The 72089-nt window shown below is 36.5% G+C and overlaps 3 protein-coding genes across 10 annotated transcripts in view; 1 reads left to right on the top strand and 2 right to left on the bottom strand.

The window, feature by feature from the left end:
- Positions 1-5588, bottom strand: part of LOC135195565 (uncharacterized) — a 332933-nt gene extending 327345 nt beyond the window's left edge. Inside the window, exon 1 of the mRNA XM_064221846.1 lies at positions 5107-5588. The gene's annotated coding sequence lies outside the window, so the exon portion shown is untranslated. The remainder of the gene's footprint in view (positions 1-5106) is intronic.
- Positions 5589-14064: 8476 nt separating this feature from the next.
- On the bottom strand, positions 14065-70378 carry LOC135195564 (hyccin-like). Of its 7 annotated transcripts, none has more exons than XR_010310164.1 (12): positions 70238-70376; positions 66319-66481; positions 65382-65526; positions 64626-64751; positions 63411-63628; positions 63037-63189; positions 57671-57748; positions 55203-55298; positions 53651-53781; positions 52981-53097; positions 30201-32131; positions 27974-28111 (listed from the first exon to the last, which is right to left on the bottom strand). XR_010310164.1 is itself a non-coding variant. In XM_064221843.1 (11 exons), exons 2-11 carry the CDS (start codon positions 66459-66461, stop codon positions 27501-27503), a joined length of 1818 nt encoding a protein of 605 aa, XP_064077913.1. In that variant the 5' UTR covers positions 66462-66481; positions 70238-70368; the 3' UTR covers positions 14065-27500. The 7 variants fall into 7 exon arrangements, 1 of the variants encoding a protein (XP_064077913.1); XR_010310165.1 differs by lacking the exon at positions 70238-70376 and adding an exon at positions 70104-70234; XM_064221843.1 differs by lacking the exon at positions 30201-32131 and having other exon boundaries at positions 14065-28111; positions 70238-70368.
- Positions 70379-71590: 1212 nt separating this feature from the next.
- LOC135195562 (uncharacterized) overlaps positions 71591-72089 on the top strand; it is a 31725-nt gene continuing 31226 nt past the window's right edge. For both annotated transcript variants that reach the window (XM_064221842.1, XM_064221840.1), the window contains exon 1: positions 71591-72089. This exon is cut by the window's right edge and continues 153 nt beyond it. In XM_064221842.1, the coding sequence (XP_064077912.1) occupies positions 71769-72089 (321 nt within the window). In that variant the 5' untranslated portion in view covers positions 71591-71768.

Genomic DNA, 72089 nt, shown 5'->3' with positions numbered 1-72089 from the left:
ACGATACAGACAAAAAAAAAAAAAAAAAAATAGCACACACAAGAAACAGAAAACGTATATAAGTGTAGCTAGCGCACAATTATTCCACACGCGAATTATTTTCTGATGGATGAATTCTAAAACCGCCGATTCGATGCAAAGGAGTTTCCTGTCATTAAATAGACCATGTCCTTATTCTAAGTATAAATTGTATGTCTTTTTTACGACTTACAAGACTTCTAGTTTCATATTTTGTTCAATATGACACTTCAAAATGGAAGACAAAAGGAAGAGGGAACATTATATTATTATTATTATTATGATTATTTATTATTATTATTATTAGTATTATTATTATGATTATTATTATTGTTGTTGTTGTTGTTGTTGTTGTTGTTGTTGTTGTTGTTGTTGTTGTTGTTGTTGTTGTTATTTATTATTATTATTATTATTATTATTATTATTATTCTCTTCTCTTCTTCTTCCTAGCTTAAACCCATTTTTTATATGGGGTCGCCATTACGAATGAGTCGTCTCCATCGATTTCTGTCTTGTGCCTCGTTCTTCTTTAATACCTTTCAATTCCTTATCTTCCCTACACAATCACGCCATCTCTTTCTTGGTCTTCCCTTCTTCCTTCTACCCTGCACTTCCATTTCCATCGTATGTCTTCCAACATGACGTTCCTCCCTTCGTAACAGGTGTTATTATCAGGTGTTATTATTATTATAACGCAAATATTCATAAGTATATACAAAAATTCCAGTAAGTCGTAGGGCCAACTTTCGAAAATTTGTAAACATCCGGAGACCAAAACTAGAAGAAGCAGAAGAAGAAGAAAAACGAACCCATCATCTACACGAACGGAAATTCCCATCTCTCGACTACATCTACCTTTTGCCTACCCCTCGCTCTCACCCTTCCCCCCCCCCCCCCCCCACCACCTTACCCCTTCCCATTCAATCCACACCTCCCCCCTCCCCTCCAACTCAAGTCCCTCCTTTTCAAATGTCATCGGTGGGACTCAATGAGTCTTATCCTGTCTTATGATGCGAACTTTGTTCTGCAACTTGGCAACCTAAGATTCATTCGTAATCAGTAGGCCTATTAAAACAATCAATTCAAATGAATGAAAAACGGGGAATTCATAAATAAAAAAAATACGTAACACGTATGACATGCAAAAAAGCAAAAAAAAACAAAAAATCTACTACGAACTTGGCAACCTAAGCCTAGGCGTCCTTCGTGACGAGTAGGCCTATTTCATTTTAAAAATTCAGGCGAATTCAAATGAATGAGAAGGGAACAGCATTGTGTTGTTAATAATAATAATAAAAAAAAGGTAAATAGAAGTACGAATGACAAGCTAATGAATGAAAAAGAAACCTTTTCCAAAAACTTGGCAACTAGGCCTGTTATGCTTCCCTCGTGATGAGTAGGCCTAGTTTTATTAAAGATTCAGGTGAATTCAACTGAATAGGAACGGGAATGTACTATGTTATTAATAAAAAAAAAAGTAACAGTAATTTAAAAAAAAAATTCTACTTAGAACTTGGCAACCTAGACCTATGCTTCCTTCGTGATGGGTACGCCTAATTCATCAAAAAATCCAGATGAATTCAAATGCATGGAAACGGGGAATGAGCTGTGCTAATAATAAAAAAAGACAATAAAAATTACAGTATAAACTTACGTAATACGCAAAAAATAATAATAATAATAATAAAATAAAATTAAATTAAAATATATAAACTTAGAAATGAGACCAGAATTTTTGCAAAATTTTCACCAAAACATAAGTACAAAATGCGCCGAGGTTTCTTCCGGCACAATCGAATTTTCTGTACAGCGTATAATGCTGTATGAGACTCTTAGCCCCTGCCCAGTGGTGGATTGTGTTGGCCAGTCGCACGATTATGGCTAACTTTAACATTGAATAAAATAAAAACTACTGAGGCTAGGGGGTTGCAATTTGGTATGTTTGATGACTGGAGGGCGGAAGATCAACATACCAATTTGCAGCCCTCTGACCTCAGTATACAAGGTCTGAGGGCGGACAACAAAAGTGCAACCGGACAAATAATTCCATCTCAATAGTTGTGTATTTTTTTTACAGGAAACTAAAAAGTACTGCGCAACTGAAGCTTGTCTATACCGCTCTTATATACATCAAGGTTCTTAAAAGAATAAATGCAAGTCCACTTTTCGCAATAAGGATTTGCACCGACTGACTGATTGGTCTATTGTCGAATTGCATCCTACAGCAATCATCATCCTTGGCCCTTTCAATTATCCATTTCATTCCGGATATCGGAACGTCCTTTGAAAGTGAAATCATTAAGTCCCCCCCGGCCCCCCCCCCCCCCCACCCCCACCCCAAAATCGGACATTGATGGTATAATCGGTCTATTTGACCCCAAAGCTTTGCGACGCCAACGGCCTCTGTGGAGAAATTAGGCCAAATGGCTTTCATGGGTGAAATGATTATGTTGGTTATCGTGTGACGTTGATTTTACTTTTTGAAAAAATAATTATTAATAATTTTAAGAGTCGACAGTCGCATGGAACTGATCATCAATGGTATAAAATCTGTTCATTATTACAAGGTTTACAATCTTAGACCTACTCTAACGTTACGAACTAATAAATAACGAATTTACTGTAAAACTTACGTTACAAACTTACTGTGAAAACAAAACAATGCCCGTGTGAGAGTGCGGAACGATCTTTTCCAGTGAGGTTATCAAAGATGATCAGCAAAATCATGAAAATCGAGAATATAGATAGAGTTCCTGGGTCACTTTCACTCTGCGGTCTGCTGGTAGCGTCCGCCAAAATGTTTGCGGTCGAGCAAATTAGATGATTCTCAGAAACGCGTCGAGTATATTTCCGTGTATGGAACTTACATACATACATACAGTATATACACACACACACACACACACACACAAACCAAACGAGCCCCCACAACGCAAAACATTATGGGAGAATTCTCTGTAAGATCCACAAGCAAGGAAATTTCTGGAGCCCCTATACTATATGAAACTAGACGCAAGATTCGACCATCGTACGGAAACAAGCGCGCTGGCGCATGCGCACGCGCTTTGGCGAGACATCCCGGGTTTCGCCAGTTTCCAGAAATGCGCAGACAAATCACCGAGAACGTCATACTGATGCTGGAAGCAAAATATAAAATATAGAGTAAGACATTTTACAGCCGAGGCAACTTTAGGGAAACATGGGTCTATAGTAATGGCGGCAATTGGCGATTATGAGATTCCAATAGGCCTATAGTGTATGAAAATGCTTAGGTCTACAATCGTAAAGGCCTCACAGAGTCGCACAGGGCCTCAAAATGTGGCCCTTTCTCACCAATGTCTAAATACTGACTCCATCACGTCACTCCAAAAGATCGGCGAGCGGATTTTCATTACCTTCGTCGGAAGGAGACACGTTTTCCGGAATGAAGTAACAGATCAATTATTCGCTATTCAAAAAACTAGAGAATTTTATAGGTGGCATTTTCTCCTGAGAGAGAGAGAGACTCGACCAAATCCGAGACATTAATTAATTAGAGAACCAGGAAGTTATTCTGCGAAATGATTAAAAAAACTTCACTTTCCGTAACAAAAAAAAAAAAAAAAAAAAAAAAAAAAAAAAAAAAAAAAAAGACAACCGCAGTTAAATCTGTAAAAATACGACAAGTCACGCTGGAGGTTTAGACCAATACATGGAGAGCCAAAAGAGACACTTTTTGTTTTTAATTACGAGCCTTCAGACTTACAGGTTCACAAATGGTTGTTTGATTGGTTTATATTTTCACGGTGTCACAACAACGAGGGTCACTGACATCGAAAACAATAATTATTTGCCAAAAATAAGCGAAGTGCACATCTCGGTAGGACGGGAAGCCATACCCCATTACACATAGTACTAAAGAGACGAGCATACGAATCAATCGGGAAAAAAGTGAACATCAATGCGTAAGTCCCCGACCACCTATACATGTGCTTAGTTTATATCCTTCTACACGACCGGAAACAGACAACCAGTATCGAGACTTGTAATGACAAGAATACAGTGCCAGTCTGTGAACTTATATATAAAAACTCTCATCTGTAACAATGTCGACATTTTCGTAAAAATCCAGTACGAAATCGAGAGCCGGTTTACTGACGAGGCGCAACGTACAAGTATTTGCTTCGTCACGATTTGACAGCTGATGTTGCTGGCTTCTGGTTTTATCAAGGAAAAAAAACAGAGAAGCAGATATATAAATATATCTAAGAAAGGGAGAAAGGTGAATAAAACAGCCGAGAGAGAGAGAGAGAAAGGATAGTGCTTCCACTAGAATCTCCTCTTCTCTGGGCATTAATAACACGAGATGAATTAGACCGATTTTTTTTAGAAAACTTAAAATTAACACTATAAATTAGCATCGCTATTGCTACAAAAACCATATATAAACTCGCACTATTCTTATTAACAACGTTGACATATGATTGCATCTCAACAGCATCACAGAGTTCACCGTATATAAATGTCTATAGACTAATGAGTCACAATGAGGCCAGACAGCCAATATTAAGTTTAAAGTTTGTGGAAAGGATTAACGCCAACTTAAATTTTAAAAATACTATATGGAAATAAAAACTGCTTCCTCGTCAAAAGATTGTACAGTCCATATCAGTCTACTAGCAAAATTTCATATAACTTATAGAAATGATTTCCTACCACATATACGTTTCCTAAATGCTCTACCTTAATATTTATCATCCAACCTTCCATATTTTCAACGTCTTCTTGATAAAATCGTTGAGCGAAAAACTAGATAAAATTGGAAATAAATAATCGAGCGTTTTCTAAAACTGCAGCAACCTTGAAAGGAGCAACAAGGTGTCCTCCATTAAAACGACATTGTCATACCTTGGCCACATGCACTCACGCTTTCTATAAACATAGACTAATACTTTTTTTTCTAGCACAGACACAATATTCACTTGATTTTCTAAAACAAGAAAATGACCACGCGGAAGAGGTAAATCACGTTCGCACAAAGCATTAAACAACTACATTCCAATACAAAAAAAAAAAAAGTATTATAATAAAAAAAGGTTGAACACTCACGTGAGATGTAAACCCATTTGGTGCAGAATTTCTTCGCCTAAATCGGTCTAGGAGACATTCCTGCCTTTGCACGTAATCCTCGGCTGAAGACTTCCTCCAGAGTTCCTCCTGTATAGGATGCCGATCGAGGGCTTCTCTTGCACTTAGGATGCCGAACCTCGATTATCCTTTTTCTAAAATTATTTTGATTTCTTTACGTTAAAACTTTTTCCTGAACTCGTGGTGGACGATTCAGTAGCTGCAGAAATGGACACCAGCAGTTAACACTGAACAATTTTGTTTGATTAGACCTATAAGTCACACTTTATTTTGATGTAAACTGCAATTGGCTATGCCCGGGTATTCGATAAAGCATTCACTGTTTCACTGCCACCATTTCACAATTACCATCATAAAAAGCTAACCAAAAACCATGAACATTTTCCATGATAAAAGTATAGCCGAATTGTATTAAATCACATCACTACTTATCAATATAATCTTTCGATTCATGACTGTTTTTTTTTTAATAGTAGTTAAATCCAGGCAAATATATCCTCTATTCACCGAGGTCTTTGTTGTGGGAGGTAAGGGTGCGGGGGCGGTGTTATGTATCCCCAAGAATCAATAGATTTATTTATTGTATAATAATACATTTATGTGGGAATACAGTATTCAAGACAAACCGTCAGTACTGAATACCAAACAACTAAAAAAAAAAATCTTCATAATCCTAGTCCTATTCACTTCAAACTTGTCTCCTACAAAAGAAAGTATTAAAAACTATGACCAACAGCGTTCCATACACACGCGTACATTAAAAAAATACTTTTTATTCATCTCACTCTACTTAATATAATATTAAATAGAGCTTCTCTTCATCTGCATTTGATAAGGATCTTATCGAGGTAAGCTGTTTCCTCTACAACTCTTTTTCTCAAAGTGGCAATCGCTCGATCTTACATATAATTATGGAGACAAATATGCATATTCGGTCGTTTTCTCTTTATTAAAATGTTCCCACATTGTTCAGTACTTGGAAAAAGAGAGAGAGAGAGAGAGAGAGAGAGAGAGAGAGAGAGAGAGAGAGAGAGAGAGAGCAAGTATTTGTTGCAGATTGAAGATTGCATCACTGGAAGGAATAGAAGACTAGGCCTATAGGTACCCTAATAACATTACCTTCCTTATTTTTCTATGAAAATAACTAGCCCATTTTCCCCAATGAAAGTTTACCTTCGCCTCTCACAAAATCATATAAAAAAAAAAATATTATAAACATGTAAACAGCCATTTTCGCCTAGTAAAGCAACAAATTAAAAGTTTTTTTTTTTCGATTATGTCAGAATCACATACCGTACACGTAGGTTATGGACTTTCACTTTCAAGTTAAAACAGATGCATTCTAGCGTCACATATGCAATGATCAGTAAAATTTTATATTAAAAAATAGTATTACGTTCTGAAGCATCATTGTTCGTCGAGATGAGCCAATCAAGTACAAATGTTACATGCATGTTTTTACGGGAGTGTTGGCAATACTGTTACTCTGAAATCTATACTTAGTAGAACACTTCTTCAGATACGTAATTATTCACAAATCTAAATGGCATATATGTAATCTATCACTGATTGTGAACCTTGTAAGATATCAGCTCTAATCACCTTTCACGTGTAACTTCACAGACAAATGTAAACGAAGACCAAATGAAGTGATTACGGTAAACTATAGGCCTAGTGCATTCTGAGTACCACGTATAATCCTATCTGGTGGGCATGTTGGAAATCTCCTTTATAAGATTGTGATTCTTTTGCAAATTACGAACCCAACGGGAAATTGCGCCATTGGGCATTTCACTTGGTAGATGCCAAATTACCATTTTAACCAACTCCTCGTCTATTGCAGGCCTAGGCCTAAATACTGACAGTAGAACACAAATTTATTTTTCACGCCAGTTTTTCAGATAATTTCTCGCAAAACTCCGCTTGTTTTAGGGATAGACAGATAGATATGAAAATGTGATAAAGAAAAAAATATGTATGAGGGTAACCAAGAAGACAGAACAACGAATATTTATACGGAAGAATAGATCTGATTCAGTAGGTAACTGGAAGACAATTTAATGATAATCGTAGGATGATTGAAGAGTTACAGAATAGGTGAAGCGAGAGAGAGAGAGAGAGAGAGAGAGAGAGAGAGAGAGAGAGAGAGAGAGAGAGAGAGAGAGAGAGATGAGGGGAAGAGGTACTGGAAAGGAAGGACTTTGATATGGAGAAGTTTACATATAAACTTCTGAGGAACCTTTGGTGTAGTAGGTATATGAAGTTAAAATATGCGTATGACAGTAAGTCTTATAATATATATATATATATATATAGTATATATATATATATATATATATATATATATATATATATATATATATATACAGAGGGGGCGTTGGAGCAATTAAGTTTGCAATGCACGTTGACGCAATAACACGCATGAATAACGCGGGAAAATGAATGTTTCCACCAATACTGTGAATGCATCCACAATATATATATATATATATATATATAATATATATATATATATATATATATATATATATATATATATATATATATATATATATATATATATATATATATATATATAAGCGGCAAATATTAATTCAAACTTATTGTCAGTCATTTCCTTCTAACTTTCGTATTCACTTTTCACGTTGCAAACTAAAAACTTCACCGCACCGAGACCACGATCAAATCTTTTAATAATATTCCAATTCTTAATTAAATATCACTTTCAAAACAAAAATTCACCATTTCACAACTCCGAACGCTCACTCGTTGCACATTTCCATAACTGTAAAAAATCGGAACTTGTTTTATAAAAGACCTTATGATCTGTCATACTTTAAAGGTTCCAGGCTTCCAGGAGCGAACACGTAAAGCGTGTCTCTCTCACGCTTTATTCCAGCACAACTACTACTACTGCTGTTCTTTACCTTCCCCGCCACACGCGAAACTGAACGACTGAAGGACGCACTGGTAACCCTGACTTCTCTCTCTCTCTCTCTCTCTCTCTCTCTCTCTCTCTCTCTCTCTCTCTGTGCTGTCATAATAATAACGGCTCTCCGTCTAGGGTCCCCCAACCCACCAAAACCCTCCCCCATCCTCTATCACTATAATTCCTCTGTAGAAAAGATGACTTCGCTGTAATGTCGATTGTCTTGGTTGAATTACCTGTATATTAATAATAATGACAGTAATACGATTTTTTTTTATTTTGCATTTTACATATTTTCTGATTCACATGCACTCGTTGTTTATATTATAGATAAATAAATGCCTGTCGCTTGAATGAATAAGTGGTTTTCTAAAGTATTTACAAAAGAGAGTTTTTAAAACATTTTTATGAGTATTATTTTCGATATCCTTTATTCTATTAACAAGAGTTTACCATTAAACTCCTAGTGAAACACATGTATGGTCTACAAACCCCGCCCCCACCTATGCTGGACTCGACAAACGTATGGTCTATACTCTGTTTTTTTCCATCTGTCCATCCGCATGTGGTGTTTTCGCATGGTAACACTGCGTCCCGGGCTTTAAATAGTTACACTATGTGTAAGTTTCAGGTAAATAAAAGGATATTTGGGTGTAAATTTACAAATGAAAAGTGTTTTAATAATTTACTGTATGCGAATTACACCGTTAATATTCGAAATAGGATATTATTTAAAGCCCGGGACGCAGTGTTACCACACGCAAACACCACAGGCGGATTGACAGATGAAAAAAAAAAAAAAATTTATAGTCACTGCAAATGCCGGATTCAACCAGTGTTGATCTGGCCATTGTCTAAGCTAGATCTTACCCTTATTTCTAACAAGGGAATAGTTTGGATTAAGTCGCTTTTTAAACTGTATACCATACCTAAAGGAAATGAAGATAGTTTGGCAGGTTGAAACTAGACCTCCCACGATTATTAGTACAACTTGTAGGGGAAGAGCTAAATTTTTTCGGTATGATGGAGGTTCCCCAGGAAATCTTTTGTTTTTTAAGATTACTGCGTTGATAATGGATATAGCATCACATCCAGCTAAAGATATGAGGTACAGCTCCATCCTTGATTCATCATGAAATTGGCTAATGAACAATAAATGGTTAACATTATTGCTATTCATTTGGAACTCTTAAATCATCCTTGACACTATATCTTATCATTTCTCGTGATTTTTCCATAATGTACGGTAATATACGCCTTCTCTGGCCAATGTATCTTGAAAATTTTGTCATGGTAAATCCAAGTCTCCCACAAAATCCATAATAGGCCTATCTTATACCCATGGTACTGTAATCACAACTACAGTACTTTTTGGGCTATCTATTTACCATGAAAGTTTTAATGGGTTATTTTTGTAACTGACAGACTGAATTATTCTTCGTTATTGTTTGTTTGTATGGTGTATTACTTGCATGGAACCAGTGGTTATTCAGCAACGGAACCAACGGCTTTACGTGTCTTCCGAACCACGTCGAGAGTGAACTTCTGTCACCAGAAATACACATCTCTCACTGTATCCTTCGTTATGATTCATTCAGGAATACTAACAACGAACAATTGAGGATGGCGTTTTCAGGAATCTCTTCGTCATGAGATGGCAGGGATCTGCGGAGACCTTGTCAAAGTTCTTGCAAGCTAGGTCTCACCAGCCATCCATATTGTCAATGTTACATTTCTAGTCCAAACTCTATGGCCCGTTGTATTCTCTTATAAAATATAGCTCTTCACAAATTACACACACACACACACACATATATATATATATATATATATATACTAATATATATATATATATATATATATATATATATATCTATATATATATATTTATATATATATATATATATATATATATATATATATATATACTATATAAAATTACATAATGCCCTCACAAGGTTACCCAAGGCATATCAGAAGACACTTATTACAATTTGTCTTGTTAGCTGTTCTTTCAAAGTAAGCATACTAAAGTAAATTATTTTAAAAGAAATTAAGTGTCCATATTTGTACTGAAGTTATTTAAATATGGCATATTGACTCTTCAAAAATGACCAGCCAATCACTCCCTCCTTCACCGTGAACTCATCTACTTAGTAGCAGAGCTATTTATCCATGCCATCAGAAGTTTTATTTAGTTGAGTTGAATATAGTATCCAGGCCAAAGTCCAAGCGCTGGGACCTATGAGGTCATTCAGCGCTGAAATATAAATTGACAGTAAAAGGTTTGAAAGGTGTAACAGGAGGAAAACCTCAAAGCAGTTGCACTATGACTCAAGTGTTAGGAGAGGGTGGAAAGTAAGATGAAGAAAGAGAATATGAAAGGAGGTACAGTAAAAGGAACGAAAGTGGTTGCAGCTAGGGGCCGAAGGCACGTTGCGAAGAACCTTATGTAATGCCTACAGTACACCACACGAGGTCCACTGACAGCACTATCCCCCTATGGGAGAAGTTTTATTCAAACCAAACATGCTCTCCTCCCACCACTGTGAAAGTCTCTCCCCCAAGGATGTTGTCTGATTTGTTTGTTTGTTTTATATATGGTGTGTTTACGTCGCATGGAACCAGTATGGTTATTCAGCAACGGGACCAACGGCTTTACGCGACTTCCAAAGCAAGTCAAGAGTGAACTTCTATCACCAGAAATACACATCTCTCACTCCTCAACGGAATGGCCGAGAATCAAACCCGTGACCACCAAGGTGGGACTCTAATACCATAGCAACCACGCCGCTGAGGGGCTTGCAATGCATTAGTACCATAACACAATTCACCTTGTATTTTACTCATTTAACACTTTTCTGTAATTCCTGAGCTCTTCCGTTACTTCTTCCAAATGAATGCCAGGAAGCTTGAATTTCAAGTCAATGGCCCCTGTAGGCATTTCCAAATGAATAAGGGTTTATTTTCTGAATAATAATACACATGAGGTAAATCAGGGCTTACCTGTTGCATTAATGCTTGGTAGTACGTACCTGTTATCCGTAAGAGCCAATTCCTTGGGATATATTTCTGCTCTCAATAATACTCATAATAACATGTGATTTCAAGCCCTTTTTTCTGCAAAAATATGAAAAAAATTTATCTATTAAAAATCAAACTGAAAGAGGAAACAAAGGTTACCCCATTAGTCAGTGTAAGGAAGGATGATAAAACAAAATTATTTCACTTCATATATATATTTACATTCAACATTGGCACAGTCCAAATTACATATGTACAGACATAACACAAGCTATATACTGTAACAGTCTCTCTATACACATTCTTACAAGAAACTCTCAAAAATGATTTAAAGCACATTTAGGAAACCTATGGAAAATTATCCGGTATCATATAAGTAATCTTTGTAAAAATACAAACCATATATTTTTTCAAAACCCTACGAGATAGTTGAACTAAGTACTGTACTGTACTTTTTTTAAAAACACCTGTGCATTGATTATAAGAAACCGTGTCAATCAAAATTTTTGTTTTTAACACATATCAAACACCTCAACAATAACCTTAACACATCTTGATTCAAGACAAACTTTTTATATCATTCAACCACCGTAAAACGTCGTGGGGTGATTTACCTGAAGATAGAATTGAATCGGTGCTAAGTAAGTCTGTGAATAGGAAAAATGACGATTTGCGTTGAATTTCTCATAATAATACAATGACGTATTTTAGTTCACGATTGTAAGTTATCATAACAGTGTCCATACAGGGCATAGATTACACTTAAAACAATGTTTTATCCTTCCTGTACACAAAGAAACAAGATCATTTGTATACTGAAATACTGCGGAGGGGAAAAAGCAAAAACAAAAAATTAACATATAATATAATGTAACGTTCAGCGAGGCTAACAGGACATTGGAGTACATATAAGAGTAACGCAGGGTTAAAAATAGGCGTATGCTGTACTGGCATTTGTGCATTTGAGAGAAGCACATACTATTTGTGGTTGTAATGGGTATTTACTGACCATAAAATTTAGTGATGAAGCTTAGAAACTCATCTATGGTTTATCACTTACTGTGATGTGGCACCATAGTCGATTTCAAGACGACACTGGACAATATGACACAAGACTACTAATGGCACAAGTTTGGTTAGACAAGATTTTTCAAGGCCAAACGGGTTTGTAAATTACAGAAGGATAAGTGTCTGAATTTCACACATTTAGTTTATCAAAAACTCAAAACTTCGCATTTACCATACCTAAGCATTAACTTTATACTAGTTTATTTTCGGGTTATTCCTATTGTGATCAATAACTATGTGAAAACATGGATTCTTCATCTTATTCCCAGTTTTACGCTGTGTTTGCTTAATGACGGCTAAATCATTTCATAACAATAAGAAAATTAATAACACATCTAGTGACATATCTCTAAAACTCCCTACATCATAGTTCTACAAGACTGCCACTATACGAAACTACAGCATTAGCAAAGTTAGCTCAAAAGCACTCCTCATTTAACAAGACTGATTTGCATAATAAATCAACAAGGCTGATCTGTAGTAATAAGAAAAATCTTTTCTTGAAATCTTACTTAAAAGTTAAAGGGCAAAAATGTTTGGATTTGATGTTTCTTTTCAGAGTTGAAATCCAAATTTTTTTGCTTTACTAATCACCTTTGTCATTGTACTGATTTTGCGACTGTGTGGCTTTCCCCCGCGACTGTTTAAAACTTCTCACTGCTTCCCTTACAAATCTACTTGAAAGATATGATACGACTAAATAGCAATACAGTATGTGTGTGTGTATATATACATATATACAGTGTATATATACATATACAGTGTGTATATATATATATATATATATATATATATATATATATATATATATATATATATATATATATATGTATATATATATATATATATATATATATATATATATATATATATATATATATTTAGTATATATATATATACACAGTGGGCCCCTGTATTTATGTTCTTGGCATTCGTGGACTCATGTACTTGCGGATTTCTCTGAGGACCACATCTATCCATTATTCACAGGAAATTCGCGTATTTGCAGTATTTTCTTTGAGAAATATCCACAAATTACTGCATTTTCATATCAATTCCATGATTAAATGCCCTTTTTGACAAAACTATTAAAAAAAACAGGTATAAGCATTTTGAGTGGGTTATTCTTCAGTTTCCACAAATCAAATAAGGCAGCTTTAAGCATTTTTATAGGGTTTCCAAGTATTCACGGATTCTAGTTATTTGAGGTTGGGCGGGGGGGGGGGGGGTCTGGATTGCATCCCCCTGCAAATACAGGGGTCCACAGTATATATAAAATATAAATAAATATATACTATCTATATTATATATAATAGATATATATAAAATATAAAGATAAATTATATTATATATTATATATATTAGATATATATAATATAGAATATAAAATGGATACATACATCATACATATACATATATAGATGATATAATATTTAATATATATATATATCATATTACATATATAGATATATATAGATTAGATGATATATATATATAATATATTAATATACAAATACCATAACATATAACATAATAATATATCTATAGAGATATATAATATATATATTATATATATATATACAGTATACATATATATATATATATATATATATATATATAAAAAATACATATATAATATATAGATGACTATAAATCTATAATATATATATATATAAAAAAAAATATATATACATATATATATATATAATATAGATATATATATATATATATATATATTAGAACTATATATATATATATATAGAATATATATATACTAATATATATATAATATAATATATGGTATACACATATACATATACACTACATAATATATATATATATATATATATATATATATTATATAATATATATATATTATATATATATATATATATATATATATATATATATATATTTCAGTTCTGATTCTTTAAAATGTTTTTTCCATTCTAACATTAAAAAACTGCCAGGATACATTAGACATAACAAAAGTTGATACAAATAACATAAGGAACACGAAAAAGTGCATAATGTATTTCACATACTGAGAAACACACTACTGAAATGACGAACAATCTTCCATAGGTAGTGGTAGCAGATCATTCTGATCAAATAATATGACAATCAATGCACTGATGTTTTCAATCCATACAATAGCCAGATTACTATGTCCATTTCTAATCGGTGTTAGAAGGTCTATACATACAGTGGAGATTAAAATCTGTGTAATGAAGATAAGGATACAAAATTAGGTCATTACAATTCATATTTGACTTAGACTACAATAAATGGATTTTTAAATTTCACAGCATAAAATAGCCTTTATTTCAATCAAATTCTTGTGGTGCTTCTACTGATGCAAGCTTCATGAAAGCCATACAACACTCATCCTGTTGTCCTTTTCACTGTATCACAATACAAAAAGGCTGACCGAGATCTTCTATTATCCCTCAATTGGAATATCAACAGACAAGTCTCATCGTATTTCATAAAGAGTACGGTATTTGCTAAGCGACAAACAAAAACACTGACCTGATGACAAGACGTTACAAAACGAAAATGTAATATTCCTGAACATGAATTAAAGATGTGAACTACTGGACCACATACATGCTGAATTCCTGTCATGCTCTTTCTCATCTTAGGCAATAGGCATTTTATTTTCATATCTCTGCAGATCTGACTCAAAAACCTAAGTGGACACATTGCATAACTTCACACACGTAAACATTTTTCCTAATGTACAGCGCGTTGAATGACAAGGGAACTCTCCTCCTATGTATAACAAGAAGTTACCTCATGCAGAAATAGTATATTTATATATATATATCAGCACTTACATTACTTTGGATACCTTAGTTTTAATGGTTTGTTAATGTTGGAATATGATATATTTACTGTATATTTCAAAGCAACTCACTATAAAATTAAAGTTCACACCACACACATTTAATATGTATGATCCAATCTTTATTTAAAGTTAAGGCCATACATAATACCTGCATTAGTTACAGTAAAGTAATCAGCGGCACTTAACAGTCTTTGATACTAGGACAGTGGGTAGGGAATTTTTTTTTTTTTTTGTAAAATCGTGACATTCAGGGGGAATATCTGCCAGAATCTTGTTGATCCCTCTGCTTTAAAACAACAGTTACCCTTAATGAAGAGTTTTATTCTCGAACCCCTGCATACCAACCCAACTTAAAAGGTAGGCTAGTAACTTGCAACAACCAGGCTATTTTCAACCTCCCATGAAAATCATTTATGCTTATATCTACAAAATTTTCTAGAGAAATGTCAAATAAATCTCTTCATAAGTAAATGGTTTCAGGGGATAATAAGGAACCCCATTTCACATTTCATATAAATTCTACAACTTGGAAACACAAGTAGTCCCTGCAAGCTGTCATTTGTTTCATTTGTTAAAAGCCAAAAAATGAAGGTGCATGAAACTATGGCTTGAACTACTCTCTCTCTCTCACTTTTTTTTTTTTTTAGAAAAATGTGTTAAGCTCTTCACATAAATTTTCCTGACCTCATCCCTCATTACCCATGAAAACAACATCTAAAGGTTATAAATATACAAAATTAACAATTAGCAATGTCTTCTGAGAAACTTAGTAGGTTGTGATAACTGCAAATGCTGAAACCTTAAAACATTCTTTTATGCGACACCTCTTCAATCAAACGGTGCACAAATAAAAGGTGAACGGCGACCACTCTGTCACTGCAGAGTAATCTCTTGTTTATAAACCCTACTTTAAACATTAAATTTACAGTCACCAATTATTATTGTAAATTACCAGTAGTCTAGAAAAGCTCTACATGAAATATTCTCATACATATTTTTGCAGGGACTACCCAAGTTGCTTTAATAATTACAAATGAGAAAATACAGGTATACACAAAAAAATTACCAAATGAAGGGAACACAATCATAACATTTTCACAGCTACAGTAGTTACTCAGATTAACCATTTGCCCAGATCACCTTGCCCAAACAAGAATTACTGGGATAATCTTCATGATTATAAGAGTTAACATTTTACATCTAACAAACAAATTTTTTCACCAATTATAAATTATTTAAAGTGGTATATATTTTCATAGCATTATGGGAAAGTAAAATTTAGCTAGAGACAAGAGTTGATGGGAATGTCTAAAACATCCTTGAGAAGTTGCTTTTCCTAATTATGTATTATTACAAAGCCCCAAACTCTATACCAGGGGTTAAGAGCTTGCTTTATCACTGTACAATAAAAAAAAAAAAAAAAAAAAAAAAAAAAAGTTACCCTCAAATTCAAGATACTCTGCCTCATCATATACGATACACTAGAAAGGTGTTGTCAAGAAGTGACCAAACTTGTAAGTGGAAAACTTTCTTATATAAAAGCCTACGTAGATAAAATGCCTTTCGTACAAATCAAAAGCCCTCTAAGTCACTACATAAAAGATTTTTGTCCATGAGAGGTGAAAGTAGAGTAGGAACAGAGGCAGGATAAAAAAAAAAAGTTTGTACTTCAGTCATTCCAAGAATATCCCTGATGGTCTGTTCAGGATTCTTCTGATCTCCGTCTCGAGTAACCTATGACTAAGTAGCAGCGACTTCTTTTATTTTAAAAGTGAGGGTGAGTAGGAAATGAGTTCTTCATGGAACCAATATAGTAATGACATCCCAAACTTCAAAGAGCATTTCAGAATTAATAATCTATAGAAAGATCAAGCCAAGGCTGCTTTAAGCTCTTCCTGTGATACGTACTCCAGCAATGAGCTAACCTGAGATGTATTGTGGCAGACAGAACTGAAAAACGTATAATACCTAACACAACATCTCGATAGATATAATGAAATTAAATGTTTCCTCGAAACTAAAATATTCTTTACACTTCCAATTTTTATAGCACGTATCCTGTAAAATGCAACTCTACAGGTATGAATAAAATATATTTCCTGTATTTCAAGGTGATAAGAAAACTGTTGAAGAAAACACAGGATGATACTACTGGGCCAAAAAGAGGGCTTGAATTGAAACCTGAAAATCTACAGTACCTCCATTCAGTTAATCCACTTAGAATTATGAAACGCAGAACATTCACAAAACTGTTACTGTAAGTCACGTACTACTCAGTAATTATGAAGCTCAGCAGATAATGCACGAGGATAAGAAACATTGCTTTACAGTGGATGGAAGCAATTCCTAATGCAATATTTCTTGCTGTTTGGTGAAAGTATGAAAACCAAAGTATCAGATGCAAGCATCATAATACATCACATTACATGGCATCATAACTGGGCCTTACAAAGCATGAATCAAAGCAAACAAAGGAGTTTCAGCTGCAGTTCACTGTTGCTAGTCTGCTATTTACAGAGAACAAAATTTTACATTTCATAAACTATAAGTAACTTCAAAATTTCTCAATACAGCATTTTATTTGTTATCTGCTATCTCACTAATGAAATGTTGTCTTTTTCTCATTTTGTCTACCTCTTATCTTATCCCAGCTTGATATTCTTTATTAAATAAAAAAAAAAACCATTCTTCTCTAAATACAAAACAACAGGTTCCTGAACTGATTTCTCAGTCAGCCTCATTCTAATCATACATCTGAAGAGAAATAAGATTCTACAAATGTTTAGGTAATAGCTGTGTCAGACTTACACCACCAGATATACACTTTTAATGGAACATCACATTGTTAAAGACTTTAGTATTTTTATTTATCTATATCCTCCACATATCACATGTAAAATCTAACACAACACTAGCAATGATTCATAATGTTCATAAAACTTCTTAAAAAGTATACAATCTTTTGATAGCCTTGCATAGGACACTTTAATCGTGAAATTTTCATTTCCATTAGGCTTCTTGTTTTTCAGTGGTAACATTGAGCCTTAATATTACAGTTTCATAGACATAAAGTATTGCTCTAAGTTCGGAAGGAAAAGTGGCTTCGTCAAGACAGTGGTCAACGCGACCCTGAATCTATTCCTTCTTTCACCCACAACAAAACCCCAAATACTCTGTAACAACATTAAATGAACAAAAGGAAAAGTATGCAATCAACAAGTGTACAATCAGTCATAAAATACACCGTAGGTTGAATTGCTGTCATACAACCAAGCAACCCAGTCCCTTTTGTTGCTTTGGAGAGACACCAGTCTGTTCAGAACAATGTTTCTTTTTTAGATTTGAGGGAAAACTGATAAGACGTTTTGGGAAGCAAAACTCGGGGCTACAGCAAAGTATTCTACTGATCAAAACAACCGATCAGGGACTAGATTATGATAATAACAACAATTTCTTAAGAGTTAAGTTGAAGGTCACAATAGGTGACTAGAGTCCTGTGCAATATTTTTACCAGTATATCAGTGTTGTACAAATCTGCTCCAAAAGATACAAAAGATATTTATACCCCTTATAAATAAAACATCACTTACAATCCCGTTCACAACTACGTACAAGCATTAATGATGACAAGTCTTTGGAAGAACCAAGTGAGTGAAACAGATCTAAGTACAGGCAGTCCCCGGGTTACGACAGGTTCGGCTTACGACGTTTCAAGGTTAAGGCGCTTTTCAATTATATTCATCAAAAATTATTTCTAGGGTTACGACGCCTACAATGCTCATCTGGCACAAGAAATATTACACCAAAAATGCAAAATAATCAATATTTGAAGTTTTTTTGATGAAAAATGCAATAAGAATGCAGTCTACATAGTTTTTAATGCACCCAAAGCATTAAAAGTAAGGTTTTCTTAGGATTTTTGATGATGTTTCGACTTACGACGATTTTCGGGTTACAATGCGTCTCAAGAACGGAAGCCCCGTCGTAACCCGGGGACTGCCTGTATTGGGATTTTTGGTATGACATGGTGATAAATGATTCCTCCAAAGCTGGCCATTTCACAGCAAATCTAAAATGAGTCAAATCTGCACTAAGGGAATTATATCTCCAATACTCTGAAGCCTCCTTTATCTGTAACATCTGAGAAGAAAGCCATGGAAGTGAAGTTAAGGTGCTTATCGTAAAAGGTGAAGATAATGAAAGCAATATGTGAAACATTTTCTATTGTTCAACTGGGATAAATTAAAATTTTATAAACTAGCTAATTCTGCTACTTTCTAATTATCTAGTACAAACTATCAACGAAAAAAGGTACTGCGCTCACAAGCTGGAAAATATGAGATATTAAGGATGATAATCTAAGTGGGGCTTCTTAAATTTGAAAAAGAAAATCAGAATTTGACCTCCCATACTGAATCCCAAATATTGACTGTATTGTAAGCAAACTCAAGTGTACTTAATTGAAATGAAGAGAATTCAAACAAGAAGAATGTTGCACCATAATGTGCAAGGGGGCCCTTATTATGTTTTTGGAAACCAGATCATACAACTGCAGTAAATATTAAACTATAACTTGAAAGAGTTCAAGACTGGACTACTGTGAAAGAAATCGCAGGTTTTCAAAATTCCTTGACAGAACAGAGAAAATGAGGAACCTGATAAAATTTGGGCAAAAAAATCAAGATTCAAAACTTGTAATTATACTTTCAAAATTTAGATATCAATGATAGGCACTCCTTAAAAATGGCAAGGTTATAATAACTGGGTGAAATATTAGCCATGAGAGAACTGTATGAGAGGATAGTCAAAATAATCTAAGAAAACACAAAGGAGAGAATTTCACCATTTGACATCTTAGGATTGGTTGTTGGCTTTATAAAGTTTAGGTGTAACACCAAGAACTGGGGCAGCAAAGCCCATTCAGCGCACAACGACCTTCAGAGATTTGAATGCAAGGGAATGGTAAACATTTTCTGGTTTTGAATCAAAGTTGGCAATTATTATGTTTGAAAGAAATAAAGGACCCAAATCGAATGTAATGCCACAGTCCTCATCTTAATAACTCTGTAAGAAAATGTTTTCAGTATCAATTCAACATCCAGTCAAAAACTAGACACCAGACAGGTCTTCAAATGAAATGTCTTCGCCAAATGTATAAATTCCTACTTTCCTTATAGAAATCATAAATAATTACCCAAAATTTTTACAAATTTCAAAAGTGATAAGCTTAAGTCACCACAATATACTCATTACTGAATAGTTTGGGAATAATTTGTCGCTTAATAAGTAAACAACACTATCGTATAGTTTTAAGGCTGGTCTGACAGGTTATAATTTCGCAGCACAAAAAGTTGTGAAATCATTAGTACCAGTGTTTATTAGCTGCGTATGCCCTAATGAAAATTTAGCAGTTAACAGAAATATGGCAGTATCTTTCTCAGATGAGATGTAAATACTTATGAAGCCAAGCAATTTTAACTACAATGATTTTCCAGTACAACCAACCACAAACCTAATATTTTCCATACAACCTAAAAATGAATACAAATTTTCCCTACAAGTTACTGATACATAAAAGCAGGATAGTAGAAAATCTTCAAGCAAATACAAATATAACTTAAAACCCAGGAAAAAAATGATTAAACAGAACTAAATCCCTATATAATTATATCATAAAATACTTTCAAACGTAAAACTCTACTGGCGAAAGCATCGTTAACTTTTCTATTTCACTTCCTCATCCCATCTTACTTAACAGCACTTACCTAACCAAATGCAACTTGTATTTGAAGGCAATAGAAAGTGATTTAAATTTGTGTTTCTGCATTAGATGTTTCTGTAATTCTTCAAAATCCATCTATAAGAGATAAAAATGTACAAAAAATCTTAAGAGAGGTAAGGTACGTTTCGGTAACGTAAAAGCATATCACGACCCAGAAAATACTTTCTTAACCCAGAGAAAAATTTCCCTGCATACCACAGCCATTGGTAATGTATGTATATGCTTATTTCAATATAGGAATAACTGATGAACTTAATAGAATGTGTAACATTCATATTTCAACAATCCACACAGTGCCATGTAAATTTCAGTCACTTGCAGGGAATATAATGTACCTTGGCTATCAATGAAAACAAACAGTAGACCCCAAACTATTCAATGTTCCAGATTTGTGGTTTCAGCTATTTGCGGATTTTTCTGAGGAACGTTATGTCCACTTATTCGCGGAAAACTTGCCTCATCACGGTCTTTTTCATAGAGAAATATTCACTAATTATAGTTTTTTTATCATCATTTTCATGACTAAATGCATTTTTTGAGATAAAACTATTAAAATACTCAGGTACTATAAGCATTTTTAAGAGGGGTTTTTTGGTGTTTAAACTATCAAAATACTAGGCAGTTATAAGCATTTTTAGAGGGGTGTCAAGTACTCACGGATTTTAGCTATTCACGGGGGTTGTGGTACGCATCACCAGAGAATACCGGGGATCGACTGTATTACTTACAAGGAACTCTCAAAATATTTAGAGGAAATGACAAAATGCTTAGAATACTAAATGTTCATTTCCCTGCAAAATATTTAACTGTCATACTATACTGTATAATCTATTTCTATCTTCTCTTTCATCTGTTTTACATTGTGCCCAAACCATAATTCTGTTCAATAATGTAGGTATTTTTGTTTGTTTGTATGGTGTTTTTACGTTGCATGGAACCAGTGGTTATTCAGCAACGGGACCAATGGTTTTATGTGACTTCCGAACCACGTCGAGAGTGAACTTCTATCACCAGAAATACACATCTCTCACTCCTCAATGGAATGGCCGAGAATCGAACTTGCAACCACCGAGGTGGGACGCCAACGTTGCTGTGAACCCCACTTGAAAGTGGAGATGTACTGGGAACTTGTTCACAAAAAACTTTTGGCCAATTACAGTAGCCAAAATTGGTTAAGTTTGCTTAATAACCTGTCAAAGTGTGAACAGATCACCTAAGGCATTATCAAGCCCCAAGTATGTATACAGTACCTAACGGATACAAAAGCAACATAAATTTTTAGCAGCCTCATTTCAAACTAATGCATTTTACTTTTATTCACAGTGAAATTGTTCCATGTATATTAGTGCTCTAAGATTATGCACACAAAGACTGATATCTGCTCTCTGCTCTGTCATATAAAAAGACTGCAATGCAAATGATTTGGAAACTCAAAAGTATCTACTTTCTCATAAAAAATCTCAGGTATTCAAACAATTTTGAGGCATTTACTCTTTCTCAAATTCAAAATCTCAACATTATTCACGAGCTCAACTTGGATAAAGTCTAGCTGCTGTGGCTAATGAGAAGGGGCGGGCCAGGAGTGACCCAACCTAAATTATTTGGTAATCAAGACACCCCTTTAACCTTGTGAAATATTCAGCGATATCTAGCAAGATGGAAGAGAAATTTAATATCTGCACTAAACATGATGAGATGACATGATTAAACATGGACATACGTAACATCAGAATTCCATAACATTCAACTTATTTCAAAACCCCAACTCTTCCCTTCATACATCATATAAACAAATCTTTACAACTTGAAACTGGAAGACTTCAACACAGATAAGTGAGGCTTTCAGTATATACATAATAAGTTATGTACAGAGGCCATAACATCTCATTAAAATTCATAAACAAATTTCTCTAATATAAATGTGAAGATTATAAATTACACAATAAAAACTTACAGCAGTAATAAGACCCTGACTAAAAAATGTAACCCTTGTGACTATCAGAGAAAAAATAGTGAAAGCAACCATCCATCTCCAAGAAAATGATGATAAAACTCATACCGAAGAGGAACCTAATTATTAAAAGCATTTTTCAAATGTTTATGTACATGATATGAACACACAAATGTAGACACATGCAATAATTAATATGTAGTAAACCCATGATATGATGAATCAGTTTTAAGAAGAACCTGTTCTAGACGAAATTTACAATCTACACGGTTCTTATTTTCATTTTCTTTGTATTGTACAAAAAAAAAAAAAATGAGAAATTATTCAAAGTTTAGCAGAGACCACAGAAATGTCTAAATTACATTAGTACAGTAAAGGTTTGTTATACAGGAGATTTCAAAAGGCAGTACATCTAATCATTTTAAGAGGAAAGACAGAAGTTGCTTGCATGTAAAAGGTAAACTAATACAATTCAATACAAATTTCTTTCCAACTATCATCATAGAATTTTTAAAAAATTAGTTATTATTACAATCCTAAATACCAAAAGGTGGACTAAGAGTATTGCAATAGTATCATTAACAGATAACAATCCTGTAATCTTTTCATAATTTCCCATTCGCAGGGTCATTATGAGGGGGATAACTTTATACTTACATATCAGATACTCTGCACTTAATCAAGCTTTCTACAATCTGTGCAAGCATAAAATTTGGATCTATTGATGTATGGGATGAATGTTAAACAGCAAAACTAAAGAGAAACAAAATATAAATTACAGTACACAGATTGTAGGGAGCGCCACCTCTCCTTATATCAAACAACAAGTTCAAATGAGAGATTTTCCTTCAATTACAGGTACTGTATTCACCAAATTCAGAAAACCAGGTAATCTACTAATCAAGAGCTATGAATTATATTGGTTAAGTCTTAAAAATAGTTCAGCCAATTAGCCAATCAGTCAGGAGAGAAGCCTTCATGATATTGACTAGATATCTACCCTCAGCTCCAAAAATACAAACAATTGATATCTGTATCATATGGGTGAACCTTTCCCACTGAATGAAATATTTCTGACATTTTACTACTCCACTTATAATCGCATAAAAAATTACACATTTATAATATTTATCACTTTCATTAATCAAAAAAGTAAGGAAAGTATTTTTCAGTTCATTACTTTAAATAAGAGCAAAATCTGATCACTGGATCCATTACAGTATAATTTTCAATATCTATGAAATAAAGACATATTGTACCATTCCACCTTTTGGTACAAAAAAGTGTAATTAAATTTATGAAATGAATGAGGTTTGTATAAAAACAGCTTATCAAAAGGCAGTGGTAAAAGCATTTTAAGAATGGAGTTGGAGTTATCTTAATGAAATGATACCCTATACTAATACGTATAACCTAACATGAGAGTACAAAATATTACAACTGTATTCCTCAGAACAAGTGACCTTAAATGAAGAGACACCAATTTACGATACAGATTACACCAAAATATACAGAGCCTGCAACAAGAATATATTAACCACAAATCAATTATATATTTCAGAAAATAAATCTTGTAATATTGTATTCTACAAACCATACAATTCAGTTTCTAAACTGGTGTTTGTATACCTTCTCCCAACTTAAAGAGTACCAACTACATCAAGGTACTTTTGTTAAAGACAGTGGAATATTTCTACCAATGGTAATATGAAAAAAATGTACAACTCAAAATACCTGAATTGCAATGAACGAAAACATTGTGGATTAAATTTCCACCTCAAAAACAAAGCACTAATTTTCACTTGTGTTTATTCATTAGCCGAGTATAAAGCGAAGCTTAAATTAGTAAATGCACAACATTGCTTACAAGCAAAAAACTGAATAAAATTAAAACCTTTACAAATACAGCCTGTGTAAGAACACATCATGAGAGGCTTCAATGCTCTGCCATCAGGAGCATCCAGCTCTGTGAGGCAAGATAGATATTTTTTTTTTAAAGTCACCATGTTGAATCTAACTTCCAGAATACTCGACAGAAGTTATCATTCAAAAGAACTTCGTTTTTAGTATGACTCTCACTGTTGAATCAGACAAGTCACTTTTCTATACTCTCACATAACTGGTAAAGATGATGATTCGTTTATGAGTGAAAAGTGAAAATTACTGTAGAAAGATAACTGAAAGAAGTTAGACAGTTAGGCTGGAAGAAATAAACTGAACAAATTTTGTATTAACGTGGGACTTGAGCTTTGAAAGGTACAAACACTAGTATACTGCTTGCCACTATTTTGCCCATTTCACTGGTAAGAGACTCTTTGAAATCCTGATAACAATGAGATACAAAATCTTCAAGACACCATTTTTTCCTAATTTTACAATTACGTATTCTTTTGAAGAGACATGAAGATAGCAATACACAGTCAAGAGTGAACATGAAATAACATTACATACTGAAGACAGTGACAAACTCCAGAGGAATTCTGCACGAATAAAAAATATTAGTATAACAAAATTGCATATTTGCAAAGCAAAAGCTTTCTAACTTTTTTTATCTCTTAATATGGTTGGAAAAAACTAATGATATACAAATATCTGGCAAATATATACTTAAATAGGGTGCAAAACGCTTACTTAAATCTACTTAATAAAAAAGGCAGATAAAAGATTCAATCACACCAACAGTCAAATATACACAATAAACTTCAAAGTATACATTCCTGAGCATCCATGTGTAAAAGTGAATTGATGTAAAATTGACTGGTAGCTATACGTACTAGATATCTGGTTTTATATGTTAAAAAAAAAAAACTTCTACCATTTGGACCCACAGCAAAGTTTGGTTTAATTTGGACCATTTGCTTAGCAAATAATAATCTAGAAAGTTTAGTTTTCATTCTGATTAAGCTTCACGGGAAATACTAGACACAAAACAATCAAGAGAAATCTGGAGCATTGAATAATGTGTGAAAAACCTCAACTAAAACAAATGTAGTACGTAGATACTTACTGGGATAGACTGAGAAGATTGTTATAAATGGAATCAATGCCTGTCTATAAATAAAAAAATCTTCGGTAAAATTTATTGGATACTTACCCACTGTTAAAGATAGCTTATATCTCCTTGCCTACTGGTACAGATTGCCGAGATACTATAAGCTATCGTTGACGGTAGGCAAGGTTCATCGCATATAATTTGATTTCCACACCAGGGTAAGGGAAGAGTCTAGAGGAACATTTACTTGATTCAATATCAAAATTTACTTTTATAATGGCAGTCAGCTTTACATATCATCAGGAACATAAACTTGTGTGAGGGCTTTATTGTGCATTGAAAAGATATTTCACGTTTTTTATTAACTCCAATGAAAATATTGATCAAAGAGAGCGTAAAAGGTCACTGATATGTATCTTAGGATCTTCCAAGAAGGAGGCTTGTAACTATTACCTTCATAGCCTAAATTAACAAGAAAAATTATGAGTTACTTATTTACGGTATTGTACAGATATGCCAGCAAACATATTTTTAAATACTGCAATTATAAAAGCTATATCATAACAGCTAAGAAGCCATTTATGCTTACTAATATACAAGAAGTTATTGTACAAATTATCTCTTTTCTTTTCAAAATGAATCACAGGGGAGAGGTATTGGGAATGGAAATAAAAATTAAGATAAAAGTTGCTATACTGAATATCCTTGAAGCTCCAACAAAATCTTTTTGCCAAAGTAAGATACTGCTCATGTCATTAAACTCAGAAATAACTCTTCAAACACACCATCTACAATGAAATGGCTCAGCCTCTATTCTCATTAAAATGGTAGCCATAGGTGAATGCTACAGATGCTACCAGTACCCAAATTGTTCATTTTCTGTAAAATAAGCAAGAAAGAGATGAAAGCAGGGAACAAAAGACAACTAAAGCAAAAACGAACTTTTCACAAACGAAACAGCAGAGTTAAGAGTCCCCTTGCGTACCTGAAGTACGGCTTCCCCAAGACACAGAGGGAACATTTGAGTAACAAAAGTAATTTTAACAGCAATGAATAAAAACAGATGTTTCTTAGGTTTACGGGGCACTAGACGTACTAAACTCAATTTTTTGAGTTGTAATTATCGCTTTTGAGTATGGTACGTACATAGAACAATCATCACCAACAGTTCATTATTATACACTCAGCACCTAAACAAACAAAAGGAATATTTGTATATGAAAGAATCCCACACGCTGAACACATACCCATACTGTAAACGAGTGCAAATCAGGCGAGCAAAGCTTCAATGAAATGATTACATCATACTGCTTGGCAGCTTGTAAGCTTAAGTCACTTCAGCAATCAGCATACATAGGAAACAATAATCAACAACAAATCATTTTCCTCCAGCACATCATCCCATATAAGAAGCATATGAACTGGTATTTAGAAAATGATCGAATAGGAAACGATAAAATCAAATGTTCACATTAAGCAGATTGAAATTCCGCATTATGTACCATCAGCACACAAAAATTTTTAATGTGTAAAACTCTCATAAACAAAACCCCCAAAAAAACAAGGTCTTGAAGTAAAATAAGCTAAAACATTAACTCAAAACTACTAGGACTCTTAGAAACCTATGGACTTTATGGAATAAAATCTCAACATTCACCTAAATCTATCCGTCAACAATAAATGCATATGCCAATATACATTTCCCTTGAAACCCCTTTGTTCTATACTGGAAACCCTATTCGCCCTCTAAGCAGTGACCTACATTTTTGTGATTAGATTTTGCCCACCGTTTACTTCTAATGGACTTCTGATTGGATGCACCACATGATCGAGGACTTCCTCTTCTCTCTTAAAGTCTTCTCCTTCACTGACTGGCGGCGTGATGTCTTCCGCAGACGTGTTCGTCTCGAAGTGTCTCGGAGACTTGAGTATGGCTTTCATTTCAAACTGCTGCTGCTGAGACTGCTGCTGCTGCTGCTGGCTCGTGATGATGGTGACGTCATTGCCGTCAGAATCACTGTTCATTACAGCACTGTTACGATTACTACTGGTTCCGTTACGGTTCTCTTTGTCTTTTTCCTTGTCGTGCTTGTGTTTTTCTTTCTTTTCACTACCCTTTTTCTCACCATCCTTTTTGTCACCGTTTTTGCTCTTCTCTTTTCTCTTCCCTAAATTAGGTATTGGAATGTTTGGAGTCACAAATTTTTTCTCTTTGCCCTCTTTGTCTTTGTCTTTCTCTTTGTCCTTCTCTCTACCTGAGCCTTGAGGAGTTCGAATGGGTTTGTTTGAAATTTTTTCATCACCATCCCCTTCTTCTGAAATAGAATTGAGCGGTTTCCCATCCTCCGTCTGCTGAATGGGAATATCATCTGTGAAAAGATTATGATTTTTAAATCCATTATGATTATGCCAAAGAAAAAAAAAAAGGTGGAAGAAGGTAATACTCCATAGATTGGAAGAGAACAATCCAACAGTTCCTGAGTCCAAGGTATGTACCAGCCTAAATAATGGATACAGTAGAAGTGTCAAAAACATTTTTTTTTCTTTTTTTTTTAGGAAAATTTTTACCTAATACTAATTGAAGGAATGTACTTACATAATTTTGCTCCACTTTGAAATCTTAGGAAACTGCTTGTTTATAGTAACTACAGACTAATTTTACTTCAACTGAGGTTTAACAAATAAAATTTTGAATATTCTTTGCTACTTTTGATAAGTCTTCATGTCTATGTAAATTTAAGTTTTCCCTTTCCTTATTTCATGGAGGAAAAGGGTTGACAAATAAATTCATATCCATACAACGGTCATCAACACTTTATTTACTTGTCCTGAATGGAATTATACTATACTAAATACAGGTGATTTTCATCCCAACTAAAAACACTACCAAATGAAACTTTTGAATCCAGCCTCTCACAGCTGCAAAACGGTTTTTATTTCCTAAACCCTTTCATGGCGAAGAGCTCAAGATAGGTACGGTTACCGAAATGAAGTTGAGTCCCTACAAATGAGTGCTATGATAAAAAAAAACTTTTCCTAGACATGAGAAACTCACCTATGAAAGGGACAGAATACGTGATTCACAAGGCACTATTACAATAACACCTACACAGTAATCTCTACAGTTCATGAGTGTAATAATACAAAACAAGCAACTTTCCAATTTCTAAATTACAGTTGAGACCTATCTGGACCTCTTGACAAAGTATATGTGAACTTTACTGACAAAAGATTCGGCTTCAGCCTGCATCTATAGACAAACAGCAAGACCAAAATACTGAATATTGCTAATCATCTGAAAACATCTGCAATGTTTTCAACTTAGCTTAATGATATGCAAGAGACTTGTATTAACCCTAGACTCAGGAAGTTACAGTATATATAAATATAAAAGTATATTGTGCAGCAATTTTCAACTAAAAAAAAAGTAACACTACAATTACTATTTGATTAAAATAAATACATTATGGGATGATATGGATAAAACTGATGTACCAATGAAGGAGATAAGGCAGGCCATGGCCAAATAAAAAAAGGAATGTAGAAGTATATCCAAGAGGAAGTAGATGTATATAAAGTATAAGTGGCTATATATACACTTACTCTTGTTCCAACTACGAACAACAAAGCCTGAAAAAGGTACTAATGTTGCTTTGACTATTCAATCTAAATCCAGGTAAATGATTCAGCTTCTATCTCAATAAGCACTCTCTTAATTAATATCCCTTGGGCTTTATTGTCCAAAAAAAAAAAAGAAATATATACTGCATGTAACTAATGTTACTGGTACGTGCTCAATGGGTCAAATTCAAACTGTCCGTACGAATAAATGGTATGCTGTATTGTACAATACAGTCTGACAGTGGTGATCAACATAATACAGTGCTTCAACATTCAACAAAGAAAGTGTTTCTTTATAAACATTCAAATGCTGTACTTCCCTGTGAAGCATAATGACAGCTTCTATCATACACATTATAGGTTATCTTGAACACTGATAAGTACTGTAATGTAAAACTAAGTCAACCAACAGTAGAGTCGTAATGTGTACTTCATGTTCAACTCAACATCCTACGGGATCAAAAAAATGACTAGTAAAATGTAGTCTAAACAAACAGTGAACCAACTCAACTGACCAGTGACTGAATATTCTGTCACCAACAGATGTCTGGCCTGTCAAAATATAGTACAATCTACCAAATCATCTTTGATACCCAGTAGGAGAATTGACATGGCTTACTACTAAAACTATGTAAGATGTCTGTGTTTATATCATAAACAACAAACTTAAAAACATGCACCCTTTCTTGGTACAATTAAACTAGCTGTAGGGCAGCAAATTATCATAAGATATAACTAAGTATAAAGAGAACATACCAAAAGCCATGCGAACTACTAGACAAAATTACATTAACTGCAAAATTACTAACCTATCAGCAAGTGAACGAAACCACTTACTATGGGTTTTAACGTTTAGTCACACCTTCAGCTTGGTCCCTCCAAAAGAACAAAACCTTTAATACTCTTCCACCATCATTTCCTTATATATTCCACTCGTTGGGAGAGTTACCTTTGCTCAACTTGACTCCAAGATGAAGATACTAGAGATAGGTTCCTCTTTACTTATCGTCTGCAACTTTTTGCTTAATTGTAATTCAATAAATGCAAGAGAGTAACTGTAGCAAGTGCACTGGCAAAGTTGAATTTATGCTGAGAATCTCCAGTCGATGATCTGTTATTCTTTCACTTTGACTTGATGTCCATCTCACTACAATTTTTACAGCACCAAGAGTATAATGGCACTGTAAATTAATGTTATACACACACGGGCTGTGATATAATGTACTTGTGTGTGTGCCCGTGACCTTCCTTAAATATCACAAACAGTTATAGAACATTTACTTACACTAGAAGGAATTCTAAAATGTCAACAGTCACTTCTAGATACTGTATGGTTGAGAAAAAGCATGAGGCTGTTAACATCCTTAAAGCTTACATCAGAAAAGGCAAAGTTTTCCTCTCCCAAACAGAGGAGTCAAAGAGCACACTTGAGTCAAGATTTGGTGCATGTAAGTCTTTTAAGAAAAAGTGGTAATAAATGCTTCACAGCCCCATCACCCCACTGGCATTATCGTAGGTTTATAATACTACTATTATGCAAATCTTAACACCCAAGTTTAATCATGAACTTTTTGGGTACACTTAGCAAAAACTATGGAGGAGGACATGATACTACATCCTTAAATTAGATGGTATTGCATGGCACCTTTAAATATCCCAGTAGCCTTCCTCTGTCATCTGCCCATCAACAATTATGCTCCTTGGCCTAACAGGACGTCCAGACAAGTCTGTAGAATAACGATGGAGAGTTTTGCTCGGGGTCGATGGTGCCGACTGATGCTGGAGAGCACTGAACCTCCTACCTGTTTCTGAAGTATGCCTCACATGACCTGGATATTTAACATCAATGCTATGAGAAGGAGATGACGGCCTTGATCTGTCCAAAGAGCAATCATCATCCATGGTCATATTTTGCTGGTTTCGAGGTTTATGCCCCTGATTAGGTGACAAGTTTTGCAGTGCAGCAAATGGATTATATGACTTTAAGAATACTATCAACTTCTTGTCTGATGTGGGTGAATGGTCTCTTGGTGATGTTTCTGTCGACATGTTGGAAACTTCAACTTTACCTGGGTTAACGTCTGGTGAGGGCTGCCCACTCGAGGCTGTCCTCTTGTGTTTGCGACTCAAATGCATATCAATGAAATGCCCTTTAGGAACAGATGACTGAGATGTAACCTCGACTTTAGCATTTGATGGTCTAAAAGAAAGATTAGGAGAATCAGTGGGCTTGCCATGGTATGCATCAAAGCCACCCTGCCCACTTGAAGGGGTTCTTTTGTGTTTTCGAGATAAGTGCAAGTCATGTAAAATACCCTTTGGTGACTGTGAACCCTCCCTGCTTTGCCTGGGTGACAGGTTAGGAGATTCATTAGGTTTTGTGGGCTGGAGATCACCCACAGCGAGCCCTCCAGACGGGGTGCGCTTATGCTTGCGACCAATGTGAAGATCCAAGAGATGGACTTTGGGTGACTGAGATCCAGTTTCTTGCTTCAAGGTGAAAGACCTAGAACTTGAGTCCTCATTTCTCCTGGACTCTAAATTCTTAAAGATCTTGGACTCTGGTATCATCTTTAGTGCATTTATCCCCATCTGAGGAGTAAGCCTGGAGACAGAGGGACCAGCTGGAGGTGTGGTAGAACCAGAAGACTGAGTGTGGCTTTGTGTCGACACCTGCATTTGCTGCAGTGCTGCGTCACGCCATATATCCTGATACCGCTCCAAGGTAAATGGATCCTCCTCATCACCAGTATACTCTAACAGATCATCTACCATGCCGCATGCAATGAACGTGCAACATAAATATTAATTATCAAAATGTTATTAAAATATGAAAGCTATGAGAAGTACTGTATCATCTAGGCTAATGTTACATATAAAGCCTTATTGTTACACATCATTTTATCAGACACTTGACTATTCTTGGTCTAACACACAGCATACTTCTCATAAGAAATAAAATGCCTTTGTTTCTAAGTCACTACGAACTGTAAAAAAAAACAATCTGAACACTAAAGTTCCTCTAATTGCACAATTCCTCATGCTGTGCACAAGACGACACAAAGCCGTGTATCTAATAATATGACTAATGTTTAGTATAAACCTTTGCATCCACTACTCTGAGGTCATAAACAGGGGGTTTGGAGGTGGTGGTGGAGATGACCAGGGACGATTATACAGACTGGAACAAGTGCCTTAATCTGCTCGTCACTTATAAATAAATAAGCGTCTCAGCATGTACAGTACGACCCTTAAGACAACAACAGTAATAATGGACAATAAAATGCATAAAGTGACCAGAGTAAAGATTTGTATATATCACAATAAACAAAGCAAAAAAAAAATTTTAAACATTCCATTATAAATACACTGATCTAACATTATTTCTTTATTCTGGCAATGGAACTGTAATTTAGACACAAAAAAAAAGGTACAAAAAAGAGAAAGATTTCAGCCTTGACAGAAAAGGGCGTTGACAAAATACCTATTGCCAAAGCCCTAGAATCTTCAACGAACAAGCTAATAGCTATGAAAAACATGTGCTTAAGTCTACTACAGCTTGTGTACAACTGAAATGCTCAGAAGCTTCTGCTGTTATTATTTATTTAAAAGGGGGAATGAGATCTCATGATCACATTTCTTATTTATATTTCCAAGCACAAACATAAGTTAGCTTTCTGAACTGACAAGAAACTCCACAGAGACGGGGTCATCTCTTTATTTCTCGTCTATCTGGACAGGAGTAATCTATAAAACGACCGCTGATTCAGTCATCAAAGAGCAACAAAATGACAAGATAAAGGATATAATGATAACCATGCAAGGGTATTTTTTGGAAGTCTCTGCCTACCTTCCACCAAAGGCAACTTTCACTGAAGGGCAATATGCTGACAATTCACAATGGACAGTCCCTAGTAAAGGCACTTAAGTTCAGAAGGGTGGAATGGATGGAACAAAGACTATACTTCTGTTAATGTGGGAGGGACAATGCACCACTTTGAGGATCATGTCTAGATGCTTGAGCACATTTGTACGAGAGGATTCAACCTGGTCACTCCACCACTCCAATTTCCCTCTAGAAATATGAAGAGATCATGTCAAACGGCCTGATTCAACATCGACTCGGAATGCAAAGAATCTGGCATTTACTATCTTTCAAAATGTGGATCGTTACTCTACGACAAAAGATTTGTAAAGGCTATTTGAGAATGTGGGACTTCAAAAGGATATTGGAAAACGACCACAAAAATGCTAGATGATCCCTCACAAAAGAATGACTTATAAGATCAAATCAGTCTAACAGTTAAAACAATTAAAATGCAAGCACTTCTCAATTGTGGGATAACTGATTTATCTAAAAACATAATCAATTTAAGTAAGATAAAAGTGGAATTTATATTTCCAAACTCTTGACTTCAAACTTTACCAAGTTTGTGCTTGAGATATTCTGTGCTGAAAGTTTTTAAATTATTCTTAACAGTTTGTGGCACATTTGAAAGAGAATTAAATGAATGCTGCTAACTTCATTACTATATAGACAGTAAAGAAAAAAACGAGGAGTGTCTAGCAGGAGAGTTTTTATAGTCAAATGTCAAGAAACCCACAATCATTAATACTGGTGATACAAATACAATTATGTATAGTAATCATCTCCTCACATTCTCTTGCAAAAGGTCACTTCTTTTTCAAAAGAAGGATTTATAGTAATACTGTACTTCCCTTTACAGAATATCAAAATCAGAAGCAAATAATAAATCCTCAACTACTATAGCTTTCTTCTGCATATTTACACATGTAACTATACAAAGTCTGCAAAGTCGAAATCATAAAGAATATACAATCCTACACGAAACATATCAAAGTATGTCAAAGTATACTGTAACATGAATTTTTTTTAACTTTACAACACGACAAAGCATCACCTCCCTACAAATAGTTTGCTTATAAAAAAAAAAGCTTAACAAGACCAGAATTAACTGTGACTAATAGGGCTGTCCAAGAATCAGGTAGAAATGTGAAAGTTTATCCACAAAAATTTATATGTTGCTCAATAAGTTCAACTTTTTTCTCATTGTTTATAAAAGTGAAATTTCTTTTCAGGAGAAACTGTCCAAAACAAATTTACAAAAGAGAAACTTTATCTTTATTGTAAAGAAGGCAAACTACAGAAAAATAACTTCTTATAATAATACTAAAATCTTTCTTCTGATTAATTTGACTATATTCTCAACCTGACCCATAACACATGGACCTAGACATAGGAGAGTGTGCGAGGCATATGAGAGTGAACAGAACTTTGTTCACAACCAAGCTGATGTAAAAGCATTAATGATGATAATGAATTCTGTGGCAAACTATACTAAACTACATTTGTTTTGCATACTGCTATATTGAGGATGCTGAATCTATATTAAAGAAAACACCAGAGTAACCTTGGGTTTATAACCAAAATGAAAATAGAAAATAGTAATAAGGAAAACATTTCTCTCAAAGGTCCTTGAGAAATATGCACTTGTTCTAGCATGATAAAACGAAGTGTGATCAAGATGAGGAATCAATGAACATTTGATGGTTTGGTCACTCCATTTCAACACTCCTGAAACGTAAAGCATTTCAACCCTTCTTCTAACTCTTTCAAAACTAGAGCAAAGTATATCTCAAGCACAGTTAATCGGGTAGACGACATTACAAAACAGTCAAATCAAACCTGGCAAAAATTTGTCAATTAAAAAAGAAGAAAATTTTATATAATCTACTTAACACATGAAACAAAATACAAAACCAGAAATTCAAGTGTATGGAAGAAAAGATAAAAATGAAATGAATGTTGGGATATATTTTTAACATAAAGAATAAAAACCAAAATACTACACTATATTCATACTAGTATACAAAAGACAGAAACAGGTAAGAAATACACCTTGATTCAGATGCTGTGTAAATCCAGCATTTTGTTCCCCTTTCCTTTCAAGTATAGACTTTTTTTTTTCACTTATTGGGGCTCCTAAAGATTAAAATTAAAACCTCCAACTTTCGGACAGTAAAAACATGAATTTCTTCAGACCTCCTACACTACTCGAGACAACAAGGCTGTTCATGGAATGGAATCTATTTGAATAACACTACAGTACTCTTGTCATTGTTATCTAAAAATGAAGAACCCACATAAAAACCTCTTTCACAGACTTTGTTCATTGAATTAGTGAAATGATCCTTGGCACCTATCTGAAGTAGTTATTTCCCAAATACCTGACAGAGGAAATGACCAATCCCCTCATGGTGAAAGTTTCATGCAAAAATTATACTACCTACTTACTCACTGCAATGAATATTCAAGAGGAGTCAAAATTATTGCAAAAGGAAATGATGACATTTGCATACATAAAATCTTGTGATCTTAAATTTTTTTTTTCACTTATCAAATACAAAAGAAACTGTCCTACTTTCATATTTCCTAGAGAAATATAATTACAAATTCTTCAACGGCTCTCTACTCAAAGTTTGATGAAAGAAACCATTACTTTTCAGTTTAAAAGTACAGTGGTACCTCGACATACAAAAGGATCAACTTACGAAAAACTTGAGATACGAAAGCAAATATGAAGATTTTTTTGGCTCTACATACGAAAATAGTTAAAGTTACGAAAGGTTGTTACTGTAAAGTCCCAAGATTCGCCCGGACCACCGAGAACAATTTTAAAACTCGCGCCCCGCCAACTGAGTAAACTCGCCACCATCCTCCCGCTCTCCCATTGGTTCCTGATGCTAGTCACCCCATAAGATCCTGCTCTCCTATTGGTCAGCATCTACCCCATGTGCTCTATGTATTCTATTGGTAAAAGGATGCTGTAAATTGAAAAACTTATTCATGCAATACATTTAATAAAAAAAAAAAAACACTAGGTAAAGACAGAATAAAGAATAGAAATGAATGGTTATTATACTGTTTGGTAGTTTCAGTAGTTGAAGAGAGATAATGAAAATTTGATTACTGTACGTACTGTGTGCTAGGTGAAAGTGGTTGCTTGGCGATCGTTCGGTACTCGTAAGTGCTGAACGTAAACAGAAGTTTGGAAGCTTTTTTTTTTTTGTTTGATTGTTTATTATAGTTAATGGTTACTTAATAATTATTTGAAATGAGTACATGCAATACATTTAATTAAAAAAAATTGTGAATTAGATATCATAAAATATAAAATAAATCAGACTGCTATCATCGAAGCCAACAAATACATATTTTCTAGAATTCTTCTTCGGTTTTAATATTACGTATATGTTTCATTATAGCTGTCAGTAACTCGGTATCTCCATTAGGTAAAGATAGATTGAAGAATAGAAATGAATGGTTATTATACAGTTTGGTAGTTTCATTAGTTGAAGAGAGATAATGAAAATTTATGGCTTACTGTGTGCTAGGAAAAGTGATTGCTTGGCGATCGTTCGGTACTCGTAAGTGCTGAATGTAAACAAACGGTTGGAAGGTTTTTTTTTTTTTTTTTTTTGTATTATAGTTAATGATTAATTAATAATTATTTGAAATGAGTATATACTAATTATTTATACATTTTATTGGCATATTCTAAGCTTTTAGCTTCTTAGGTTTAGAGTCAGAATCATAGACTAGGCTACAGTAGCAACCGCTAACATAGCCTAGGCTTATTGCTAAGGGACATATGCTAAAGTCCTAATATATGCAGTAAAAATGGGGTTGAACATTACATGCAGTTGAATATTACTCAAGTATGTACAGTATTTTGCCTTTTTGGAGTCATATTTCTTCTGTCGGATCGGCGTCGTAACCCTAGAACATGTGTTGTAAGCCTGGAAATATAATTTACTGGGGTGTTTTTGTAGGGCTTGGAACGGATTAGGCATTTTACATGTAAAATGCGGTTCAAGATACGAAAAGCTCAAGATACAAAGGCCGCCTCGGAACGGATTAATTTCGTATGTTGAGGTACCACTTTATACTGTTAATTTTAAGTCTATGTGCCTGAAAGCTAAAATCTAACTCAATTAACTTATTAGATAGCCTGCCATCTGTGACTTTCAAAAGCAAATCCAACATTTCAATAAAGTGCTCTACTATTCAACAATTTAGTTTCAACTTTAAAATTTCTAAAACCAAACACTGAACTATAGTTTACATGACCCAAACTTTTTGTAATAACATTAATGGGCTGTGACACTGCTGAAGCCCAGACTTCTTTGTGTGTGCAAATGTATTACATGATTACACACGACAAACAAACACTCGCTCTCACGCCCATAAATTATGCTGACCAAAATTTTATGCAGGTGCACCATGAACCTATCCAATTCTAACAAACCCTAAACTGCAACTTTATCAAAAACAGAGAATGTACGATTTGCACAGACGTGGACAGAATTAACAAGCCCTGTATGTAATTCAAATTCTCTAGAGAAGAAGAAAAAGAAATGACAGCATATGAAGAAAAGATCACATTAATGCCTACACTTGCAATGTTAGTCACAAGAAAGTATAAATCTCAACAACTCACTCAACCATGCTTATTTTTGCAAGTCACGAAAGTTACTGTCTTATTTTTTTTAACGGAAGGCCCTGAGTCACATTCACTTGCCTTCATAATGTCTGTTTAATCACAGTACATTTCCATATGGACTGGAATGACAATGTTTAGATCAAACAGTGAGTCAAGACAGTGCATACATTCACTAAAACGATCAATTGCATATGTTCACTAAACAGATTAGTACCAGTCACACAAATAGGATAAATGTAAATAAACAATGTACCTAGTTTATAAATCAGCCTTATTTACACAAATACTGCTTAAGTAGAATAATTAACATACAAAAAATGCATTAAAATATATGGAGACTTATGATACATAAAACAAAGTAAAAAAAAAAAAAGACACAGGACAAGTTGTGTGTTTGAAAACAATTTAACTTTGTACACAAGTGGCATAAAGAGAATTACTAATCCATAAAGAGTTTTAAAATGAAGTCATTCTTTTATATTGAACAGCAATAAAATACTGAGTGGGTATTATTGAAAAAATATGATATTGTTATGATACAATAAAGTTTGTTCATACTTACCTGGCAGATATATATATAGCTGTATTCTCCGAAGTCCGACAGAATTTCAAAACTCCCGGCACACGCAGTGGTCGGCCAGGTGGTAGTACCCATTCCCGCCGCTGGGAGGCGGGCGTAAGGAACCATTCCCATTTTCTGTCAGATTTTTCTAGTGCCACTGTCTCCTGAGGGGAGGTGGGTGGGCACTTTGATTATATATATCTGCCAGGTAAGTATGAACAAACTTTATTGTATCATAACAATATCATTTTGTTCATGAATCTTACCTGCCAGATATATATATAGCTGAATCCCACCTTTGGAGGAAGGGGGAGACAGATTCGATTTTGGGAAACAATTGCATATATATGATTGATATTTTGGTTCCTTAACTGTTAGCATAGCTGACTTCGTGAGTACCGTCACCCAAGTCTGCTTCTGCTTTACTAGAGACTCCAGCTAGGTAGTGACCTGTGAAGCTGTTGAGTTCTAGAAGATCTGTCAACGGGGGCGTGACCACAATGCAACTAGATCCTATATTATAGACCTCCAATTTCGGTACTGCATTCCTAGAGGTGCCAGCAAGGACGTGACCTGTGTAGCTGGTGCGCTCTAATGAACTGTCACGGGGAGCGTGACCACAATGTGACAGATCATATAGGTGTTGTTTAGACACCGAATGCTGTTAATGCTTCACTGGAGGTGCCAGCAAGGACATGACCTATGTAGCTGGTGCGCTCCAGATGATTTGTCAATGGGGGCGTGACCACACTGTGACAAAAACATTTTACCCTACTATGAGGGCGAAGCAAAAACATTACCACCTGACCTAGCCTATCTGGTTAAACTTCGTAAAACCAAGGCTAATGGAGGGAAGTCCGCCTAAGGCGGCCTACCCAAGACCACAAAAAAACTAAACACCTACATAAACATAATAAAAATAAAAAATAAAAAAAGAAATAAAATTAAAAAGTCCAAACTAACATATTATTTTCTAAAAGATAGGAAAGAGATACTATTCTGTCCCCATAAATATTGTCTGCTGCGACATATGGGCCCAAAGAGTAGCAGTTCTCGTATGTAATCCTCACCTCCCGAAGGTAGTGAGAGGCAAACACTGAATTACTACGCCAAAATGTGGCATTCAAGATGTCATTGAGTGCCATGTTCTTTTGGAAGGCTACCGACGTAGAAATAGCCCTCAGTCCATGCGCATTCACCTTCACCCTTTCATATCACTGTCTTGACAGGATGAATGCACTTCCTTGATGGTGCCCCTCAAGAAAAAAGCCAAAGCATTCTTTGACACTGGTAAAAACCTTGGCTTCCTGACCAAACACCACAAGTTATAAGAAGGACCTCTTATAAACCTTGGTTCTATCTTTTCAGACAGAGGGTTGACTTCCTAGCTATTGCTTAGGAGTCTGCTTCGTCTCAAGAGCCTCAGCGAGGATGTGACCTATGGTAAGAGTTCTTGTGGGTTTGCCGATGGGGGTTATCCACTTACTCGGCAATAAAGCCTAAACTGGCAATTTGTCAATGGGTGCTAATCCTACTCATATGACCATATACCTATGCCTATTAGCATAATTAAGGAGCACAACACCGATCCCGATCACCTGATCCTAACACGAGGGTTAGCGCTTAATTTTAAAAAGAGTTAAACTAAAAATTAACTCACTAGTTAAGGATCAGTGTCGGCTCCCTATCCCAGCAACGTATCCGCAGACACGAAACAACCAAGAGAAAAGGATCTCTTGTAGGTTGAATTGACATCCTTCGTGTAACGGGAGGTCAACACAGAATTGCATCTCCCGTAAGTGACAGCTCATATGTCCTTTATGACATATTGTTATGGAACCAAGAAGAATTCATAATAAAAGCTCGCACTTCCATGCATAGGTTCGAATGGTACTGGACATGAGGAACTTCAGAACTACATCCAAGTTCCAAGAAGGCAACTTGGGTGTTTGAACCTTCATCATTTCGAAAGATCTCAAGAGATCGTGAAGGTCTCTGTTGTCCGCCAAGTCCAGGCCTCTGTGCCTAAAGACAACTAAAAGCACACTCTTATAACCCTTGATTGTAGAGACTGCAAGTTTAGATCCCTTCTCAGAAAAGGAAGTCAGCAATCTGGCTCACAGGTCGTGGTGGACGGAGGAAAATGCAGTTTCTTCTTGCACCAACTCCTGAAGACTATCCACTTCGATTGTACACTGCGTTGGAAAACGCTCTTCTTGCACTGGCGATAGCTTTCGCCATTGACGTATAAAAGCCTCTCGCTCTGGCCAACTTTTTGGATAGTCTGAATGCAGTCAGACTCAGAGCGAAGAGGCTTCTGTGGTACCTCTCGAAGTGGGGCTGTCTGAGTAGATCTGTCCTTACTGGAAGCGTCCTCGGGAAGTCTACTGCAAAAGCCATGACCTCTGTGAACCACTCTCTCGCAGGCCAGAACGCGAACAAAGTCATTCTCGTCCCTTCCGACACCGCAAACTTTCTCATGACTTCCCTAAGATCTTGAACGGGGAAAGGCGTACAGGTCCATCCCCGTCCAGTCCCAGAGAAGTGTGTCTATCGTCACTGCAGCTGGGTCGAGTACTGGGGAGGACAGTACAGTGGAAGGCTCTTCGTTCTGGACGTCGCAAAGATATCCACGAGCGGACGTCCCCATAACCCCCACAGCTCTTGGCATACCTCCTGATGCAGAGTCTACTCGGTTGGCAGAAGTTGACCTCGTCTGCTGAGGAGATCTGCCCAGACAATCTCTACTCATGCTACAAACTTCGTAAGGATCATGACGTCCAGTGCCCTTGCCCCACAGCAAGATCTCCTTTGCCAGAGCAAAAAAAGGGACTGAGACTGTGTTCCTCCCTACTTCTTCAAGTACGCCAGAGCTGTGGTGTTGTCTGAGTTGACTTGGACTATTCGACGAGAGACTTTTTCTTGGAAAAACTGGAGAGCTAAAAAGATGGCTGCCATTTCCTTTAGGTTTTATGTGCCAGGATACCTGTTCCCCTCTCCAGGTGCCTGCCACTTCTTTCCCCCTAATGATGCTCCCCATCCCGTGGTGGACGCGTCGGAGAACAACACTAGGTCGGGGCTCTGAAGCTTGAGAGACACGCCCTCCGACAGCTACACTGGATCTAGCCAACATTTCAAGTGATGTTTTTACCTCTCCTGAAATTTCCAAGATCATGTGTAGATTCTTGTTTTCTTTCCAATTGTACTTGAGAAAAAAAAATTGTAACGGTCTGAGGTGCAGTCTCCCCAAGGAAACAAACTTCTCCAGCGAGGAAATGGTCCCCAGTTAGACTCATCCATTCCCTCACCGAGCACGAATCTTTCTTAGGAAGGCTAACACTTTGTCTAAGCCTTGCTGCTGACGTCCTGGGACGGAAAAGCTCGAAAAAGCCACTGAATCCATCTGAATCCCAGATACACGATGGATTGGGTTGGGATCAGATGTGACTTTTCGAAATTCACCAGTAGTTCCAGGGACTTCACCAACGATTAAGTTGTTTGAAAATCCTTAGACACCGCGTTTGAGTGGAGGCATGAATGAGCCGGTTAGTCCTTCGAAGATAACAATTGCGAAGGAGAAGACTGAGGGGCCGCAGGCTGACTATTCTTCAAAAGAGGCTCGAAGCCATCGAACCAAGACCTCTTCTTCTTCTCAACTGACACACGTTCGGGAAGATGGTAACCGTGCTCTCTAGACAACCTCTGGAGAGCTGCATGAAATTACTAGAGAGCAATGGCCAACTGGCGAAAGAGACGGAACAGGAGGGAAGGATAACGGGACCATGCACCTGGACTCTTGATTGGCAGCTTGATCATTCCTTCCTCTCGCGATGTGGCTTTGCTTTCTCACTGCAATCAACAAAAATGAAATTTTCATTATTAAAATGAAGTTTTATTGTATACTTACCGAACAATTATAGAGCCGTGATTTCCACGAGCTTGGGGCAGGATACTAAATTCAAATTTAGCGCGTCGGCGTCGCCCAACACTGGTGGTGATGACGTCATCTCCTGCCACTCGCGGGGGAACCAGGTACAACTGCCCAGGTGAATCCAATTCTTTCTCGCCCGTCCGTCCACCTAAGGGGAGGAGGTGGTTATATATCATATTGTTCGGTAAGTATACAATAAAACTTCATTTTAATAATGAAAAAAAAAAAATTTCATTTTTATTGTAGTGTCTTACCGAACAATTATAGAGCTGATTACACATTTATGGGAAGGTGGGATTCAGTGGACCACTAGTATTTTTAAATGGTTACATTTATTGCAATACCAGTAAACACTCAAGGTGTCTGTGTACCTTACCTTGTAAGAGAGCTACAGCAGACTGTTACTGCCTCTGGTCGGTGCTCTTCTTACTATTGTAGAGGAATTGGAATTTGACCAAAGTTAGCCTCTACAGGAGTGGAATCCTTCCGTAGTTCAAGCGAGTCAAGGCTGACTGACGAGGATAGTAACAACAAAGATTGCCCTTGCCCTGGCTAAGACCAGAAATTCAATCATACAAAACATTTGTCACAAACACCAGATTTAAAAACATATATACCCAACCATTGTAAAATCTGACCTAACAGACTGGTGAGTATCCCAGGTACTCAGTACCCCCAGCTTCCCTTGAACTCGACAACCTATTCAAGGTGAAAAGTTAGCATAGAGGTGACGACCCCTGTGCCGTTTCTCCCAACACCATGCCAGAAACCGCCACCGGACCTAACGTTTTACAATTCTCGAAAACCGTTTCTATCTCTTTGAGATAATGACTCGCAAAAAAACCGAATTCGATCTCCAGAACGTGCTCTGAAGAATCGAAGCTAAAGATAAATTCTTTCTGATGCTAAAGAAGTTGCCACTGCTCTAAACCTCGTGAGCTTTAACTCTCAGAACGGAAAGATTGTCGTTCTCGGACTGCGAGTGAGCTTCCCTGATAAGCTCTCTAATAAAGAACGATATAGCATTCTTAGAAAGAGGACGAGAGGGATTTTGAACCGAGGTCCAGAGCTTTAGAAGATTGTCCTCTGATACCCTTAGTGGCAAACAGATACTGCTTAATAGCCCTGACTGGACAATAAGAGCCTTTCTTCCTCCTCATGTCCAACCAAATCAGATAAGTTCCTTACCACAAAACTCCTCGGCCAAGGATTAGAAGGATTCTTCATTTTTGGCTAGAAAGGTCAAAGATACCGAAAATACAGCATTGCCTTGAGAGAAACCGACTCTTTTGTCTATAGCGTGCAATTCGCTGGACATGCTTAGCAGAAGCTAGTGCAATAAGAAAGAGTGCCTTCTTAGTCAAGTTCCTGAGTGGAAGCCGACTTCAAAGGCTCAAACGGTGGCCCCATGAGGAACTTAAGCACCACATCTAAGTTCCAAGCCACTGTATCTTGCGGGAGCTTAGTGGTTTCGAAAGACTAATGAGGTCCGACAGATATGAATTGGAGGAAATATCCAAAACCGCGATGTCGAAAAACCGAAGAGAGCATGGCTCTATATCCTCTGATCGTCGAAGGAGCCAGTTTCTTAGAGTTCCTAAGAAATAGAAGAAAATCTGCTATTTCTGTTAAAGAGGTCGCAGAAGTAGAGACTTTAGCACTTCTACACCACTCTCTGAAGATTCTCCACTTCCCTTGATAGAGTTTGTTAGAAGACTCTCTCCTACAACGAGCGATCTAGCTTCTGCAGCTGCTTCTTGAAAATCCTTTCGCTCTGACAAGATTCCGGACAGTCTGAACCCTGTCAGAGCTAGAGCGGACAAGTTTTGGTGGAACCTCTTGAAGTGAGGTTGTTTGAGAAGCCACTTCTCTGGAGGAAGAAGTCTGGGGAAGTCTACTAACACTGGAGAAGGTCCGGGAACCACTCCTTTCCTGGGCCAAAAGGGAGCGATTAACGTTAGCGTTACATTGCTGTGGCGACATGAAACTTGTTCAGCACCCTCTCTTATTAGACCGAACGGAGGGAAATGCATAAGCTTCCAGACCCGACCAATCCAACAGCATTGCGTCCACCGACCAAGCTAGAGGATCTGGGACTGGAGAACAAAAGAGAGGAAGACGGTTGTTCCTCGATGTCGCGAACAGTCTATTGACGGTCGTCCCCAAAGGCGCCAAAGTTTCTGACAAATCTTGTTGTCCAAAGTCCACTCCAGAGGTAACACTTGCTGTTGACGACTTAACTCGTCCGCCAGGACGTTCATCTTTCCCGGAACAAATCTCGGGACTAGCTGAACCTTCGCTTCGTTTGACCACAGGAGGAGATCCTGGCTACTTCGTACAGAGAGAAAGACTGAGTCCCCCCCCTGTTTCCGCACCGTAGAGAGAGCCGTGGAGTTGTCGGAATGCACTGCCACCTACTCTCGGGCCTTCTACTAAGCTCCGAAACGTCTGAGCCCTAAGAAAATTGCTAAACAGTTCCTTTACATTTATGTGGAACTTCTTCTCCTTCTCCGACCAAGCTCCTGAAGTCCGTTGATTTCCCAGTAGGGCTCCCCAACCTGTGTCCGATGCGTCGGAAAAGAACTGTACGTTCGGGAGGATGGGTCGTAAATCTAACCCTTCTTCCAACCTTGCTCGAGAGAGCCACCACCTTAGGTCCTCTTTTATTTGATCTGTGACAGGAAAGGTAATCGAGTCTGGGTTGTGTCTTCCTGCACAAGAGGCTCTCAGGAAAAACTGCAGAGGTCTCATGTGCAGTCTTCCCCAACGTCACAAATTTCTCCACTGACGTCAATTTGCCCAGGAGCCTCATCCCCTGATTGGCAGAACTTACCTTTTTTTCCAAGAACTCTGAACGTCTCCAGACAGCCTTGAACCCTCTTTCGGGGACAGAAAAGCCCGAAAAAACTTGAGCTTCAGAATCATCCCCAAATAAAGGATGCTCTGAGATGGAACCAACTGGGACTTCTGTTTGTTGACCAGAATTCCTAACTTTCTGGCAAGATCCAGAGTTGTTCCAAGGTCCCTTCATGCACCGACTCTCTGATTCCGACCGGAGAAGCCAATCGTCACCAGATAGGAGGGGACGATATTTACTCCTTTAATATGTGGGTAGGCCAGACTTTCCTATCGGGGATGAGAACCCTGGAGAACAAACTTGATGGAGCGGTCGATAGTCCGAAAGCAAAGCGCCCGAAACGAACACTGGAAACACCTTGCCTTCGAACATGAACCTCAGGTACTTCCGAGATTCGCGATGTATCGGAATGTGAAAATAAGCGTCTTGCATGTCCAGAGAGACCATCAACTCCCCTGTCTGATGGACTCCAGAACCGACCGAGTGGTCTCCATATGAAATTTTGTTTTCTGGACATGCAAGTTCAGGCGCTCACATCCAAAACCGGCCTCCAGCCCCCTGATGACTTGGGAACTACAAAAAGGCGATTGTAAAAGCCTGGGAGGGAAAAATCCCCCTTCTATCTTCTATCGCTTCTTTGAGAACAAGCGCTTCCACTTCTCGCGGCTAGCGCCAGAAATTTGTCTGAGCCCGGAGAGTATGCCTGGAATGGAATTGGCACAGGTGAGAGCGAGGGAGGTGAAACGAGAGGAATACGATAGCCGAACTTGAGTACTTGCACTACCCAGGCTTCTGCTCCTCTGTTTTTTCCCATTCCTCCCAAAACAGAGCCAGCCTGGCTCACTGGTGCATGAAGAACCGAGCTTTCATTTGGAAGGTTTGTTAACCTTGGCCGAGGCCTTAGACTGAGGTCGCAAATTCGATTTCGCCGAAAGAAGCGCTTGGGTTTTCCCCTCCCTCGAAAAGGCGCTTGGGCCAGAGGAGAAACCGAAGGAACAGTCTCCACAGGAGCTTTAGGTCTCTTAGTAGACTGTGCCAGTAAATCCGAAGTAGATTTCTTATCTAGCGCAGACGAAATTGACAACACTACATCGTCTGGAAAAAGGTTATCTTTCACAAAAGGAGCGAACAACAAAGAGAGCAGACTTCTGTTGGGACGTAACCCTTTTAGAAGCAAAGGAGCACCAAAGTTGCCTTTTCTTAAGGGTACCAAAGGCGATGAGCGAAGCTAACTCATCACATCCATCCCTAATGGATTTGTCCGCACAGGACAGAACACCAATCCAATCCTCCGCTAACTCCTGGGAAAGAGAAGGACAGTCTTCGATCTTGGCCGCTAAGCGCCAATAGTCCAATCAAGGAAGCTAAAGACTTCCAAAAGTTTAAATTGATTCTTTACAACGTGGTCCAACTCAGGCGCTGTAAAGAAAACTTTCGCTGCGGCGAAAGCAGACTTCTAGAGGAGTCGATTAAACTGGAGAAGTCTCCCTGGGAGGAGGCAGAAACTCCCAGAGAAGGAGCTTCCCCAGTTACATAAAACCTATACCTCTTACGAAGCAACTTAGAGGGAGGGTAAGCAAAAAGAGCCTTCCCTAAGTCCTCTTTTATAGACATCCATTTCTCCGTCTCTTTCAACGAATGTCTAACCGCTTTAGATAGAACAAGTTTTGGAAGGGAGGAGGGTGGGGTCTGAAGTTTTCCTCCTCATCAAAAAAGTCGAAGTTGGGGAGCGAGAGCCGCTTTCTCAAAATATCTGGATAAGATACCAGAAGAAATCTAAGGAGACGTGAATAACACGAGAGGTGATGTAATCCTCCTCCTCTACTTCTTCTTCATTCTCCGATATACGCCGAAGAAGTAGACGGAACTACAACCGGATCTGAAGGTTTCGAACCACCCTTGGACTCATTCATCCAGTTGGTTAACATCTCTAACGCTTGCGCAAAGGCGCCAGAGACGAATCAAAAACAGTTAACGTAGGCTTGGAAGAGCCTAAATGTTCAGCAGGAGGCGGAAAAACTACTTGCGCCTCGCTCGGAGCCGCCGAAATTCGAGGCGAAACAGGCGCATCAGGCGTAACAGACGAAAAAGCGCCTAAAGAAACACCCATTAGAACTGCTAGCTACAGCGCTAAAACCACAATCTCTACTAGTAGATGGAGCCGAAAAAGGCACAGATTGAGGCGACGAACGAGCCGCTAACGGTCGAGGCGCAACCCTACTTCAGGCTCCTTTATACCGCTTGACTGGAGGGAGGCGAAGAATCGGCGGCCTGAACGCCTCTTTAAGGGACGCGAAACGGGGCGATCCGAATCTCGCCAAGAGCGCCGTGCGACCGGAAGGAGACGAATCGCTTGAATCAATTGAAAGGCGTCCTGACCGCAACACCTTTCCAACGCTTAACCGAGCCCTGTTGAGGCGCAACAGGCTCAACAAGAGGCGCCTGTCTGTGGGCAAATCCCGATCGACTCCCTTGGACTTCCGGTATGTCTTCTCCCCGGTGCGGGGGAGCTGGACAGTGACCTTTGTCTAGGAGACGTGGGTCATGGACAGACAGACGCACCTCAACTACACTCTTACCTGAGGCCGCTTTCTCCAAAAACGTCTTAACTGAATTACCAAGTTGCAAAACCGTATTCGCTAGTACCGAAAATTTCTGATCTAACCTCGATTCCAGACTGGCAATGGTGTCGGAAGAAACTACACGGGAAGCCGGAGAAGTGGGATTAGTAGGAGGAATAGGAGGTGTAGTTAAAGGAGAACATAACAATTTGAGGAGAAACAGAAGGAACAGATGCATCGCAAGACGAAGCAGAGCTAAGTCTACTTTCCCTAAGCGCTGCTTTTCTAATTCTGTCTTTAGCTAATTTCTCCGAGTATGAACTAAAAAACTCCATTGAGAATCAGTCCAATCACTACACTCGTTACATGTTTTTTTTTCGATCTGCTGAACAAACCTGTCCCCTACACTTAACACATTTAGTGTGAGAATCATACTCTAGCTTGGATAATCTAGTTTTACATCCTGAGATGCAAAACCTAACTCCCGACGGACTAGAATCCGACATGGCAAACGCCTAAATAAAAGCAAAAATAACAACAACGCCCCCCAAAAAAGAGTACTTCACCAATTCCGAAGATCAAATCCACAAGAAAAAAGCGAAGCAAAGTTATCCAACCGCACCGACCACCGATGTTCACGGACGCCGGCAGGAAAAGAATTGGATTCACCTGGGCAGTTGTACCTGGTTCTCCCGCGAGTGGAGGGAGATGACGTCATCACCACCAGTGTTGGCGACGCCGACGCGCTAAATTTGAATTTAGTATCCTGCCGCTCGTGGAAATCACGGCTGTATAATTGTTCGGTAAGACACTACAATAAAACAAGTTGTTGTTGCAAAGACACAATCATCCTTTTCGATGGAGAACATTCCTTCTCAGGCAAAAGGCTGATCCTTTGAGAAGACGATGGGCGAGGGGAAGTCTCCTCCTTCTCACATGGACCGCCAAGGATATATCTTAGGAGCGACCGAAGCGCTCAAAAGCATACTCATCGGAAAGACGTCCTCTCCGGTGAAGATCGCAACACGTAGAAAAGAGAGGAGACTGAAGCGTCCCCTCCCTGAGACATACATCATACATCTTAGCTCTCTTTACTGCGGAAAGTCTTCCATTGCCCAGGAGACGACTGCAAAGCAGAAGGAGCTAAACGGCACGAGAAGCGTCCCCCTCCGAGGAACCAAAGACGACGGCCGCCTGTGAGACCGATAGCGTCTTCGTTCTCCTCAGAGGGAGCGAGACCCTCCGAGAGTTCCAACTCCTGCGCGGGGAGGACGTCTCTGAAGACTAAAGTAATCTTTCAAGATTCAAATTCTATGAGATATGAGCCATGACATCACCTATAGACGAATCTTGACTATGAGAGATGTTCAAGAATCATTTCTAGATCTCTATTGCTATTCCAGTTTTTCTGCAGGAAAAACTGGAGAGGTGTGAATTTCAGTCTATTCAGGGAAAACAAACTTCTCCAGCGAGGAAATGGTCCCCTGCAATTCATTCATTCCCTCACCGAGCATGTTTCCTTCCCTAATAAGGCTGCGTTTCACTTAAACAGGAGTAATTTGAAGACACTGTAGAAGATTGTTCATTTGTTTCTTCCTAAAAGTCTCCTTCCTGAGATCCATTACTATTCTCTGATTCTCGGCGAATGTCTGAAGAAGCATTACGTTGTGCGTCCATCCAAGCGTCCTGCGAGCGTCGCGCTCGGCGCTGTCGTATTTGGCAGCGAAGGAGTCCCCTTCATAATTGAGCAAGGGACGTCTCGGCGAGCTAATTGACTGCATCTCTTGCACATCATTCTTGTTTCGAGGGAAATCATGTGTGCTATGCCGCTGTAGACTCGGACAGAATTTTGTTACCATGCGGTAAACAGAACCGCAAAGGTCTAATACATATATATATATACATACACACACATACATTTACACATATATATCTATACATATACATACATATATATATACATATACATACATATATATATATATATATATATATATATATATATATATATATATATATATATATATATATATATATACATATACACATTCATATATATATACACATACTACATACACATATATATATATATTTATTTATTTATTTATTATTATTATTATTATTATTATTATTTTTTTTTTTTTTTTTTTTTTTTTTTTTTTTATGAAAAAATTCTCGCAAAGTGAAGATGTTCAGCCATGTATGCTAGAATTCCCCTCAACCCGAGGCTAAGGCCGTGATTGTAGGGTAGAAATACGGTTAGTTCGTCAATCATGCAGGAGAGAGAGAGACGTAACCTACTGCGCATGGCAGACAATCAGATGGAACTGAGCAGTGAGCACTGGCATTACGCATTAGTGACAGCAGACTCGGAGAACGTTCGTCGTTCTTGCACTGCTCTGCCTGAGTTGCCACCTACACCATTCTACGAATGAATAGGTTTACTATCATTATAGAGCAGAAACCAAAATCCATCAAAACTGGTATGTTTAAGCGAAACTGAATTTGATAAATATAAAAGGCTAACTTGGTATTGTCATAACAATACCTTAAATGTTTAAAAATAGGGAAACGGCAACCCCTGAATAGTTGCAGGGAGAACCGATTAAATGTAATAAGAATAATCGTACTCTCGGTTGTCCTCCGTAGGAGTAACTATGGTATGAGTATATAACTTCGAACCATACAACCGTTGAAGTAAATATGACGTAAGGGCAAAAATTAATATTACTATGATACAACATTCGCTTGTTCACCTTTACCCAGCAGATATATATATACATATATCTGACTGGTAAGTTTTATGAACAAACGTAGAGTATTTTAGACACTTGGACAGCTACCTCCCTACTACATTCTGCCTCACCGAGGTAGGGAGAGCCATCACGCGGTAGTGTTTTGTCAATGAGAAATTATACGCTTACGCGATAGAATGAACACTCATGGCATTATCACTATACTTCACTACACTGCTATAACTTTCCAATGCAAACATGATTCCAGGCTACGCAAAGATTTAAGAATCACAGATAGGGTATTACCCTCCAAAGACACTATTGTAGGGCCCGAAGGCATCACAGGTCTTTGGAGGGATAAATTCTACTGGACGGGTAACTTGTGTTACACGCCTGGAGGAAGACCTCCTTACACTATCACGTTCTAGTTTACGTACCTATGATTCATAAGCCTTCCACGCAGAATCAGACATATTTTCACACTCGTTGCAGCGCTCATCAAACATACAAACATGTTTCCTACAATTCGCGCACACTGTATGAGGGTCTACCGAAGTTTTCTGTAGCCTGAACCTTTGCATTCTTCCACACAACATACTCTGGCCTAGTCGACTAGATCCAGACATCGTAAGTTTAAGGAAAAATCAAGCCAAAATAAAAAACAATCCACAATTAGCGTATGCTAACCACCGATCCTAATCAAATAACCAAAAATCAATCGGGATACTCAAGTGACCAAAAGAGTTCCAAAATCCAATGACGGAGGTGCAGAAAACACTTGTTGTCTGCACCGGCGACAGAAAATATCTGACAGAAAATGGGAATGGTTCCTTACGCCCGCCACCTCCCAGCGGCGGGAATGGGTACTACCACTGGCCGACCACTGCGTGTGCCGGGAGTTTTGAAATTCTGTCGGACTTCGGAGAATACACAGCTATATATATCTGGCAGGTAAGATTCATGAACAAATTAAAATTTTATACAAGCAAATAAATATATAAATAAAAAACACAATATATATATATATATATATATATGATATATATATATATATATATATATATATATATATATATATATATATATATATATGTATGTATGTATATATGTATGTGTATATATATATATATATATATATATATATATATATATATATATATATATATATATATATAATATATATATATATATATATATATCTATATATATATATATAATATATATATATATATATATATATATATAATAGTTTTCTTAAAAAACCATTATTTATATGAGCACATGATTGATAATCATTATGAGCACAATATTTGGATTTTTTATTAGTTTAGTATATAAATATTGTATATATACTGTACATATTATATAATATATACATATGTATACAATCATAGGTGTATATATATATATATATATATATATATATATATATATATATAATATATATATTACAAAATACCTGATTTCCAGTTTCAGCATTTCGAATTTTACAGTGATTTTTATTATAAAAAGGAAAATAAAAACTGACTGGCATTATTTTACAATTATTCAGATACCTATGCAGAAGGGTTATCAGTGTAATCTCACACATCTTCCCAGGATATAAAATAATATTATGCCTTATCATTCTTAGTCATCTACATCACCTGTCTTGTATATAATGAAACAATTACTATCTCCCTCACCAGATCCTTTGGAACGTCACTCTCCTAGACATAATGTACTCTACAAACCTTGGTTAGCTATTCAATAACAACATTCACCAAATATATTGCAGTTGCTTACCACTGAACATAAATTCATTCAGTCTGGGAACCTGTCCATTCTTATACCTATTAACTTTCCTCCTCACATCATTCAAGCCTACAAGTTCCTCAGATGTCCACAAAATCTTTCCACTCTTTTGTCATTAAGATCCCACTCCATTATTCTCCGTTTCCAACTCATCAAATGAATCATTCAATCGATACAGAACTTTAGTCCCTTTGGACAACACTTCTACTTATCAATATTTTACTCTAAGTACTATTTTCTCATGAGCCTTTCCATTTGTATTATATTCCATCCATTGCAACTACTTCTTCGCCATTATAATGACTGCTTATGTTTATGTCTGCATTTATGTAACTTCCCTTCTTTTTCTCTTACTCTTTCATATTAACTAATATGTTCATTCTCTAGTGTACTTGAATAAACTCTTCTCCTCTGTTATACAATTCCACAGTAATTAATCTACCTTAACTAATATTAGAAACTCATAAATTTCCATGGCTTTTACCTACTGATAATACATTCACATGGTTTGTATTGACAGACACTGCAAATAAATTTATTTACAGAGTACAAATATTTATGCTACATTTGTACATATCGTACAGAGCAAAAAAAACTACCCTAATATTTTATAATAAATTACACAATTAAATCAGAACAGTGAATCACCTACCTGGTAGTTTCTTGGTCCTGAAGGAAGCATTTGTAATGATAGTTTTTGATAAGGGTGCTGAAGTTGTGGATGGAGTGAGGGCAACACTGATACCCATGGGCCCGTCACTTGGCTGACCTGTTGGTTGGAATGAGGAAGAAAATATTTCCATTACCTTAATATGCCATTACAACTCACATTATTCTGATAGTTTAGGACCTTGACCTATGAAAAGAAAGTAAAATCCACCTAACATATACTTTTTCGTTCTAATACTAAATGAGAGATAAAAAAGAAAATGTCAGGTAAAATATTACGGCATTTCATTATAACGACTGCCCACAGGACAAAATATAAACTTTTATTTTACTTTTTTATCAAATATATTATTAAACAGTTATTGAGACTACTTAAATGGACAAAACTGTGGAGTGAAGGCAATGCACAAAGTCCCACTGAACTTTTAAAACCTTACTTTGCTACATTGCCTTTCAAAATCATTTTAAGTAGACATGAAAAACAGTCAAAACAACAGGAAATAAATTCAACTATATGATCAAAAAGTGTGGGGCAGCAACATTTACATAAAACCAGACTTATCATGACAGCCATGGAACAGAAGCACACATGCAATAAGTGACAAAGTTGACTAAACTAAAATTCACTCTTGAAAACTACCGCATCGACTTACCACTAGGATTGACCTTAAGCGAGTTCTTTATTGCATTTGTCATTAACAAAACGTCACCAAAGAGTTCGTACTGCGCCCGCATGTGGATGTCTTCTAAGGACTGAATTCCCAGACTAGCAAACTCATTGAACCTGAAAGTATTCGGGTCTCAGGAAAGTAAGCAAAAGACAGAATGCCAAGACCCAAAGCATTTCATCTTTTATCTTCAACACCTACTTAAGTATACGTATCTAGGTCTTGTATCACTTTCATATTCACAGAAAAATATATTTATTTATAAATATATAAACTGGGAAATAAGAAACGATGCAGACGCAAGTCATAAAGGAAATGTATACCCAACATGTACCCCACCTGTATAAGCAGTAACCTGAGTATTGTATGAAATAAAGTTAATTAATGTGAAAATAATATATTTGCAATGATAAAAGTACATTCATTTAAGTTTAAAGGACCAGGGAATCATAACATACATTATCAAAATGAATGACTAAATACTTTTTATATGAAAAGAATTTAAACATAATGTAGAAATGCATGACTGACTGAAAAGAGGCGTTCCATGCAATATCTAACCACTCATATGCTCATCTTTGAACACTTGAGATGATACGTTAGCAGACACACTCAAGTGAAGTCTTCCGAACCACACATGAAACTGAGAAACAATTTCAACAACATTTTCAAGGCTCAAAGATGTCACTGAGATCTACATTGCTACAAATTTTATGATTTACATCCCCAGTTGTCCACTGTAGGTACAAGTGCTGCTACGCTACCCTGTGGTGAAAAAAAAATGGAAAAGTTAAAACAAGAAGCTCCCAAGTGCCAGCATCCTGGCAGCTGCGACAGAGTTACAACAGAACGGGTAGTTAATTTTAGTTTGGTGTTACGGGACCTTAAGCCTTCCTATTTCAATTCTTTCCTTCCACTTGGCAGGAACTTGGGAGGCCTGGGTTAAATGCCCGACAGCATTAGCGTTAAACTACAGTAATGCATTAATGGGGGGGGGAGGGGGGCTGTCGAAATACATTTTGTCTTCATTGGGAGGGAGAGAGGAAATTTTTAGTTTAATTTACATATGCAGTGTATATACAGTACAGTATTTATATTATATCTAGAGGGTAGATTTTATATGATGACTTATCTAAATGAATGTATCTTTACTTGAAACACAGACGTGAATTGGCTAGAGTAATAATACCTTACACATCAAACAGGAGAGAGAGAAAGCTACTTGGTGAACTGAACAAGACTCGTTACAAACAAATATAATAAGACTCACTGAAGATAAGGAGAGGCCATCAGTTTACTGGGGATGGGAAGCCAGAAGATTACAAAGAGGAATTTATTCTAACTGCTTAATGGAAGAGGCTAAGGGTAAGACATGTTCATGACAATGTTGTGGGAAAGTTTCTGGGTATCACGTAGGAGTGGCTTCGTGTATATCGAGGTAATATTCCACCACCCCTCATGCATCCTTGCAGCTTAAGGTAACCGAAGGAGTGAGCCCATTGCAAGCACCAATGAAGCTGGTCTGTAACAACACTACCTGCGTAGTTTGACATGCGGACTATGGTAACACTGTCCGGCACAATTCGGCATCATAGCAGGGCACTGGGTCCCCCCTCCTTTGGTGGCATTGTGACTGTAAATGGATCAACAGTGGCAATATGTCAAATTAACATCTGCATTCAGGCAGGCAAATCATTGGAGTTTATGCCGTCAACATCCAAAAATCACCAAAACACATGGCTACTCATCATGAAAACAGTTAAGGGTTCCACCCTGCCTGGAAAAGTTCATTAATTTGGGGTTCACAGGTTCAAACTTACCATCATCCTTGAAAAAATGTAACTGCAATGAAAATACTACTGTCATGCCACAAGTTAGTCATGAAAAATAATTATATATGTATGTATGTATATATATGATACCCTCAGCTCATGGCAGGAGTAACCTTCTCCACTACTTTTGTCTGTGTACGTATACTGAAAAAAAATTAGGTGTCGCCAACCGAACTGAAGAAAATTGTTCATACTTCGATAGGTATGAAGCTGCCCATGAATTGGCTATGGGAACAAGTACAAAGATGGAGTTTTAAGAACTAATGAAATGAAAATGCAAAACAATAGTACAATAAACAAATATGAAATGAAGTGTTATGAGAAGACATTAGTGAATACTCATTATACAGTACGATAAAATAGCGAAGCTGAAAAGATGAATAGCGAATAACCTTGATAAATAATGAGAAACGGACAAGTTGGAGAGTTTACCATAGTCTGTACTCATAAAGTCTTCAAAGTAAAATAAGGAAATGAATCATGATGTACAAGATTAAGCTAACAAAGAAGATTAAGCTACACAAATTGCATTTAACGTTGAGTTTTGCTGAAGAACTAAGATCTAAATGTCTGACTATTTGTATTGTCCTCTATGGAACAGATATGAGAATTAAGCACTGGGTAATATCAAAAAGAGTCAAAGGTGATCGGAAATTTAAGGTGACAGATTGGCACAGATATGTATAAAGAAATATAAAGACAGTACCAGAAAGGACTGAAAAAAGGTAAGTGAAAAGTTATCAAAATAGATAAAGTATGATATTAATTAAAATAATAACAAAAAGAAAGTCTGTAGAATGGAATAAATGAAAAGTTAAATTCACAGTTGTATGAAATAAAGGTAATGGATACCAAAGATCTCCCTAAGGTTAGGCAGAACACTTGGCGATGATAATCACATGTCGAATTTCATCCCATAAAATAAATTCTGAAGACGATTTTCAAACATATTACCATAATTAAAACCTCAATAGTACTATTACAAACAAACATATTTTAGGTTAAATAATGACAAAACCAGCTGGAATACAGGCAACCTATCACCTGTACTCCAAGTAAAGTACTACAAGGTGCTCTTATACATAATACTGTATCAATTACAATTGTCTTCAAACTAGTACAGACACTAAGCTACAAACTTAGGTCTACTGGGGTCTTTCTCCAATACAGGATTTCCTTATGTTAAAACATACCTACTGTACAGTAATGCAATTCCTGCAAAAAAAATATTGCTGTTCCTAAAACTTACTCCAAAAATGGATAAAGCATTCTTGACAATTCCTCATTAACGAGATCTTTTTTTCTGAGACTTTTGCAAGAGATAACATTTCCAAATACTTATCTTTGCTAGCTTTCACATTTTGGCATATTAAAATGATGATATTCAATTATTATTATTAATAGGGCTTAGTTTTTCCAGACCTCTGAGTCTCAATGATATTCAATAACAGTCTTGAAATGTTCGTAACAAATCTAAGGGAATGGAATTAAACTTACAGGACAAATTCTTAAAACTCTGGATGAAATCACAGTACGTACTCTGGTCTTAGAATATTAGGGTAAAGCTGAATCATAAAACAGACCTTAAAACTATTGTTTTAGAAAGATGTTACTACATTTTAAAGTTTATCAGTGAATATTTCAGTTATAGTATAGAAACAGCTCTAAACCCAAAAATATAACTCAAATTTGGACGCGAATAATGTCCAATAATCCTGGAAAAAATTAAATTATGATCCTGGAAAGAATAGGTCGACTGAAATTCCATCAGCAACCATTAATTAAAATTTTTCTTTTCATTTCCTCAAATTCCATTTTCTTATTTTTCTTCTGTTTGTTGGCTATTTCTTTATAATGCATACCATTTCTTTTTCATCTCTGTCACAATCTACAATTACAGGAAATTCATTTTCAAAAATGAAAAATATTAAAACTACTACACCACACTACATCCCCTGGGAACTCAAACAATTATGTCAGGTCTGAGTTGTAGTACAAACTCAGCAAATAAACAAGCTTACTCCTGAATTACTTTTCAGTTTATAAGACACTGATGCAGCATTGCAAAGGCCTAAAACAGTACAGAACTTTCTACAAATGACAATGAAACAACAAACCTCAAATACAATTGTGAGGATAACAAAATTAAAAAAATTCATTGTAGCAGACGCACCTTGAGTAATGGAAGTGTGCAAGAGGCATGCTTACAGACATAAGCAGTGGCAGGTCATGCAGACTTCGTTCAGCTGGTCTGTAATGACAGCGAGTACCAAAATTATTGGAATTTTATTCTCAGCGGCACAGGAGAGTATCTATGCGCCCTGGACTCTCTGTGATTGCAACAAAATAAAAAAACAGAAGTAAAAACAAGGTATAAAAGGTAGGCAATTTAACCATGCACATGCCAAACACTTTAAAAATTTTAAACAAACAAATAAACACATTCTAATGGCATCAAGTACAATTTGATTTTCCTTCAGAAAATGTCTCGTATGAAGGTGAGAAAACATTGCAGAACTAAAGTGATCTCTTAGAACAGTCTCGGAAAGATCAACAGCATACTTGTTTGTCAGTTGTTATCCAAGCAATGAGTCAAGAAGACCTCAAAGAGTAAGAGTAACATAAAACACTAATTCCTCTCATGTAGAACCCTCGAAATAAAATTCTACGGCTATAAGGTAAAGTGATAGGCTACAACATGACATTTAAATTTTGTAATTCATAGCAAAAGCTGAATTTTCATTTTAATCCCATCTAATTTATAGTAATGCACACTGAAGTCAATTCATAAACATATTCATTCATCAAAGTAGTGAAATTCTGACTGGAACTTTACTTTAAACAATGAATTCCTGTTTTAAGTTTTATCAAAAGGCTGTTCTGCAAGTTAACCTTTCAGTAAAAATAAAATAAAATAAAATAAAATGAAATAAAAATAAAAATAAAAATTACAGCGCATGCAATGCCACTCAGTAAAAAAACCATAATTCCAGAAGTGCAGGAAAAAATGTATAAAACATGAATGCTGGAAAAATGTTCTACAAAAGGTAATACATATACCTTTACATTTACTTACATTTTGTATATTTGAATTTTCTTTTATTTCAAATTCTGCGCTTACAACACAAGGACTGCGTAAGCGAATAACAGCTTTGACTATTCAAAGGCTTCTACACCACAACAGACATTATTTCAAAATAATAGAACCAGAATTTTAGATACAAAAAGTAAACATATCAACTCCCTTGAAAGAGCAACCTACTGTATACGTAATTCCACAACAAACTGAAGTACCCAACAGTACTGCTTTCAGAATTTCAACTCAGCAGTCTGGTTGAACTATACGTACCTAATAATACCAATATCCAATATAAAAAAGGTACAGTTATGAACATGTTGCTTTTTTTCAACTTAAACTTTATCTCTCTCAAAGCCATGACCCAACAGAACTGGTGGGATGGTCAGCTAAATCAATAACCAGGTGACCTACGTAACAAAATAACTCGTAATAAGATAACCATTTTGAAATGTTCTCTTCCATTTTATCAGAGCCCCATCAGTCATATTGCACCTACATTTTCAGTCTTAAATGTCCCCAGACACTAATGTCTTTTGTACTCCAGCAGTGAAAGACTAATCGTTCATGTAGAGGCAATCTGAGCACATCATTAGGAACAAACCACTGTACCTTCCTCTCAGTGTATGTTTCTAAAGTGTTGTCAACAACAGCTCTAGCAGCAACTCCAGTGCTATCACTCAACAATCTCAAAGTTTTCAATAGTCAACATCTACAGATTATTTTCTTGTCTTCACATAACTAATTATAATTTTTGTCCACCTTTACTTTGATCTTTCGGAACTGAAGTGCAACCTTTGTTATCGATAAGTTTTGTTACATTCAGCTTCTTGTGAGTACCTCCAGCTTAATTTTGCAGGTTCTGGGAATTCTTATCAACTTGCACTTATGGATAAATCAGTTATTCCAAATTCTTCTGTATGAATTGTCTGCCTTAATCATTTTGTATTTGGTCATTTTTAATGGAAAGTTTCTTAGATGACACTCATCTTTTGAAGAGGATACGTATAAATAACAAGCAATAAGGAAAACAGTATCAATTGGTTATTCAAAAAAGAAAACATTACTGAAGTTGATGAATTTTACCAAGATGTAAGAAGAATTCTAAGATTGATGGCTTACAAAAGCTGATGCTTTCTTAGCACAAGTTCAGTACTGGTGTTTATTCTTTTTGCATTTATTTTGTGCATTCTGCTTTTTAGATCCTTTGCCATTCATCTCATTATGTAGAGGTGGTCTCTCCCCTTTGAAATATTTAATGCACTTTTTCTGTCCATCTCTTTATTATCTATTCCTGATTTTCTTTCCAACATTTTACCAGCTAAATACAAATACAACCATTTTAATCTCTGTCCTTAGCACTGCGATTTACCTCTGCAAAATCATTAAGGTATTTTTAATTTAACTAAATTTCTAATCTTCCTATGTTCTCCTCTAACAATATCAGAATTACATTACATATATCAGTACATATATTTGTGACTACATATTACAAGAATTTACAGTAGTTCACATTCTAACCTTTAATTGGTTTTACCAAAACCCCATCACTCTTACACAGCCAACATCCGTGATCCCTTAAAGTTAAAAACGAAAGACCTTCGTTTAAAAGAAACAGAGCAAAGGACACTACACATGAGCCATCGGGATCCACAGGTACAACTGGGTAGCTGCCTCAATTTGTGTGTTCATGCAGTGTTAAGAACTGAGAAGAAATTTACCCCACTGTTTTCATAAGGACTTAAAGCTCTTCATCCTTTTTTTCAATGGTCTTCATCTCATTTCATCTTCTTTGTACTTTTAGTAATGGGTGATAATTTATTGGATTCCACACCTTATCAGCTACTGTAATGGTTATCAATGGTTTCACTCCAGAGTTGCCAGCATCTCATTTTTCGAGTACAGTATTTTTCAAAGTAATTACCCTACGTATTCTTTCAGAAATACACTCTATTTACATTGGTTAGTGTTAGTTTCAGTGTTTTCTAACATCTTTCTTTGTTTCATTTCATTGTTAGGTTTAGTATTTTACATTAGGTAAAAGGAAGGGGTTAGCTAGTTAATGGTTCTTAAGTTAGTACCTGTTTGCCTTAGCTAACTTTAGACTTTGTATATCATCGTTTAGGATTAGTTTGTATTGTGTACTTAGGGTAAGTCTGCTTTCCTTACCTTTTTTGTACTGTCTATTGTATTTGTTTCGGGGCTTTTACAAACTAAGTAACTTTTAAGCTGGTTGGAATATGAGCTGGTGGCAATCCTATACTTAGTGTACGACACCCAAAACATTTATTTTTTCCACATTTGTTTTTCTTATTTTTGGTGAAAACGAAGACTTTCATGAGATGCATGTGCCGCAAGTAGAGAGGAGGCTGTATATGAAAAGAATGATTCATGAATATAACCTATATCCAGCTATAAGCAGAACGCACAAAAGTAAAGTAGTACTTGCCTTTATCTTATAATTTCTGAATGACTATAAGTTAGGCTTCATCCCCCCCTTAAAGGTTCAGAGAACCTTAATGTATTAGATGTTAGTTTATCGTGTACAAAAATTGCATGAAAAATAATACAATATATTTTACAAGAATACAGTAGGAGAAAATAATTAATTACCATAAATATAACACTTCTGAAAGATAAGTGTCTACAGTGTCAGACCAACGTAATTAAGCGTCTCACTTTGGCATTCATTACTACCAGATGCATGTCATAAATATGCAAAATAACTGGTATGTACTTAATTTCTTACTATTGTTTTAGGAAAAATAAAACCTTACATAGTTTATCATACACCCATCAATCACATACAGCCCTCATTCACAGTCTGAGTGTCCCCAGAGGAGTATATATTCTTGCGTCTTTAGACAGTAGAAAAAGGAGCTATAGTAGATTCACATCAACCGTGCATTTGATATCTAGGCCAGTCCCTTACAACGCTCCTGATTGGCTGTTGATAAGCCAATGACAGGGCTGGAAACTCTCAGTCTCTCTCGAGAGTTCACATAGGCAGGATGTGGAAAACTCTCACTCTCTCGAGAGTTCACATAGGCAGCCCTGTGATTGGCTTATCAACAGCCAATCAGGAGCGACGTAAGAGACTGGCCTAGACGTCAAATGCACAGTTGATGTGAATCTACTATAGGAGCAACTGTTCATACATGCACTTTTGGCCTGCCAGTATGTAGGTTCTATCTGCTTTGTTGCTCGTCTTTATGTGGCGTTATTGACACAGTTAGGAAACATCTACTCCATTTAATTTCAGTTAAAATTACCCTTTTCACTTTATTATTATACAGACAATAATTCCTTTTTTCCTCATTCTCTCATGAAGAGTATAATAAAAATTGTTATCACCTCCAGGTTGTGTCTAGACAACTTCCTGAAGGTATCCTGCTTAATATTTTGCACTGTGTATCTGAATTTTGTGCTTTTCCTAGTTTTGGTGTATAATTCAGTGTTTCCTTCTATTTCATTGCTTTTTTATATATAATTAGATGCATTAATAGTTTTTTTGTTATGCTAACTACAGAACAAGTTAAACAGCAGTTCTCTCTACACAGTGAATTACAACATTATCTCGTCTTTTAAGGGCGCAGTACTGGTGTTGGCATATGCCTTGCCTTGTTATCGATAACTGATATCTATAGTTTTCTTGTCTTTCAGCTGTATAAATGTACTCCAATTAAACTGTATAGTATTTGAAATTTTGCTTAAATTGTATATTTATATGCAAAGTACTGATGTATGCTTCTTGTATAGTGCCTGGCATTTATGCAATCTCAGCTACTCCTGCCATAGAGCCAATGTCTGCTAATTCCTTTGCTGCTGCTATTCTCACTGTGCTGACCACTGTTGGTGGGCTGTCTCAGCCATAAGAATATATGTCTGAAACATTTGGACTGCAAAGGGGTCAGTGTGACAGATAGGTGTGTGATGAAACAAATCTACTTAAGAACATACACGCCTGGGGACATTCGGACCACAAATGAGGGCTCTTTTTGACTGATGGGTTTTTGATAAATCTACTTAGCTTTTGTCTACACCAATCATCCCTTCTTCCACAGTAGTGATGCTTGACATAGGAAGTAAATTCCACAACCTATTATTATGTTATACGTTACATGACCCTGCACAGAATACCATCCTAACCTGCCTAACTGTACGACAACTTGTGAGGACAAATTCTGTGGGGTTGATGAGGTTATAAAATTAACTTGTACCACTGAAAAACATCGAGCTGTTTTGAAGTATCTAGCTGGAGATGGAATACATTAACAACTAGTAAAATAAGACTGAGAAGCAGAACAAGAAAACTGAAGCAAAAAATGTGAAAACTCAGCAAAAAGTGCACTGCAATCAGAAGGGCAAAAATATGCATCAAGTATTCAATCAGAAATGCAAAAAACAGCAGCAAAAGTAATGAAACACCGGGGTCCAGAAAACATGTTTGAAAAGTAACTTACATGGCAAAATATACAGCATGTAACAATTCTGCTAATAACTCTGAAGTAACAGGGATTCTGGGGGTGGGCCTGGGATAGATTCCGAAATTGCTCTCACTACCATACGATGATCTATGATGATGACCAGGTCGGTTGAATCCTTGGCTCACAATTCTGAAGAACCCAGTCACATTTAATGATAAAATCTTAAAATATTAATTATAAGTTTTTTCAAACTACTACTTACACAGGTGAGTTTGATTCTACAATAAACAAAAATATAAAAAACAAAAATGAGAGACATAAACACTGAAGAGATCATCAGCGATGAATATTATTCAATGGCCGACTCCAATCACATCACACAGCATTTTGTGACCACATTTTGAACTCACTTTGAGGCAGCTTTGCAGAGGTGCATTAATGCAATTTTTGGTAATGTCGCAAGTCTTGCATTAAATGCTACCATAATGGCAGTGGCTAAGTGATGTCTCGTTGCAGCCGTAACAGTGGTCATCTGTGTTGGAGGTCCCCATCGGACTGTTTCGGCATCTCCCGCTTCCAGTCTTTGAAGAGAATCTACAGTAAACGAAGCAGGGGCGAGGCTGGCGGGCTGAAAACAAAATGCATACGCAAACAAGTTCGTTAAGGATGTATATACAGGCAGTCCCCGGGTTACGACGGGTTTGGCTTACGACGTTCCGAGGTTAAGACGCTTTTCAATTATATTCATCAGAAATTATTTCCAGGGTTACAACGCCTACAATGCTCATCTGGCAGAAGAAATATGACACCAAAAATGCAAAATAATCAATATTTGAATGCTTTTTTTTTATGAAAAATGCAATAAGAATGCAGTTTACATAGTTTTAAATGCACCCAAAGCATTAAAAGTAAGGTTTTCTTAGGATTTTTTATGATGTTCCGGCTTACGACAATTTTCGGGTTACAACGCGTCTCAAGAACGGAACCCCTGTCGTAACCCGGGGACTGCCTGTATTATCAGTTTGTTTCACCGGATCATTACGATTCTTAAAATTAACAAGTATTTTCAAGTCAGTCAATAATGCAAAGTTAACTTTATTCGCTATTTCAGAAGAAGTACGCCGTGCTCTTCTAAATAACATATAATTCAAGTCTTAAAGAATACTGCAAAAGTCTAAAACACATTTATACACTTCTATTACATCACTCTGAAAGTGCACTACTGAATCAATATAACTAAGGCGATCACTATATCAATTTACATCGCCAATATGAAGTAAGTGTGCCTAGCTGTCAAACCTCTTAATTCCAGAGGTCCTGTGTTTGCCACAATGTTGGACTGTGGAACAGTCTCCTTAAAGATGTCATGTATTTGGGGCTTCAAAACTTTAACCAAAGATGCAACGCACTACAACTCTAATGTTATTCACCTTTCATTTGAATACATTTTTATCTATTTATTAATTTATTTTTCTTCTTAAGTAACATCTCTTCTTACTCCTCTGAGCACCATATTCTTTGGAAGCTTGAATTTCAAGTCAATGGCCCCTGTGGCGTGTTCCATATGAATAGGGTTCATCTTCTGAATAGAATAGTAACTATAATAATAAAGATAAAAAACACACCTCATGAAAAACGGACTGCCGTGCGAGGGTTGGAAGGCGAAATGGTGATATTCTTGGCTGTCCTTGTTCATCCAATACTTCCATGTTATACAAGGCTAAAAGAGCAACTTCAACACTCCCTACCCCCTGTGGATGAAATAAAAAGGAATCATCAGCCAAAAATCACAGGCAGATGCCTAAATAGATGAATTTTCATTTTGGTATGGAGGTTGATAGTTGGAGATACAATGTTCAATTGACAATAGGACTATATGCACAACATTCACTTGAAAATAGGACTAACATTTTTTTTTAATCTGAAAAAATAGAGAGTAAAAGGGGACTGTAACTCAGGGAAAGGCTCAAGCAGACAATTCCACTCATCAGAGGCTTCAGTACAAGAGACTACAAAAAAATGACAGCAAACCAAGTGATTGAGAAACTTCCAATTCTTTGACAATGATATTCAAAACGACTCAATGCTGTTAAAGTTAGTGATATACATATGTGTAACACCTCAGCTTAATGGACCTCAGCTCAAGGGACTTCGGTACTTATCAGATAGCACACTGTGACTATTTTACCCTATGCTTCTAATTTAGGTACAGTAATGCGTATATCTTTAAATGAATCTCGTAAATTGAATGTTAACAGTAAAGTACAGGGTAGCTTCTGATAAGTTGAGGTGCTACTTAGGATACTATTGGAGATTGTACTAATTGGATTTGCTTTGCTCTTTTAAGGTGCATACTATAAAATTAATGAGAAAGACCTTACCTTTTTATCCCCTAAGCTGATTGAAGACAAATAAATATAAAGAAGACTTGGAGCAAATAGAAGAACAAATTCCCGCAGCTGTTCATCCTGACTTCGTGCAAGGGTAAACAGCTGTTTCACTACACTCTCAAACAGATCTGGACACCTGTAATTAAGAACCAGTTATCAGCAAGTTGACATTCACTAACAATTACCTTCAATAGTGACATGGTTATTCAAAAGGGTATTTAGTATTTGAACAAACTAAACAATGATTGTCTATGCATTGAATTGAACTGAACTGAATATAGAATTTAGGCCAAAGGCCAAGCACTGGGACCTGAGGTCATTCAGCGCTGAAATGGAAATTGACAGTAAAAGGTTTGAAAGGTGTAACAGGAGGAAAACCTCAAAGCAGTTGCACTATGAATCAAGTGTTAGGAGAAGGTGGAAAGTAAGATGATGAAAGAGAATATGAAAGGAGGTACAGTAAAAGGAATGAAAGTGGTTGCAGCTAAGGGCCAAAGGTACACTGCAAAGAACCTTTAGTAAGGTTGATGTCAAATTATTTTTAATTATTGAACATACAGTACACACATATGTCAAGATAACACTGATATTTCCTTGTGCATTTTCCATAGTTTTACAAACTATTACATACTTTTTACGGACCATTTCTTACTAATTCTAAATAATTTGTGCTGGAGAGCAAATGTCTGCTAACTGAAGAGCTATCTGGAAGTTTAACTGCTTGTAAATACAGCTATATGCTCATTCATATGGAGGATGACTGAGAGGACAGTAATTTGGATAAATAAACAACGCCTGTTCGCGTAAAAACATTAAGACAATGGTGCAAGGTACCTTGAATTTCAAGTACACTAATATGATGCCCTCAACTTTCAACAAAAGTAAAGGAAAATAGATCAAAATAAAAATTCATCATTAACCACCTTACCTTGATCGTTCATCGCAAAGCGTGTATATTGCATGCACGAGTCTGTCGTGATCGCTCTGCAGATATTCAAAGAGCTGCTTGCTGTCATCAGCACTATCACAGTCCCCTAGCCAGTCCTCCAACACACCCACCAAACCATCCATTGTGACCAGCACGTTAAGGTCTGGAAGGGACAAGCAAGAAAAGAGAATGTTAACAATATATGCTTTTTCAAATAAGCATTCCTAAAGAATACAATACATACACATAATGGAATGGAATATCAAATTTAGGCCAAAGTCCAAGAACTTGGGTCTACAAGGTCATTTAGCACTGGAAGGGAAATTGAGACTAGTAGAGGTGTCTTAAAGGTGTAGGAGGAGGAAAGCCTTGCAGTTACACTACGAAGCAACAGTTAGGAGAGGGTGGAAAGTAAGATGGAAGAAAATTAACAGAATGGAGATAGTACAGCAAAAAGATTCAAAGGGGCTGCAGATAGGGAATGAAGGCATACTGCAAAGAACCTCAAGTAATGCCCTACTTGCATAAGATCCACTGATGGCACTGCCGCCTATGGGAATAAACATATATAAAACTACAAAAAGTAGATGCAGGTAAAACCTTTCATGAGAAGAGCACTGGACCTCAAACATAAAAAGGTCACTCTGACAACACAATGATTATGTATCAAATTTTAATATTCTTTATAGTGTAGCTATTGTTCGTCCTCAAATGAGTTACCTACATGGTCCGGGGATCTAGCTTCAATTTATATTTACACTTGATTGTACTCTTATGATCTATTATTTCTCTTCTCTTTTTCCTTTTTTTTTTTCTTTTTCAAGACTGCCTAACCAACAGATTTTGTCAAGTCATCTGACAGGTCCCTAGGCTAATTCACAAAGATTGCACTGTACAGTCATTAAGAACAATTACTACTGTAGAAGGATCCATGGACTTCCCACATTATTTAAGGCTTCTGAAATAATCCACAGACAATGAAAGGTTAATTAAAGTAGATATGAATGAATATAATAGATATTCCATAAAATCTTTTGTTATCCAGACACATTCAGTTTTACAAAGAGCATTTAAGTCTGCTTACCTTTCACTTTGTCTTAAATATTTTTGCCTGTAAATGTACAAAATTACAAGAGAACTAAACAACAGATTACAATTGGTTCTCTCCCATATCAGTTTACATTTAATGATCAGGAACTATATCCAGTGTACATATGCTATTTTAGACAAGCCAAGGATGCAGTTTTAACACTGAAAAAAGGTCTCAAGCCTAACCAGCATGTGAAACTAAAGTGACAGCATCAATGTTTGTCTAATGAGTTAGCAAAAGTTTTCATTAAGGACAATACCATTTATCTTCAGTACAAAGCATACCCAACTGAGATTACAGTATGCAATCTTCACCTCTCACGAAATGGGTACATTTATTTACATAAGAGGAAAGAGAAAGGTTGACTTGGGAGTACATTAAGCAAAAAATTGTAATACAAGTACTGGTACAATACTGTGTTATGTATTTTATAATGATGTGTATAGATAGACAACAAGTTTCCTCCTACTCTCAAAGTCATCAGTTAATACTGAAAAATCTTAAAAGACAAATACTATTGATTTAAAAATCATTTTGGATTGCAGGTCGATTTGGATTCAAATCTCTACAGATTAAAGACATCAAAGGAAGCAAGCCTGAGAGTAGCGAGGCATAAGCTCACACAGTTGCCGATTCATGGTCTGACTTGCATTTATCCAAATCCCCCCAGGGAGTTGAAGTGAGAGGACACCGATATATCTGAGTTGTCATTCTATTTGTTGGATCTTTGGTGAAGCTGAAGGTAGAGCGACTCTAGAAGGAATAGGAACTGGTAGAATGTTTAAAGCAAAGAATGTAACCAAGACTTTTAAAGCACTGTCCACCATTAGTCATAAAGAATGTAATTAGTATTGTCATTCTAAATGTCTTGTTTGTGTTGTTTTTGTCAATATTCAGTACTACTATTCTTTAAAAATTCCCTCTCACCTATTAACTATTTTAAAAATGGTTTTAAATCTCAGTATATTCTTTTTTTTTACTTTTCCATAGACAGACCTACATAAGTTTACATTTTTGGGGAGTTACTTATTTGTTTCCTTATTTGGAGATCAACATTTGCCAATACTAACACTACCACAGGTCCATCAGAAATACCCAATATAGGCATTTGTCAAAACAATTACTAATCACAGCTCTAAGTGAAAAGACATGCATTGAGTAACTCTTGACAATTTCTCATTTGTCTGACAACAATAAATATGTACATGGTTCATATCTATAACCAGTATAAACTACATAGCAAAGAACGAAGATTTGACAAAACATTAGTACAGACCTTGCATAACCTGACCTAAGGATCAGATCTACCTGATCCCTGCACTTAACCTGACCTATACAATCATAAGTCACAGAATAAAATACAATTGGCAAACTTGGGTTACTAATTTTTGTGATAGTTCTGGCACTTCATCCACAAAGGGAAGCCACTCAACCAAAATAAATCAGGTGGTAATAATTGGGAGGATTCAGAAAACATCTCTAAGGTTCCCTTGAAAAAGACAAGACTTTGTAAATGCAATAATTGTGTCACAAATTCCCTACAGGCAATGAATCTGTCTCCAAGAATTGCTGTAGCGATGTCGCACATTCACTGGATCCATGTTTTTGTAGTACCATGTATGTACACAAGTAACAACCTGACGACGACTAATTCAAGAATGACGTGAGTTATTTCTATCAAAGGAAGGGTTGTCATTCCATCTTCCAGTCAGTTGCAGGCTTCAAAATTTAACCAGCACTGTATTTCACTTATCAACCAGTCATTTAAACCAGCAATAACATCATCTGCTTTTTTCTATTTATATTTTTCCTCACTGTTTATATATTCTTATTGGAAAACTTTTATATATAATATGACATATATTAGTGTCAAATTTGTAATCTTCATTTAAGTATCATTTTGCATTGATTCCACTTTATTAACAAGCTTACTTGGTATTCGACAGACGCCCCAATAAAAGTACGAGAATTATACCCTGAGTTTGGGCACTGGCGTCTCCTCATCAGTATGTGAGAGTAGCTAGTATCTTACATCGTACGACATGAAGCTTAAATTTCACTCTACCCTTCATACACGATGGGGAGAAGCTACAAAAGATTATGCTGTAACATGTGCTTTGGATAAATTGAGAGTCTAATCAACAAAACCTTGAAAATGATTAGTAAACTAGCCTACTACAATGGAGAGGAGGAGTATGGCACCATTCCAAGTTCTTTAAAGAGATCTCATGCAAAACTTTCCATAAATGAAAAGAGCATCAAGCAGGACCCGACAAGCTTATCTTAGCGTGAGGATAGCGATCTTGAGGAGGTAGCCTAACCCTATGGTTGGCACTCTACGAAACTTAGTATATCTTTTCATAGATATTTGTTAGGGCTACGCAGCCTTTGGATCTATGTGGTTCTGTGTGAAATTAAATAAGATTATAAATCAGGCTGGATTAATTATGAAAGAGACAGCCCTAACCTAACCTTGGATGGATGACCTGCCTAGCCTACCTACAGCGAGTAGGGGAGGATAACCAGCGACGAATAACAATAATATATTTAATTTTTACGGCACCTGAGAGGAGATTGAATAAAATGATTGACTAAAATACTGCTAGACGAAATGTCGCAACCAAAATCGTGCCAATTGCGAAAGGTCTACCTAGTAACTTAAAACCAAGGATTTTTAAGACTGACCACCACAGACCTCAACCATAACAGCGACCATTCGAGGCCCCTAATTCCGCCCAGGTCCTCTCAAATCGGCCGAAAGGGGACGGCGGCGTTATCGAAATGTCGGTTCTCCCTTTCCCGGACACGTCCCGCGACTCATATACTTACCAGATAATGTGAAATTGGTGTCATTGAAAACTTCCCATGTCGTCGTCTGCCATATTGACACTTGCAACCTTGACGTCTGATTGGTCGGTTGGTGCCCTTATTTCTGTGACGCCATGGCGCGCCAGTTTTGAAGTGCAATGAGAAATCTAAAACCATAAAACTCTATTATAATTCGTCTGTAACAAAAGATACAATCATCTACTGATTTAAATGTATTTCAGATAATCAATTTTGACAGGGACGATCTTTTTGGCAGTCTGGTTATCAAAAACTGTCAGATTCCATGACTTTTATTTTTCTCGGCGTTTTTAAAATAACCAACAAACCATTTAAAATCTTTTGGGGGAAAGGATATGATCATATTATGATTCAAAGACATTTTAAGATAGCCTATTTTAGCAGGGACGCTCTTTTTTTTTTTTTAATCTGACCGTTGAAATTTTTTTTATTTCATATCCCTTAGTTTTCCTGACACTTTTGCGTAACTTTTATCATTTGAAATACTAATATATATTTCAGTTAATGTATTATCATTATAATATCAAATTACAACTTATTTTCCCGGTGTTTATCGGAAAGATCCGGATATGGGTAAAAAAAACTGGAGCATAATCTTCAGCTCGGCGCGTTTGTTTAGACATTCCAAGTCGCCCTCTGGTCGAGTTGACTGTAAACCTTCGTTTAACAAAAGCGAGTCTTTACGTGTAGAACGCTTTCATTGCAGCGTTTCAACCAATATTTTAAGTAACAATTATCTAGATACATAATAAGAAAGTGAATGAGTATTTTTATAATAAAAATATTACCAAAAAAAACATTATTAAACCCTTTCTAGAACATTCAGTAACGATTTAAATGCCTTATAGACGTTCACGGGCTACAGAAAACGCTTCTAAGGCAAACCTTCACACAAACGTAAGAGATGGAACGAACCCTTAATATTATATAGCACTTTTACCCGAAGGATTCAAAAGAAAATGACTAAACATAATTATTCCGTCTTTCAGAACTTCTGAACTGTTAAGCTTAATCTTTGCATATGAAACATGTATGCTCACTCTGAACCATTTTCGAGACGAGCGTAATAAGGAAGTATGGCGGAAAATAATGTAAAACAATTAAGCGATGACCACTTAACACTTTGCCTTTTTTTTTTTTAATTACGAGAGGTGGGAGCAGCTTCTGAAAGATACTGCATATTTCAGGATGTTTTTAATAACTGATGATAAGACTACATATATGACTCAAGATTTCAAAGTGCAAACGGTTTTTAAAATCATTTTATCGATGATTTAATTGCTTAACCTGATAAACGCGATAAGATTATCTGCGATAAGCCATATATGAACGGACAGTCACACGTCTATACCCTTTACTGCGGTCAGTTGATGCCCTCCCCGGGCTATGCGAAGGTTGGCTCTTTCCCTACATAAGAGCAGTCGACCTTTATATATACTCCGACTTCGGTAACTTAGAAAGTTTCTGAAAGAAATACTAAACGGTAAATCTCAGCCTCTAATAACTTCTCAAGATGGAGACACCTGAAAATCGAGACGATGCCCAACCATCGACTGAGTCGACCTCGGTCGAATCTTTATTCAACCTGGACAAGTACTTCCCTTCCTGGTTCGACACCTTAGACTGTTTCGTACTACTGTTGGCATACGAGACGGTTCTCGTCATAGGCGAATTCAGCGCTATTCTCGCTTACTTCTTATTTACGATCTTCGTCTTCGCAGCCTCAGTTTATAAGCCTACTACCAGCGAAGAAGAACCAACTGCTGGCTCTGAACGTGAGGCTAAAAGCTACAGCCTTGGAAAATTCAGGGATAAAGAATTTTTCGTGTTCATC

Source organism: Macrobrachium nipponense, chromosome 16 (assembly GCF_015104395.2).
Source record: "Macrobrachium nipponense isolate FS-2020 chromosome 16, ASM1510439v2, whole genome shotgun sequence".
Lineage (NCBI taxonomy): Eukaryota > Metazoa > Arthropoda > Malacostraca > Decapoda > Palaemonidae > Macrobrachium > Macrobrachium nipponense.
Note: the sequence above shows the minus strand (reverse complement) of the source record. Positions and strands in the feature narration are given on the sequence as shown.

What these genes read in the sequence shown, in the direction of transcription:
- LOC135195564 (XM_064221843.1), bottom strand. Translation starts at nt 66,461, where the DNA reads ATGGATGGTTTGGTGGGTGTGTTGGAGGACTGGCTAGGGGACTGTGAT. An exon ending in CTCTGCAAAGCTGCCTCAAA is followed by an intron (nt 63,190 to 63,410) that starts GTGAGTTCAAAA and finishes TGGGTTCTTCAG; the next exon opens with AATTGTGAGCCAAGGATTCA. An exon ending in CAGGACCAAGAAACTACCAG is followed by an intron (nt 28,112 to 52,980) that starts GTAGGTGATTCA and finishes ATCTTTTCACAG; the next exon opens with ATGATATTCCCATTCAGCAG.